This window comes from Dendropsophus ebraccatus, chromosome 10 (genome assembly GCF_027789765.1).
Source record: "Dendropsophus ebraccatus isolate aDenEbr1 chromosome 10, aDenEbr1.pat, whole genome shotgun sequence".
Taxonomy (NCBI): domain Eukaryota; kingdom Metazoa; phylum Chordata; class Amphibia; order Anura; family Hylidae; genus Dendropsophus; species Dendropsophus ebraccatus.
The window spans coordinates 62793680-62865768 of record NC_091463.1 but is presented as its reverse complement, the minus strand read 5'-3'; positions in this window follow the sequence as shown (position 1 = coordinate 62865768).

The following is a 72089-nucleotide window of genomic DNA, read 5'->3' as shown; positions in this document are numbered from 1 at the left end:
TATGTGAAACACTGGTAAAATCCAAAAGTAAGTTAAAGGAAACCACTTAAATGGGAGCTCACACTAAGAACACAAAAATAGTGTGAAAATGGTCTTGTTATCCACAGCAACCAATTACAGCACAGCTTTTCTTTTTTTCTAGAACAATATAAAAAAAACTATAGCTGAGCCCTGATATAGCTGTAGCCCCGCCAACTTTTAAAAAAGTGGCAGACGTGGCACAAAGAGGGCACAAAGTAGCAATTTTTTGAGCCTGGAGGGTTTTTACAAAAATTTGCAGATGAACTGCTAATGAAGCTCTGCGTATTCTGTCATGAGATGTATATGAGGTGTATGCTTATGTGTGTACACCCAGTGACTGTTAAGCATATAAAGCCTTTCAAGTGATGTCATAACAGTGGTGTAACATTGTGTTGAATCGCTCTTAGAAAAAAGGTCCATGCTGACAAATCTGTATGAATATAATCATGTTAATCCTTAGCCACACTAACATTACTGTATTTCTCATTGTGGCACTGCCGATATAACGGGACATTGGGAGCCAATCTCGCATTATACCGGGTAGCCCTCTGTTACTACGTGTAGCAGAGGGCCGTCACTTCATGATGGCACAGCCTGATCACCTTGTCGGCACAAATTAAGCTCTTATATCCCATTTTCATATCTGAAAACAAGCTCTTAAGGGGCTTTAAAACTAATACCTGGTGGTCCGGTAGCTGTTGCCTGGACTCCCAATCCTGTTCTTCTTTCCCTTTGTATCACAAAAGTCTTTGTGGTGCGATCAACTGATAGGGGCTTCTCCAGCTGCCTCTATCAGTCAATCATCAATAATACTGATCATAACTTTCATATAAGAAAGCTATGATCAGTATAAGGAATAAAAGGTTTTCTTATAAGGGTGCGTTCACACCTACAGGACCTGCAGCGGATTTTCTGCTGCGGATCCGCAGCAGATCTGCAGCAGATCCGCAGCAGATTTCATTAAAATAACTGAACACAGCATCAAATCTGCACCATCAAATCTGCTGCAGATCCTGTAGGTGTGAACGCACCCTAATAGTCTCTTATTGGGACTAAAAATGTCTGTAAAAAAGAACAATAAAGTTTTGTGAAATAAAAAAAATCCTCTAATAATAAAAGTTTAAGTCACCTCCTTTCCTCTTTTTCCAAATAAAAGTGTAAACAAATAATCAAATAAACATATGTTATATGGCTGCATGTGTAATTGCCCAAACTATTACAATATAACACTATTCATCGAAAAATAAACTTGTCAGGAATGTGCAGTAAGCCTGGTGTGAACTGAGCCTGGATTTTACTTTTCGTGTGACACACCCGCTTGTTTCTCAGCCTCCTGGCAATGCAGGAGTTACACTGTTCACTGCTAGCTTTGATTGCTGCAGCTGAGCAGTGTATTTTGATTGACAGATGCCTCTGCCTGTCTGGAACCTTGAGAATCAGAGCGCCAGTCCAATGGGGATCCGGACCGGGCTCTTGATCCTCATAAATGAAAGCAGAGCCAGTTATTCCCTGCTGGCAATTAAGGTTCATACCCTGATTCCAGCTCCCCCTGTCTATTCCTGTAAACCCCGTTCCTAATTCCTCTGCTTGCTCGACTTGTTAACTGACCTCCCGCCTGACCTATGACTATCTGATTGTTCCCTGGTTTTGTACTGCGTTATCCGTTTGGTTCTGACTTGGCTTGTTTGACTCTCCTTTGTTGTGTTTGTTTGTCTGTCTTGTGCTACACTTATACAGTATAGGGCACGTCTTCGTGATTGTCCGCGGCTGCCTAGGACCGTTTGAGGCAAGTATGTAGGATCAATGGGTGGGTTCAGACTTGGGCGCACTGTCTCTTCTCATCCCTATCTCCCTGTCCTGACAAAACTAATAAAAAAAAATAATAATTAAAAGCTATCAAAAAGTAGTACTGATGTAAAGTACAGACCATGGAAGCAGTGCTTGTAAAGAAGAGTATAATATAGAATCTAGTATCACAGTTTTGTTTTTGTCAGATTGTATATAAAATACTGTGTCTTTTTCTATTCCTGTGGTTATGGGCTTTCGAATAATAGCCCTATATAATTGAGGTTATGCACCGAGCAATAATACAGCCATTTATATGAAGCCTTTTTAAATGGGGTGAGAATATATACTGTAGCTGGTGACATCACTTACCAGTATCTGCCTAAAGCTCCTTTCTTCTTCTTGTGATGGGAATAGTAGCAAAATGAATATTTACTTGGGGGGAAAAAAATGACTAAATAAGTCTAATAGGGACCAAACTAGTGACCCACATAGAAGACTTTATGCTGATGAGGTATAAAGTGATCTAGTATTCAACGCATGATGTATGTGCAGAGAGAAATAATATCTTCTATTTATTGGACACTTATAACAATACATGTTGTCCATAGGAGCAACAATTCTTGGTTATGGAACAAATCCATCAGCCTCTACAATAATCCGTGACCAAATTATGCCGGCCGCTTCAGTAAATGATGTGTAAGCATATGATAGAGGTTTCTATTTTACATTTACAAGATAATACACTTAGAGGCTGTTCATTAGAGGATTATTTATTAGGTGTTCATGTAAAGAGAAGAAGCACTTGTAGGGCTTAGACCGTCTCCATCTGTCATCTGATTGGGCTTAATTAAACACTCCAACAACGCGGAGCAAATGACTCTTTTCAACAATGTTACATGATTGAAGGCATAGAAGTCATGGAACGCAAATACTGTACAACAGAAGGTTCATCTTCACTAATGCCAGTCTTGTATGCGTAAATTAGTTGAACTCCAGAACCAATGTATGTGTCTATTTATATGCTAACTTCAGTGTACAATAAAGTACTATAGCAACATAGAAGATAATCGAGGATAATCGGCAATTGCTTATCCTCAGGTCTTCCTGGGGGTTAACACTACATAATTATGGATTGGACTTTGCAGACTTGTGTCTCTATGCTACCTAAGTATCCATGTAAATATAGTCGTGCTCTGGCAAACATTGACCTTTTAGAAACCTATTAGCAGCTCACATAAAGGTTGGGGAAATGACCCCCACACACAGGCACAAAGCTACTAGTACCATTGTGCAGGTTGTAATAAAAGACATGCAGGGATACCTTTGAAGCTTGTGGTTGTGCTATTATTTTAATAAAAATTCATATTTTAATCAAGCTGGTATTGTATCAAAGGGGCAGAGCCCAAGTTTCCCATGCCCAAGAGCTGCTACACCTTATTGTATAAGTCGGGCCAGAGCAGTTACTAAAGTGGAGAGAGGCAGGAACAAGCACAGTAAGGGTAACAAGCACAGTAAGGGTAACAAGCACAGTAAGGGTAAGTTCACACTGTGTAAATTCTGCGGAATTCCGTGGTAGAGCTCTCCACTGGGGAATCGTGCTTGCCTCAATGTTGGACGGTATCTCTATGGGAGGGCTCACGCGCCTCTGCTCTTCTCCGCTCACAGAATTGACGTTCAGATGGGTTGTGTGACAATATTTAATTGTAATTAAATTGGAAATGTATGTATATACATTTTAAAAAAAAAAGTTCTTCACAGTGAAACATACAGCATGTGTTCTTTGTTGGGCCATCCAAAAAGTTGGAAGGTATGGTATATGACAAAATTTGGTCCACAAGTATAAATATACGTTGTCGGCATTAGCAACCAGTCACATCTCAGCTTTCATTTCTTTATTGCTCTCTGGGCAATGAAGACAGTTTTTCTGAGGCAGTTTTTCTGAGGTTAACCCCCCTCCTTTTTTGCTTCACAACTATATAGTCCAACTATATTTACAACCTGTGCATTTTTTATTTATTTATTTTTATTCTGAATTGTGTGTGATGCATCTGCACAAAACATCACATTACCCCAAGAACACTTACCCTACAGTGAAATATGGTGTGGGTGTTATTCAGCAGCAGGGACTGACAAACTTGTCGAGGGAAAGATGGGTGATGCTAACTACTTCTTATCTGTGCATTATCAGGCAAACACGTCTTCATTACAGAGAAGCCAGTGAAGACGGGCTCTGCTCTCTCCATTGTAAGCCTATGAAGGGGGGAGGGGCTGAGGGAGATGAGGGAGCAGGAAGAGGTGACATGAAGGTCAGCTGTTTGTAGACTCTCTGGGCACCTAAACCGCAGGATTCTGGGGTCAGAAAGGTCAGTGCTTATCTATGAACTTACTGAGAGAAGATTGCAGAGTGTTGTGCTTTGCAGGACTGCTCCGTGCTCAGTCACTCCTAACAGCCCCTCCCCTCTCCATAGCCGCATAATGGACACATAGATCCTGCTTCTTCTGCAGTGAGGGGGGAGGCTGGGAGATTGCTTTTTCAGTACAGAAGGAAACTCTTTTAGTACATAAAACATATTACAGAGTTTCTTAAAATCGCTTGTACTATAGATATTTATTGTTTTCAGAAAAATGACCCTGAAATGACAGTTACGCTTTAAGTGGAGAGGGGCAGGAACAAGCACAGTAAGGGTATGTTCACACTGAGTAAATTTGGCGGAATTCCGTGGCAGAGCTCTTCACTGCAGAATCCCGCCTGCCTCAGTATCAACTGGTGTCTCTACGGGATGGCTCACGCAACTCTGATCTTCGCTGCTCAAAGAATTGACGTCATATTCAGATGGGTGGTGACAATATTTCAATGTAATTAAATTGTAAATACATTTTAAAAATAGCCTTTTTTTTTTTTTTTTTTTTTTACAGTGAAACATAGGTGTTCCTATTTTGCCATCCATAAGTTGGAAGGTATAGTATATGACACAATTTGGTCCACAAGTATAAATATACTTTGTCGGCAACCTGTCACAGCTCAGCTTTCGTTTTTTCATTGCTTTCTGGGCAATGAAGATAGTTTTATTGAGGCTTGTGAAACTATCCCCCCAGTTTTTGTTACACTACAACCTGTGCATTATTATTATTATTATTATTATTATTATTATTATTATTATTTTTAATTCTGAATTGTGTGTGATGTATCTGCACAAAACATTACCCCAAGAACACTGTCCCCACAGTGAAATATGGTGTGGGTGTTATTCAGCAGCAGGGACTGACAAACTTGTCGAGGGGAAGATGGGTGATGCTAACTACAGGGATATTCTTGAACAAAAGTTTTTTTTTTGTCTTGCTCACCTTCCAACAGGACAATGACCAAACGCATACTGCTAAAGCAGCACTCCAATGGGTTATAGGGAAATGCGTAATGTATTGGTGTATTGTAATGGCCCAGTCAAAGCCCAGACCCTAATCCAATTGAGAATCTGTGGTCAAATCTGAAGAAAGTTGTTCATCTGCAAAAAATATCTAACTTGAAGGAGCTTGACCAGTTTTGCCTTGAGGACAAAATGCCAGTGGTAATATGTGGCAAGGTCAGAGACTCCAAAGCAGCTGTAACTGCCACAAAAGGTGGCTCTACAAAGTACTGACTTAAAGGGGTGGATAATTATGAAAACTGAAGTTTTCTGTTATTTTGTCTACTTGTTGTTTGCTTTACAATGAAAAGAAAACAAAATGTTCGAAGTTGTCTGCATGTTCATTACATGATATGATGCAAACGTACCATCATTGGCTTTAAGTGTTGCATATCAATAGAACGGCGCCGGTGCCACAATCCTTTTTTTTTAACCACAGCCCGATTCTTGTGCACGGCGGTCAAGTACATTTTTGTGTATGTTAAAAAAAAGGATGCAATTTGATCCCTTTTTTATAATGAAAGTCAATGGAAAAATTTATCAAAACGGATGCACCCAAATGCATCCGTTTTTTCCATCAATTAAAAAAAAAAAAAACATGAAAAAAAATAAACAGATTGCAGAAATGTAGTGTGAACCAAGCATTGAATGCATTTTGATTCATAGTGGGTTCACACTACCTCTTTGCAATCTGTTTTTTTCATCAGTTTTTTGCAAAAAAAATTTTATGAAAAACGGATAAAAAAAACTAATGCATTTGTGTGCATCCATTTTGTTCAGTTTTTCTTTTGACTTCCTTTATTTAAAAAAAGTGATCAAAACGGGTCGGTCGACTACGTTTTTGTGTACGTTAAATAAAAACAGATCCGTTTTGATCCATTGTTTTTATCGTGGAAGTCAATGGAAAAACTGATCCCCCCCCGCATAAATGGATTGCAAAAATGCAATGTGAACCCAGCCTTATTATTAAGTCATGAGTTAACAGAACACAAAAAATAAAAAGAGGGGCAAGTACTTTGGCAAGCCACTGCTTTAGGCTGCATTATCCTACTGTTAACCTTTTTATTCTCATTTATGTATTACATGTTTTTAAATTGTTATTGTACTAGGAGGAGGTTTTTATTTTAATGTATTTCTACTCTAAACATATGGTTTATATTCACATCCTTTAGTGCCCAGAGCCTCATTAGCAGTTTATCTGAAGCATATGGAAGAAGGAGAAGAGGAGCTATGAGCTAAGTCATACAGTATATGTTCACAGAAAGCAGAATAACATTTAGTTTACCTGAATGTTTTGTATTCACTGAGTGCCTGTGCGCTAAATCTCTAAGACAAGGCTGCAAATGCTGTCAAACAGTGAGGACACAATGCGGAGACCTGGATAACAGTGTGCAGGAAGTGATCTTTATTACAGTCAGCTTCGTGCTCAGAGCTGTCGCCATGGCCGAGATTATACGGAAAGTAAATAAATAATGGGTACTATGTACTGATTTGATTTGTCAAGCTCCACATTGTGTTTGTAAAGTGACAATAATCTTTTTAGAACAGTGAAATGTCCTTAGGAGAGGCCAAAGAGGATTTGTGTAGCCTAACATACTGTAAGTGGGGAAAGTTCATTGCTTGACCGTGTTCTCCCAGGAGTCTTCTAGACAACATCTATTGAGACTGCCAAGCTTCACATGCCTTCCCATACAGACAGCCTTAGGAGATCCCAGTAGCTTCATATATGTTTATTATCTTGTACATTCCATTTCTGTAGTGAACATTGTTGTATACTTGCATGGAAGAAACGGTAAAGTCTCTTAGAAACACACTAGTATTTTCATCACCCTCTTGGGTTTATATCACATTATTTGAAGAAAACTTGCCTTGACTTTTTCACATCTACCACCCTACTGAACACCACTTTTTTAAACATAAACAGGAACTGGGTGGAACAAAGTACCAAATTTAGGAAAGCTAAAATTACTATAGACTAGAAAAGACAAATTTGCCAAAGCATGAAAAATATTCTTCCTAATAAATTATTAACCTTTCTACACCAGTAAACTTGTATGCTTTCAAAAACAGGCAGGCGGACAGGAAGGTACCGGAAATTAATAAACAATGTAAACTTACCTGTCCATGTAGCGCCACTCCCAGGTCCCGCTGACGGCCGCTGGCTGTCATTTTCTGCTGGATTGGGGCACATCACTTACCTGGCTCATCTAGCTGCAATGCCACAGCTTAGCTGAGCAATTGCCCCCTCCCCATCTTTCAGCTTTTTTTCAAAATGTTGTGGGACTTCTCCTTTAGGTTCCACATATCAGCAGTACATTTGCTTTAAGATTTTCACATGGATACAATAATGCCAGTGCCACAGTCCTCTTTTTGAACTGCTTCCCGCGTACGGCATTGTTCTTTTCCCAGGCAATGGCCGGGTTAAAGCACTGGAGGCCGGCATGGGAGGAAACCCCTACCCCTCTATGACTCGGCTCCATTAGAATCAATGGAGCCACATCACAGAGGGGCGGAAAGTTCCTCCTACTGGGGGCAGAGTGTCCCACCACCAGTGCTTCACACCCGACCGGTGCCCAGGAATAGAATGAAGCTGTATGTGAAAAACGGGCCTCGGTTCAAAAAAAGGACTAGCCGTTCTGTCCATGTGAAAAACTTAAAGAACTGCTGGTACATTCGCTTTAAAATACTTGTGTTCTGGCTATGTACCACTTGTGTTGCCACCTAAATGTAATTTCCGATTTCCCCATTCCTGACATTATTGAAGGGCTACATTTGTCATTTAACCCCTTCCTTGCTGTGATTCTTTCTGACACCATCACCTGACACCCAGTCCATCAATAACCCTCTTCTCCCCTTAACCCTCTATACACTTCAAAAACGTTCAGAGAGGAGGAGAGCTTACAAGTGCTCTAATGTGATTGGACACACCTCCTGAAATGGAGAGAATGAAAATAGCTGTATACCATGAAGAGGACTTTCAGTCAGCAGTAGGCCAAAAAGTATGATAATAGTAGTAGTAATAGTAGTAATAATAATAATAATATTTATCTAATGTGAGTAAAATTATGTGTTACGTCTTTACCAGTCCACCAGTTATTAACCCCTGAACCGCCGCGGTCCCGGGTGCCGCATGTAGCGGCTATTAGCGGCTATTAGCGGGCACGGTCCGATCGCAGTGCTCACTAATAAAGTAATCAGATGCAGCTTTCTTATGCAGCCCAATCCCTGGTGGTCTAGTGGCGGAGATCGCCCCCCTTGGACGTTGTCCCGGAGGAGCGGTCTCCGTGTCTGCTGCCAGCCGGGGTCTGCGCTGTAATCGCGCTGATCCCGGCTCGGCACTCGGTTGCTTCCGGCTGTAGCAGCCGAAAGCAATTGAGTGCCTATCTCATCGATCTATGCTGCATTACTATTTACAGCATAGATCAATAAGAGATCAGAGTGCATATACTAGATGTCCCCCAGGAGGGCTTCTAGTATATCTGTAAAAGTAAAAAAAAAGTGTTACTATTAGTAAAGAAAACCTCCCCTAATAAAAGTTGGAATCACCCCCCTTTTCCCATGTTATAAATAAAAAAAAATAAACTAACTTGATTGGTATCCCGCGTGCGTAATCGCCCGAACTAGTAATTAATCACATTCCTGATCTCGCACGGTAAACAGTGTAAGCGCAAAAAAATCCCAAAGTGCACATTTTTTGGTCGCATCAAATCCAGAAAAATTGTAATAAAAAGCGATCAAAAAGTCGCATATGCGCAATAACGAACACATCATGGCACAAAAATTTACACCTTAAACAGCCCCATAGACCAAAGGATAAAAGCGATATAAGCCTAGGAATGGAGCGATTTTAAGGAACATATATTTGTTAACAATGGTTTGAATTTTTTACAAGCCATCACATAATATAAAAGTTATACATGTTACATATCATTTTAATCATAATGACTTGAGGAACATATATAACAAGTCAGTTTTCCCTCAGAGTGAACGGCGTAAAAACGAAAAAACCCCAAATAAAAGAAATGCGTTTTTGTGTTTTTTTTTCAATTTCACCACACATTGAACTTTTTTATGGTTTTGCAGTGTACTTTATGAAAAAATTCAGTCTGTCATTGCAAAGTACAATTAGTGGCGCAAAAAATAAGGGCTCATGTGGGTCTCTAGGTGAAAAAATGCAAGTGCTATGGCCTCTTAAGCACAAGGAGGAAAAAAATGGAAGTGCAAAAATGCAAGTTGGCTCTGTCCTTAAGGGGTTAAAAAATAATGGCTAAACTGATGTGTGATGGAATAGTCTGTATGAAACAGTAATAGAGTACTTATATTCTGTTTTTATTCCACAGTTATACAGCCTACAACACGGCTGCATTGATTAATGTTGACAAATTACCTGTTAGTTACTAATGGAACTTTTCTTATTCAATACAGCTTAATCAGAAACAGCATCACATCCATTAACAAATGGTAATGTGTTGTCTACTTGCGACTATGGTCAGCAACAATAGAAAGGTTAACTGGAAGTCTCCATCCTTAGCAGCTCAGCATACATTCTTGTGTATGAGAATATGAGCACCGATCTAGAATACTGACTGATTCAGCAAAATAGCTCATTAGGAAGCAATAGAAAGCAAAAAGAAGAACATACAAGATCAATATAGAAATATGCTCAAAATTCAAAATGTCTGATCCTTCTGTTCCCAACAGCAGTCTGGGAACTGGTTTATTCTATGTGCATTACTTTGGAATTCCAACAAAACCATGGTGCTGTCGTTCACAATTCTATAAATGTACCTTTAGATACATTGCTTATTTTTTTTTTCTATATACGAACAGACCGGCACTAGTGTGGAGATGCCAGTGCTGCTGTCCTTTTTTTGACCCACTGCCCGGCTCCTGCGCACCATGCCAGTCTATTACTGAGTCCTGGCCAGGCAAGAAGCACTGGAGGCGGGCACAGTGGCGCCCAGAGGGGAGGGGGTTTCCCCACACTGGGGGCTGCCAGGCCTGCCTCCAGTGTTTCATGCCCGGCCGGTGCTTGGTAATAGACTGGTGCTTTGCATGGAAACCAGGCAGTGGTTCAAAAAAGGAACACAGCACCGCAGCAACCTTGCGTCAGCACCGGTCTGTTCATGTGAAAAAAAAAAAAAAGAGGATTGTACCTAGTGGTACATTCGCTTTAACAACTATTAAGTGGAGGTGAATACTCTGGTATGAGCCTAAGTTATAACATAATAATGAGCCCTTAAGAGCCACAGAAGTCATTCCCATTTGGAGTTGATATCCGAGCAAATAACTTGTCTCCAGGGTCTAATTCTTATGGGTTGATTCCCACATAGCCTGTAAGGGCCTTTTAAAAAGGAAAATTGTCTGCCAAACAGGCTGATTATTTCACCATATAAAATATCCAGTTTTCAGCCGACAAACATCAATTTGCTCTTTGGCCAATTGTTCACTAAGATTGAGGAGCTCTAAAAATCATTGGTGATCTGCTGCACATCTCAATCAGTGTAAACTGAATGTGTATCCAACAATTCATTGTCTTGTTTACACAATCTCTAAGCCATGTAATTGCTCATTAAATAATTGCCAATCTCCTAGATCTGCCAGCAGTAGGTCCTTCTTTTTTCTTTTTTTTTTCAAACGATATTTTATTAGTGGCTTATGTAATATTTGAACATACATATTGAAAATTCATTACATATTCAAAAAGAAAGTCGCTCACAGGCAACAAAGGATTGTATGTTTACAATATCATACAGATACTATGAGCCTTTGTTATAACCTTAAAAGACATATTATCATATACAATACAATGTAGTCTTACCAAAAACATAGGTAGAAAAACAGTAACCTATAATATCACCTTAAAACATGGTATAGATGTCAGATATTCAAATATGCTACCAATAGAATGGAGAGAATTGCCTTAACAGAGAAAGGGAAAAGCTTAAGATTTGGAGTGCTCCCAGAGTTCCCTTTTGGGCGGCCATGCAATACCAATCAGTGTCCTTAAATTGATTAATGACAGAGTCTCTCTCTTCTATAGTAAAATCATGAATTAGAAATTGTGTCCATTTGGACATAAATGTTTTTGTAGATTTTTCTTTGGTGCGCAATACATCCAAAAGTTCCCAATGAAAGATCTCCTTCAGAGCGGAGATTACCTCAGAAATGTCTGGTAGAGTATCCAGTATCCAGTGTCTTAATAAACATTTCAGGGAAACTAATAGAGTTATATGAATTCCTTTAGAATCTAGGAGAGGGAGTAGTAGAGTCTATATCAATAAAATGAAAAAGATAACTAAGAGGGAGAAGTGGCATGGCATGGCCCCAAGTGGACAAAAGATAGAGCCGCACAGAGTCCCAAAATTCCTGCACTCGCGTGCAGGCCCAGGCACAATGAAACAAGTCTGCTTTAGGAAGTGAACATTTCGGGCAACTGTTTATGTGAGAAGTGTGGGAGTTGGAAAAAGGAATATTAAAGGCATATATAGCCTTGTGTATAAAGCGGAAATGTATTTCACGTAGAACCACATTGGGAGTGGCAGAATGCACTAGTTGAGATCCTCTCAATATTTGTTGGGTCAGATCCTCTGAAAAAATTACGGAGGACCATTTTAAAAAAAAAAATTGTCTAGATAAATTCTTTTGAGAGCGTGATCTAAGTTCTCCATATGTATGTGATAAAGAATTATGTACCGGTGGTGTTGGGAATAGATTATCAAATTCTATATCACTTTCTGCTTCTGCTATGTCCCGTACTCTGGAAGTAAGAAATTCAATTATAGAATTGTATTGAGCTAAATGAAATCAGGACAATTTAAATTGTGTTCTGACGATATCCCATGATAAGAAAGTGTTGAAATTAGTATCCAGCAGATCCCCAACAGAAGAAACATGTGCACTCTGTCACTCTGAGTAGTCCAATTTGTCTGAGTCAGGTGGGTAAAGTGGTGAATGCCACAGAGGAAATCTTTTCGATAGGCAAAAGGGTAAACCATATAATTTTCGTATCGCCTTCCATGTGGCAATGGTGTCTTTAAAGATAACACTTCTCTTAATTTCTGGGGGTAGTTCTGGTAATTTAGCATGTAGCAGGGCGGGTAAAGGCCAAGGTGCTGCTAAAGCTTTCTCAATTAAAATATTGGAGAAATATGAGGTGTCCATAATCCAATCTTTAGCATGGCGAAAGAGAGCAGCTAAATTATATAATCTAATATCTGGGCATTGAGCGCCACCTTTAGAAGTAGGGAGACAGAGAGTGGAATAGGCAATACGAGGTCTCTTTGATTGCCAAATAAATTTAGTGAAATATGATTGGAGTAGGGAAACGTCAGAATGTTTGAGTAAAAGGGGTATTGTTTGCATTGGATATAACAGTTTTCCAAAACACATCATTTTGATTAAGTGGGTACGGCCTAGAATTGACAATGGTAGAGATTCCCATCTCTGGAGATCTTGTTTTATTCTCTTAATTATAGGACGATAGTTCAGGGAATATAGTGAGGAGGGAGTTCTGCCAATCTGGATTCCAAGATAAGTAATCTAGGATTTAGCAATGGAGACCCCCGCAGGACCCGAAGTAGAACTCTTATGTGGAGTTAGGTAAAGAAGTTGACTTTTATGTATATTGATTCTATACCCAGAGAAGGAACCAAAAAATTTTAAGGCATCTAATACTGCCGGAACATGTAGATCTGGGTTATCTAAATATATTAAAGTATCATCAGCAAAGCATGTTACTTTGATGACTTGGGAACCAACCCATATGCCTAAAAAAGTCAGAAGAAATAAGATATCTAGCAAGAGGCTCCATCGCCAAATTGAACAATAGAGGGGATAGGGGGCAACCCTGTCTGGTACCTTTTTGTAAGGGAAAGCTATCTGAAAGGAAACCCGGGGTATGAATTTTAGCTTTCAGAGATGTGTATATTGTGGAAATAAAATCTTTGAATTGACCTGTGATACCAAATTTTGTTAAGGTCATGTCCAGCCACTCCCAGCTGATATTATCAAAAGCCTTTTCGGCGTCAATTGCCAACAGACCTGGAGAGTGGCTGGAACAACCCCCAGATTGGACACCAGGGTGAAACAAGTGTTTAGTTCACAGGTGTCAAACTCAGGTCCTGTTACAAAACAACAATTCCCATCATGCCTGGACAGCCAAAACTAAAGCAGTATAGATATACTGCATAGATTGGTGTTCTATTGCTCTCGGCTGCTGCAGCCAAAAGCAATAGATTAACGAGCTGGGATCAGCGCCATTATGGCACAGACCCCAGCCAAATAGGAAGAAGGGACCGCTCCTCCGTGATCGCGTCGTGAGAAGGAGGTCCCGCCACTAGATCACCAGGTATGGGGGAAAACAAGTACTTAGATGCAGCTGTCAACTTTGACAGCTGCATCTAAATGCCTAATTAGCAGGCACAGCGATGTGACCATGCCTGCTGATAGCCGTGGTCCCGGGCTGCATATAGCACCCGGGATCGTGGCGGTTCAGAGCTGGGTCACCCCGCGGCCCCCTCTAAACCACCCTAGCGATGCCAGTGCGTACATTTACGTCATGGGTCGTCTACGGGTTAAAACTCTGGAATCTCCAGAAATAAGCTGTAAATGATGTCATGCTTTGATTTCTACAGCTATGAAAACTGAGAGAACCCATTTACCTTATTTACCTATGTACCAATACATAAGACATAACTGGAGAATTAATGTCTTTGATTTTCTAAAATTTTTGCAAAAGTGAATCTTAAATCTGCCAAAGCAATTCACAATGTATCAAATCACAATCCAGCTAAAAATGCTGAACTCCTTTCTTACAACATCCACAATCTGTGGAAATGAATGGATCATTTGAAACTGTAGGCTGCTTATGACCTTCGTAGTCATTGTAAAAACACTGCGATCCTCGAGGTCTGATCCCCATCTATCATGCCTGTGTGACCTGTCAAATTGTTTTTGACTACACAAAGAAAGAGGTACTAGCTGGCACAAGGAAAAGCCTAGGCCAGAACTGGTGGAAATGTATTCTTGGATTAAGAATTAGGATGCATTTAGGATTCTTATTACATCTCTTAAAAAGAAGAAAAAAATCTGTACATACTGCTACAATCAATACCCCCACTGAACATGCCATAATGGAAATATCCTGTCAATTTCCATTTAAATAAGTTTCAACCATAATTAATGGCAATAATTTTTTCTTTTTCCTGATGGTCATGATGCTGAATCCACATGAATCCTATAGATTTTCTGCAGGTAAAAAAAATACTTACAACTAATGTCACCATAAAGTGATGAATTACTACGAGCATTCATTAAAATGTGCTACCTGCAGTAGAAATGTCAAAATCCCAAGTGCTTCGTATCTGCATTTAAAAAACAAAAAAATCAATATTGTTGGCCTGTCATCTGGAATTTCATAAAATAAGTGAGGAAGTATTACATTCCTGGTAATTGGTTTCTATCTCGAGGTGAACGTTGCATAAAACATGATTGTTAATCCATTGTATTTCCTCACGCAGAGGATTAAACTACTGTTGACCAACAAATATTTGATCATCAGACATGACAATCTTCTTCTGGTTTATTGCTAAATAGTTTTTTCCATTATGAGAATGTTTTGTCAGAGCTGTCTACTATGTCTTATTATGTTTTGCTCTTTAGGACAATAGGGTTGCATACTTTGGTTTCTATATACTTTTTTCCCCCTCATCTGTGTATTCTGGTTTAAAACTTTCGCCATGTGATTTTGAGTAATTCACTAAAATGTTATGGGTTTTTTTTTTTACATTTTTAAGGGAAAATGTAAAGGGAATCTGCCACATTGAAAATACAGTACAATCCCTAGGCAACTTTTGTAAGTTTTTGTAAACTTTTGCTCATTCTGGGCTAAGTTTTCATGTGAGTGGTTCTACTTAGTAATTGACAACTATCTCTGTATAAGTGTGCATAAAAGAGAGCTGTTAATCACTGAGTAGGACCAACTACCCCCAACATATCACAGGTTGAGTCAAATATTTAAATGGATGGTCCTACTCAGAGATGGACAGCTGTCAGTGTGCATATACTGAGAGCTGTTAACCACTAGCACCGCCCACTTGACTACTTACCCAAGAATTAGCAAAGCAGTGGATCAATTAACATATGCCCTGAATACTGTCAATCACTTAGTAGGATCCCCCACATGACTTCATACTAGGGATGGTCCAAACCTGCTTCGGGTTCGTATGAACCCGAACGATCGACATCAGATTCCCGCTGTCTGCCCGCTCCGTGCAGCGGGTGGATACAGTGGGAGGACCGCCTGGAAAACTGGGATACAGCCTATGGCTATGGCTGTATCCCAGTTTTCCAGGCGGTCCTCCGGGCAGACAGCGGGAATCATTTCCGACAGTTTGGGTTTGTACAAACCCGAAATGAAGCAGGTTTGGACCATCCCTACTACATACCCAAGAATTAGCAGAGACTAAGCTATCCTGGAATTTTTCTCACAAAAGTATATACCAATCTGCTAAGTTTGCCTTACTCTATAACATCTTGCCTGCAGATTGCCCTCCAATTTCAATGTGACAGGTTCCCCCTAGGCCATTTGTTTTTTAAAGTATTTTGATAATTATGGCCATAATGATCAAAATACAACCATATTTTGACTCAAAATGACGGGCAACTGAACAAGATATGAACCAATGCACATCAATAAAGATATCAGAATTTTAATGTGGCTTGGAGATAAAAGAGATAATCCAGAACTGCAAATATCACTAGAGAATGAGGTCGCTTGCTGACTGGTTTCAAGGACAGAACCCAATTAGAGATTACAGAAGCAGAGAGCCCTTTGCATTTTCAATACACAGTGCCACTGCTATCAAGGCACTAGCCAAAGGAGTCACTTCAACCCCATTTAAGGCCATGTTCACACGGGGTATTAACATCGGCCATTATTTGAAACGGCTGTGTCAAACAACGGTTGATGTCTGACATGCTCATCCAGGTAAACATTACTTGATTTTAATTGGAATGCGGGCACATTCGGGAGCCGTAATTTACACTGTGACTGCAGGCTATTTTGTATGGCCGCTGTTCACCAAATTGCGGCCGTACAAAATGGACCTACCAATTATTTTGTGCAGCCGCAGAGAACAACAGCCTTAGTGTATACAGCAAGCATACACTACAGACGTTATTCCAAACACTACTACGCAAGGGTGCGTGCAAGCTACTGAATCAGGATGGATAACCTGCCACGGATTCCACCACTCGCCATTGCCCGCGCCCGTGTGCATCTCCGTCCATGCCATACACTCCATTCTATGCACTGGCAGATTCCGCAATCCACCCAAAGATTTGACTTTGTTGGGCAGATGACGGAATCCACCTGTACATAGAATGTAGACTATGGCACGTGCCGAGATGGGTGCGAGCGTGGCCGAGCTTATCCATCTGGATTCTGTAGTGTGCATGCAGCCTAATTAAGCAGTGCTGTTAAACAACATCCATTGTTGCAACTTGTTGTTTAACTACAAAATACAGTGTGTGAATGTGGCCTAAAGGGGAATTCCCATCTGGAGTAGTTATGCCCTATCCACAGAACAGAGTATAATTAAGAGACTTCTGGATCTTAGTACTAGCATTAACTGATGTAAACACCCCTCCAAAAATATTGCGAACTGCCAAGGCAAGAAAGAGTCTAAATGAGGGTTATTTAATTCACGGAATCATTCCAACGTTATAGGAGTGATGAAAACAGTAGTGTCTACAATTGTTTGGAACCCCTAGTGACAACTAGGTGGTCCAGCAGTCGGACCCACAATGATCTATCAACGGAAAGGTGATGCTTGTTTGTGTCTGGAATGGCCCTTTAAATGCAACTTTTTATGATCTAACCTAAAAATATAATTTTTCACAGCAACAGTTATCTTCTTTTGAGTTTAATCACAGTTCTACACTGAATGCAAGCACATCCCAGGCTGTAAAGCACACAACAAGCTTTAGTTTCCCAGTGCTTTGCTTCAGCATCTGAAAGTTCTTTTTTCCATCCATAATGAGGAAAGAACAAACAAAAAGACAATAAAAACAATATAAATTGTTCCAATGACAGGTCAGATTCAACGGCTCATGACATGTAGAAGGGCCAATGATAACGTATAGGCATTTGATGCCGGAAAATATTTGTGGAGCTCTTTTTATAATTCATTCCCCTTTTCTCACGGCAAACATCTTTACATAGCACAGTTTTATTCAAACTCCCACAGGAGCCGATAAAAACAACAGCTTCTTGCTTGCAGAGAATATGAGCACTGAAAGCTAAAGTCGTGCACATAAAATAATAAAAGAAAAAGTACTGGCCACAGAAACGCTCTCCCAGATAGAAGAATTGTATAGAAAACCAACTAGTGCGGGAACATCAAGAGAGGAGAAGATATTCCCTTTGAAGCTTCATTCCCTACAATCCTTTCAAAAGAGAAATGCATTAATAGTTCAAAAGAAACAAAAGAAAAAAATCTGCAATGTCTGACCTGCAGATATTTTTCTTCTGAGAACCCTTAGTCTAAAACGATGGTATGTCATGTACAGAAGTTAAAGAGCTGACCAAGAGGTGATGCCTTTCAGCTGCGATCTTGGTGTTCTACATGGGCTTTAATTGGTGGATGACAGAATGTAATGATTGCCATTTTGGTGCCTATAGGGGTTGTCAGTTACGTTTTTTGTTTTTTTCCAGTCGATTACAATGTGGACTAAAACTTTAAGCGTTAAAAAGGGGATTTACACGATTAAGGCTTTGCACAAGCTGTTATACTGTAGTTCTTATAGGTATAAAACTGTCATGCACATGGTTATCTTTACATAGGACTAAGACTAAGGATTAATACAGTTAAGCCATAAAGTACATCACACAAGACAACTTAAAGGGGTTATCCAGCGATACAAATACATGGCCACTTTTCCCCCTCTCTTGTCTCCAGTTCAGGTGTGGTTTGCAATTAAGCTCCATTAACTTCAATGGAACTGAGTTCCAAACCCCACCCAATCTGGAGACAAGAGAGGGGAAAAGTGGCCATGTTTTTGTAGCGCTGGATAACCCCTTTAAGAAGTAAATATTTCTGATGTTGCCAATGACTAACTGTAGTGTGTAATTTGTTATACTGTACTCCACCGCAAATTTTATTTAAAAGTAGTAAAGTAAAATTTTAGGATCTGGGAAATTAAAGTGATCCTGTGATTTTATAATGACTGGAGTCGTGGATCCGCAGTACCACCACTAACAATGGCGTGAGCCGCACCAAGGAGTGAAGTCTAAGGGGCCACTGGTCTTCACCAGTGCCCACCGCTAGGCGGGATGGTCTTGCTGCAGCAGGCGACCCCCAGGTTGCTACCCCTGGTTTGGCTTGCTAGTGGCGGCAGGCAAGGTGCAACTGGAGACACGTAGTCAGGAAGGATTTCAGCAGGAAACACGGGTGATATCACATGCTGCAGGACAGATGGTAGGAACCACAGGTGGTAGAGACCACGGACAGGACACACAGGCAGGAAACACAGAGAGCTGGGATCACACACTTAGGGAAGCATGAAGAGGCTCCAACAAAGCAGGGGCAGGACAGGTGCAGGTATTTATAGGTGTACAGGTGTATTGGATGCACTGTCCCTTAAAATTACTGTCCCTAGGAGACAGGGATGTGGGTGTCGGCCTGAAAAGAGACAAGGGAGGAGGAGGAAGAAGCAGGGAACCACCGGGATCGGGGTAACGTGCGGTCGCTGTGGGGGATGAACGAGGAGCCGTGGCCGGGGAAGACAGCTGTGACAGATTTGACATATGTTGCAGGAGTATGCCAAATGTTTTGATCAGTATGACATGTCTTTTTTTTTTTTTTAAATGCCAGTCACATTGTAAAAGCATGGACTGTGACTGTCAAGAATGGAGGTGAGATAGAAGTAAAGGGTACCTTCAGTAATTATTGCAGTCATGCCTCCCTCCAATAGGTCTAGAAATGGTGGTGGGTCCTTAAGGAGAGCAGATTATCTATTGCCTTTTTAAATTATTTTCACTGGAAATACCCAATAAAATGTATTTTATTTCAGAAAGAAGTAGAAAGGTACAAGTGTGAAACTTTATAAGATACCCAGAGAGGTCTTATTTTTCCTACCCTCTCTAAGGACTTTATTGGGAAAATCTAACCTGATACTCCATAGAGCTGATCTATCTTAGGATAGCCTTTATCATTTTTTTTTTTTTTTTTTTTTTTTGTGATTGATGAGTTTAAGAGGAAAGGGAGAACAGGAAGGCAGCATGATAAGTGGAGGAATTTTTCTCTGATAAGATATATTACTGACATCCCCTTGTACTATTGATTTATGCAAAACTTGCTGAATGTGTAATGTCTCTTAAAATATAGGATACATTACTTTCACAGTGACAAACAGTCTTAGGAGAACTCTACATTTGGGCTCCATGAACTACGAATGTGAAACTGGCACAAAAATAGCAATTAAAAAAAATTCAAATATGTGATTTTATTGTTAATGCAATTTAGCCATTTAGCCATAGATTTAACAATGAATTAAATTTACGGTACTTTTCTGCAGCATTTCCACAAAAAAATAGGACGCTGCAGTTTTTAAAACTTTTCAACCTGTATACATAGCAAAAATCAAGGTGTCAGAAGCCTGGAGAACAAGAAAATGGCTACACATCTCTCCCATGTTTGATACTAAAGCTTTTCAGCTACATTAAAAACCAACATCAGACATTAGTATATAATTTGATCAAACAATATTGCCTCATGTACCACGTGCAGGTCTTCTGACACGCATGAGTTTCTACTTTAACAATGGTGGTCTTTCCACTCTGACACAGTGCTCTGTGATGACACCTCTGTCCATGACAGGAACTGCCGAGAATAGCAGCAAATCCCCATAGAAGACTTCTCCTGCTCTCCAGACTGGAAAGAATACCACTTCCTGCAGAACATACACCAGCTGATAGGTACAGGAAGACTTAGGATTTTTTAACAAATTTACTTGAAAGATTTTTGGGGGGCGGTGGGGGGGGGGGTGAACTACCCCTTTAATACTTTGCAGAGTTATCAGTATCTATATGAATAAAAAAAATCATCATTAACATGTTTAAACTCAATTAATCATCTGTAGTATAAACCTCAATATGTTAGAATGTACATCCTGCTTCAATTCAAAAGGTTCCAATCTTAGGCAGACCTTATTCAGGGAACTTAATATTAACATCCATTGGAAGAATCTAACAATACAGGGTCAGAGTGACATGTCACATGACAAGTTTGTACGCTGCATGTTTATTCCAAGCTTAGTGTAATTTTTTGACCACATATAATTGGTCGGCCTTATAGACTTACAATATGAAGCAGCCCTTGTGAGATAACATAGAGACTAGAGAGATTTGAGGGGAAAATAGAAATAGAAATTTGCCAGAATTAAATAAACACATCACTGATTCCATATCCAATCCATAAGTAATAAACATTTGTAATTCAGGACATAGATTAGCCCCATTGAATGGGTTAAACTGAAATAATAAAAGTGTGGAGAATTCAGACATCTCTATCTGAATACAGGAGCCTCTTACATAGTGGGAGTGATACAGAGATGGCTGAATTCCCAGCTAGAGTGTACACAAAGGAGAAAAAAGCCTTTTGAAGGTTTTGAATTAAAATAAGGATCAATGGGAACATTTGGCATTTGGTTGATATTGTGCAAATTGTCATTAGGAGTTCTATGCAGAATATGTGTAAGGTAACTGTCCAAGCGTCATAGATTGTAAGCCCTCACGAGCAGGGTCCTCTCTCCTCATGTACTAGCCTGCCATTTATCTTATTCATGTAATGTGATTGATTTTGTAATGTTCTGTTTGTCACCTCCTATCACTTGTATAGCGCTCTGGAATCAAGGATGCTTTATCCCCTTCCCGCCGAATCACATACCGGCATGTCCTATTCTTCAGATGGACGTGCCGGTACGTCACAAGGATGACACAGACGAAGGAGCTGCACCCATGTCATCCACAGGGGAGCCCAGCTGTCAGTGATAGCCAAGCCCGGATCTCGGCTGTTAAACCAATAGGTGCTGCGATCAGTGCGATCGCGGCACCTACAGTGCTAAAAGAGGGGAGAAGGGTTAAAAATAAATAGATAATAATAATAATAATAATAAAAATAAAGCGACAATTCTCCAGGTATGTGATTAGCTGACTTGATGGTTTCAAAGGAGGCAAACTGCGGTACATTGATTATGCTCCTATGAAATACCGGCCCCATTATGTGCAGCTGAGAAGTACTTCATAATCATTATCAAAACTTGTCATAAATGTTTAACTACTGATCATGTATACACTTTGGTATGCACAGCTACACCAGTCTAAAGCTTACGTAGGATAAATCATTATGAAATGTTCTTAATTAACCTTCATATCTTTTATTACAAAGTGCTTAAGTCATAAAACAACTATGATATATACTTTTTGGCACTGCTGCAGCTAGAGGAATTATTTTCCTTTTTGCATTTTATCATTGGAATAACACCAACAATATGTATACAGAAGTGTTCCCAAATAGCAAGGACTATTAGATGAATAATTGGGTAATTATATATGTTTTTCTATAATCTAGCCTTGAACTTCAGCAGCTCCTGGCCTAGAGAAAAAGGGATAATCAACTATGTGCACCTGTTTCCATGTTCTGTATTTCATATGATTTTTTTTTTTTTTTTTCAGATTTATATGGAACAAAATCGAGAAAATTTATGACATTCTCGATAAACCGTTCTGTAAATTACAAAGTAAAACAAGGAGTTGAACATAATCAATTATATATAAAGATCTTGTCAAAGTCATTGGATAAATAAATTATTTATGCATAGGGAATAACGCACCCATGTTAATATTAAGATCCCAGAGATCACAAAGAGTTCTGTGATTAGATGAAAAGAAACAGCTTTAGGCAAAGTGCTCTTTACCTAGGTAATATAGCTCTCATATAACTTGTTTTATATGCTGGCGTGAAGCAGTAACTATGATATTAGAAAAGATTCCGGAAAGTGGTTCCATAGTGAAAGAGACTGAAAATGTTATTAAAGGGAAACTTAGCTCTATATCATGTTCAGAGCTGAAGGGTCAAGGAGGATGTGTTGAGCCTTAGGATGCATATCCCTTCCCACCCCCACCCTTTCAACCTTGATTGATTTACATAGAGAGCTTGTATTTTAGCACTGAACCATTTATTAATCAGTCAAAACAGGAAGGGATGGAGGAGAGAAAAGGCATGCATCCTGAGGCTCAGCACAGGCTTATTGACTTTTGATTATTGACTTTTGCATTATCTACAGCTTTAAATTATTTCCCTTTAACCCTTAGAGGACTGGGCCAATTTCAATTTTTGATACTTCACCTGATCCCGGCTCCGGCGGTTCCCGATGTCTTCAGCAAGCCGGAGCGGGGACCAGGTGAAGTATATGCTCCAGCCAGCCGCCCGCAGCCCCGGCCGCCCGATCGCCCCCCCCGCAGCCCCGGTTGCCCCCCCGCAGCCCCGGCCGCCCGATCGCCCCACCCCGCAGCCCCGGCCGCCCCCCCCGCAGCCCTGGCCGCCCAATCGCCCCCCCCGCAGCCCCGGCCGCCCGATCGCCCCCCCCCGCAGCTCCGGCCGCCCCCCCCGCAGCCCCGGCCGCCCGATCGCCCCCCCCCCCCGCAGCACCGGCCGCCCGATCGCTCCCCCCCGCAGCCCCGGCCGCCCCCCCCCCGCAGCCCTGGCCGCCCGATCGTGTTTGTCTGCCATTAAAAGCATAGGGCCGGGATCTGCAGCGAGTCTCGAGCCGGAGCTGATACTTCACCTGATCCCGGCTCCGGCGGTTCCGATGTCTTCAGCAAGCCGGAGCGGGGACCAGGTGAAGTATATGCTCCGGCCAGCCGTCCGCAGCCCCGGCCGCCCGATCGCCCCCCCCCCGCAGCCCGGGCCGCCCCCCCCCGCACCCCCGGCCGCCCGATCGCCCCCCCCCCCCCCCCCGCAGCCCCGGCCGCCCACCCCGCAGCCCCGGCCGCCCGATCGCCCCACCGCGCAGCCCCGGCCGCCCCCCCGCAGCCCTGGCCGCCCGATTGCCCCCCCCGCAGCCCCGGCCGCCCGATCGCCCCCCCGCAGCACCGGCCGCCCGATCGCCCCCCCCGCAGCTCCGGCCGCCCGATCGCCCCCCCCCCCCCCCTCCGCAGCCCCGGCCGCCCGATCGCAGGTTCACTGGCCACTTTAGGTCTTCCTACACTTATAAGCTGCTGTATGTCCTGGAGGAAATGTTGTTTTCTTTTCAGTCTGACACAGTGCTCTCTGCTGCCATCTCTGCCCGAGACAGGAACTGTCTAGAGCAGTACAGGTTTTTTATGGGGAACTGCCCAGAGAAGTAGCAAATCCCCATAAAAAAAAAAAAAAAAACTCTACTGCTCTGGACAGTTCCTATCTTGGACAAAGATGTCAGCATAGAGCACTGTGTCTGAAAAGAAAAAAAACATTTCCTGCAGGACATACAACAGCTGATAATTATTGGAAAACTTGAGGTTTTTAAATAAAAGTAAATTATATGTCTATGTAACTTTCTGAAACCAGTTGATTTGAAAGAAAAATATTTTCGCTGGACAACCCCTTTAAGGCTAGTGTCACACATTGGGGGGAATTACGAAGGCTGCCAGTTTGCCAATGTAAAACAGTCGAAATTTTTTGTATAAACCTTATTGTAAAAAAAATATTAAATGCACTACAAACTATGCTTGCTTGTGTATTTTTTAAGCATAGTTTGCTCTCATAGAAAGTTTGGTTTCATAGAACTTTATAGAAAGTTAAGGTTTTGCCATTGGGAGGGGGCAGAACACAAGCAAAAAACTGGATACAGATATTTTCCTTGGAGGGTTGAAATATGGGATCCCAATGCTGAAATACACTCCACTACTGAGCAGCATATATTTTAATAAAAGCCACCCATTCATATAACTGAGTGCATACAAGTCAAGTGTTTCAGGACTTAAAGGGGTATTTCCATCAAAGCTAACACTTTCAGAGCAGAGTGGTGGTAGGTAACAATGAGCTGTCAACAAGGGGAGGGAAGGAGCAGCCATGTCAGGAGAAGGAGGCAAGTTTGTTAAATAAAAATATTTATATTTCCCTTGATGAATCCTATAAGTATAACTATATTAGGTGAGATAGGTATATTTCCTTAAAGTGTTGGACAGTTCTTGACTTCCCCTGTTGTTGGTGATCATCCGGAGAGCTCATGAAGTGTCTTTCTCAATGAGATAGCCGTGTTGCTGGTGAATCACAGCTGATATTTGTCCTATGTTCTGCTCTGAATTTTAAGATCAGTAAGGCGAGCGATCCGTAACTATCCCGGATTAGAATGCCAGATAAAGCAAGTTGGATCTTATGCATCCAACATTGTACTTATTGCCCCGTAAGCTGAAATGGAGCATAGAACAGTACCTATGGACCATCTTACATAGTTGCCCTCTGTGTGGTTTTACCACATCAAAAAAGTCTGCATGCAGTGTTTTTTCATTCAGCACCTGAATACCAAGTGGCGAATATGCCTGACTAGAAAATGTACCCGACGCTGCCTGGGTATAAAGTGTTAGTGTGTTAATTAGATTTATTCTAAGGTGCCCAGGAGGCCAATCTATGTCCTTGTTTTTTTTGTTTAAGGGAAAATCACCAGTAGTCCTATATGCCCCTATATACCCGACAGTTCTGCACTGTTTATGTAAATTGTAGCTTATGCACATTAGAAATAAACTAAAAACTTCAAACATCCATCCTGTATACCTGTAGTGTATAGTTGGGGTGGGGGGACTGTATACCTGTAGCGTGTAGTTGGGGGGGGGGGGCTGTATACCTGTAGTGTATAGTTGAGGGGGTCCTGTATACCTGTAGTGTGTAGTTGGGGGGGTGTATACCTGTAGTGTATAGTTGAGGGAGTTTCTGTATACCAGTAGTGTATAATTGGGGGGGGGGCAGTATACCTGTACTGTATAGTTTGGGAAGTACTGTATATCTGCAGTGTATAGCTGGTAGAGGTCCTGTGTTACCTGTACTGTATAGTTGGGGGTCCTGTATACCTGTAATATACAGTTGGTGAAGGTGCTGTATTCCTGTAATGTATAGTTGGTGGAGGACTTCTATACCTGTAGTTTATAGTTTGAGGGTCCTGGTTACCTGTAGTGTATAGTTGGTGGAGGTCTTCTATACCTGTAGTATATAGTTCTGGGGTCCTGTATACCTGTAGTGTATAGTTTGGGGGTCCTGTGTACCTGTAGTTTATAGTTGGTAGAGGTCTTGTATACCTGTAGTGTAAAGTTTGGGGGTCCTGTATAGCTGTGGTATAAAGTTGGTGGAGGTGCTGTACACCTGTAGTATAAAGTTGGTGGAGGTGCTGTATACCTGTAGTATAGAGTTGGTGGAGATCTTGTATACCTGAAGTATATAGTTAGGGGGTCCTGTATACCTGTAGTGTATAGTTTAAGGGTCCTGTATACCTGTAGTGTATAGTTTGGGGTCCTTTATACCTGCCTGTATACCTGCCTAGGGCAGCACCTTGCATGGGAGCAGCACCAGGGAGCAGGGGGAAGGAAACAACTTTTTAATTTTTTTATGTTTTTATTTTTCCACCTCCTGTTCAGACTTGCCAGAAAATCTAGTGTCTTTTTGAAGGGGGGTATGGTAGTATTGGTCAGGTCTGGTGTGGCAGTGTTATCCAGTCATGGTATGGTGGTATTGGTCAGGTCTGGTATAGCGGTGTGGCAGTGTCATCCAGTCACAGTATGGCGGTATTGGTCAGGTCTTGTATAGCGGTGTTATCCAGTCACAGTATGGCGGTATTGGTCAGGTCTGGTATGGTGGTGTTATCCAGTCACAGTGTGTCGGTATTGGTCAGGTCTGGTAGTGTTATCCAGTCACAGTGTGTCGATATTGGTTAGGTCTGGTATGGCAGTGTTATCCAGTCACAGTGTATCGGTATTGGTCAGGTCTGGTATGGTGGTGTTATCCAGTCACAGTATGGCGGCATTGGTCAGGTCTGGTATGGCAGTGTTATCCAGTTACAGTGTTGCGGTATTGGTCAAGTCTGGTATGGTGGTGTTATCCAGTCACAGTGGGGTGGTACTGGTCAGTTCTGGTATGGTGGTGTTATCCAGTCACAGTGGGGCAGTACTGGTCAGGTCTGGTATGGTGGTGTTATGCAGTCACAGTGGGGTTGTACTGGTCAGGTCTGTTATGGTGGTGTTATCCAGTCACAGTGGGGCGGTACTGGTCAGGTCTGGTATAGCAGTGCTATCCAGTCACAGTATGGCGGTATTGGTCAGGTCTGGTGTGGCGGTGTTATCCAGTCACAGTATGGCGGTATTGGTTAGGTCTGGTATGGCAGTGTTATCCAGTCACAGTATGGCGGTATTGGTCAGGTCTGGTATGGCGGTATTGGTCAGGTCTGATATGGTGGTGTTAAGAGGGGGTCTACCTGTTATTACTGTGGATGTTGTGAAGCAGCTGCCCTAGCAACCACAGCTCCCTGTGAAAATGAAATTAGTAATCCTATTGGTTGCTAAGGCTCCCAACTGACGTTTCTGCTGGCAAGCTGCTGCAGCTAATTATGTCACCTGTGTGTGCAGTGTGGATATTTTCCCATTTATCTCTATGGGGCGCTCTTCCCCTTCCCCCTCCCCTCCTGTACATCTGGCGGGGACGGGACCTTCGCTCTAACCTGCCCAGGCACCTAATGTATCTGTGTGCCAAATTTGGGGTCAAACGGTTCAGGCGTTTGGAAGTCTATATAGGACAGACGGACAGACAGACAGACAGACAGACTTTGATTTTTATGATATAGATAACCAGATAAAGTGGTCAGAGTGGTCCTAGATTAGAGAATTTTACACATCTAAAGCGGATAAAAATGAGGAAAAAACAGGGAAAGGGTGCAAGATGGGTTATACATGTATATTAGACATAGGGTGGTATTGGGAAGGGGGGATTGTTTAGAATATTGTTTTTGTTACCTGTATAACCCCTTTAATATGGCACAAAAAAAACTCATTGTTTTAGCAGCATTTTCTGAGCCCTATTTGTGAGGAAAATACCTATCCTTAAACTTCAAATCGTTTCCATACAACACAATTTTCCGCATTTCCTGTAAAGATTCTTGTTGTGCTGGAGAGAATGAGCTTGTTCTCACAAGCTTCTCAATTGCTGATATGCCTTTCTAGTGATCGATAGCAGTGTAAAGATTTACCATGTCTCTTGTCACAAGCCAGCTGTCCTTAGCAATATCACACACATTTTTATTTACTACTAGGAATTCAGTGCTATCTTGTTTTGAAAAAAAAAAAAAAAAAAATAGATTTTGTCTTTTTTTACTTTTGCTATACACAAGACTGAATAAAAAAAAAAAAGCTAAGCCAAGCATCTGCAAGTATCATGATTTCTATTGCATTTAATCAAAGGCCACAGCCTCTCCACGTGCACCACATATGGGAAGCTGAGCGCTGACCTCCTTGTGGATTTAACACTTGGATTCTCAAGAGTCAATGTATACCTTCTGCATCCTGAGATCGGAATCTGGTACTCACTGGACTGCCATTCATCATTTATTTAACCCTTTACTACTCTAGAACTACCCTAGAACACCAGGGAACACCGAGGAAAACACCAAGCAGACCAGCATTAACACTTAACATACAAGAAAAATGCCAATTGGCCGTACTCAAGGTTCTCAGTGCTGCCCCATTAAAACTGTGGAAAGTCCATGATGTAAAAATAAAATTTATTGTAAAATAATGCACACAGGTATTATGTGTTTTGGAGTACTTTCTCTTCCTCAGCATCCCTCACTACCCTTAAAGGGGTACTTCGACATTAGGTAAAAAAAAAAAAAAAACATGCCACAGAAGCATATGGCATTGCTTACCTGTCTTTTTGGGGCATCTTAGTTCTGTATTTCTTGGTTGCAGTTCCTGGCTGAATAGTTGCTGAATTACTACAATTGCATTAAAAATGTAAAAAAAAACTTTGCTGTATGGACGATCAGAGTGCAAGGCAGGCTTGCTGAGTTGTAAGTTCTGGACGATGAATGTAGCTGCAGCTATTTTAGCTGTAGTCTATGTTAGACACCTCAGAGACCCACAGAGGCACGTAGGTTTCACAGGTTGGTTGTCCCATCGTGAGTGACCTGGTTGGCATGCTTAGTTGTGGGTAGACCGAGCAGGATATGGGTAGAGAAGCTAAATAATTTTGTTGTCCCAGGTAGGGACAGAGTGGTATTCATTGTTCTCTGTCTTCATGTCCCTCACAATAGGGTAGTGGCACTTTGTCCCTAACCTCCCTTAATGACCAGGGGTGATAGAATTATGTCCTTCAATAACACTTAAAGACCAGGGATGCTGGCATGAACCCCCTAAGTATTATAAACCACCATAAAATTGCCATTAGTCCTTTAAGTACCTCAGTTCTGGAGAGGCTCCAGTTTTGCCATGTTGTTGATTGCTTTCTGTATTCCTACAGCTACACGGTAACTTGTGACTGCACTAAATAACAATGAAATATCATGCTGCTAGAAATGCAACTATTTATAGTGATTGTGGTCACACTGAAATCCATCAAAGTTTGTCATATTGTAGAGGCAGTAACTAGCGGGTCACAATGCAGCCACATTCCCCTACCATTAGAGGCATTGCAATCCTATATCTTATTACCATGAGTTATCGTGTAGTGCAACCATTGTCTAAAAACCTACCTTGCTTGACATAAGTGCCCCCACTTCAGTAATCCTAAAATTTATGGTCTCTCCATGTTAGATAGACAGCGATGCCAAGAGTCAGAACCACGCCAATCTAATATGGATAGACCATTGGTTTTATTTTCTGGCTGGTTAACCTCTTAAAAGGAATAAAAACTACTTTTACTTTTATATTTATTTTTTGCTACAAAAAGATAAACATTTTCTATCAAATATTCATTGTACCCCTTTATGTAACATTTTTCTCTAAGCCTAACTTTTTTTTTTTTTTTTTTAAATACCAAAAACAGAGACATTTGTCTTTCTGTCTTTATCTTACTAAAGCAGATAAATCCTTTGGGTAATGTTATATTTTTTTTTTGCACAGTGCATACTGTAATATATATTCAAAGAATTTCATGAGAAGAAAAGCTTAAAAAAATACATATGTCAACGAAAATCACGTCAGACGCTATAAAATAACAATGTTTATCTTTTAAGGAGATCTCGCTATGTAAACTACTATTTTGCAAACTCAAAGATTCCTGCTGCTTAGCTTCTATGGATAGGGTCAGCCGAAAGAATACGGCAAAATTTCTCCACATCCTGTGGATAACATATCTCTACCGCCGGCTCCTAGACATACATATCAGCCTGTCCTTCAGCAATTGGCACAGACCACAAGTGAGCTAACTAGGTGTCTTGCGTTCCCTGGTCCTGTTCCAGCTTTTAATGGCCTGTCCAATTGTTCTGATGGATTTCATCTAGAGGTTAAAAAGTCCTGTTTTATTCCAACTAGCCTTTTTCCTTCCCATCAAATAATGATTCTGAATCTCTTCCCTTCACGCCATCCATTTTGCAGGCGGCCTTGTCACTCTCGAGGGAAGGAAGTCTTCTCCTGCAATCTTTCTACACGGGCTTCAGGAATACAAACCAAGCAGGTGATGAATAACTCAGCATTCAGACACCAAAGTGGAAATGAAAATCCTTTTGTAGAGCTAAATCTCTGTAGTGATAGCTCAGAACACACAGCTAAGGCCGGGGCATTCAATTCTTGGAACAGCAGGATGAAATAAACTGGTTTGGGGTTTGACCGTCCCGGTTGCCTCCTGTCTATTTCAAGCTGTCTTGCTAACAGACTGTGTTATTTGATCCCTAGGAAAGTTACAGAATACCAGCATCTTCGTTTTTATCGCATGAGGCCAAAGCACATTTATTTTATAGTTTGCATTAGATGGCAAATTAAACTTTAAACTCCGCTTCGTGGAAACGGAAGGATGTGAATATTTTATGGGGAGTATCTCCGTGCAGATCTGGTAGAACGTGAGAGACGGCTAAATAGTTACGGTTGGCTTTAATGCACTTTTATAGAGTGAAGTTAATAAATATCTGTGAAACTATCATTCAGCCACAGTTCTGTGCTCACTGTGTGTCTCGGGGATTATATAGCACAATTCAGTTACAAGGCAAAAAAAAAATTTAAAAAATGCATTATGTAGACTGAACAGATATAGTGGAGCTGAGTTTGTCAGCTCATAGTGTTATCACATTATACATTATGTAGTTTAACCTAGTGCAGTATCAGAAAATTGGATATAGACTAATAGAATCACTGTTAGCATTGATCACAGTGATCTGTTTATCAACTTGAGCATGATTGAGTGTGATCACTCAGTATTTAAATACTGGTGGCTGAAGGAGTTGGGTGCAGTCATACGCCGGGTTTACACACTGCAAAACACCGTCCGTTCTGTGACCCAGCCGTGTCACAGAACAGCCATTGCACACAATAGAAATTGAGGCCGAAGCCGCACCCCCCGTAACGCCCCCTCCCCTCCCCACTGGCACAGGAGGCGCAGATTGGCCCGATGCCAATAAAATATTCGCAAATAGACCATTTGCGAATATTCTTACGCCGATCGGGTCCATCTGCACCTAAAAAAGGCATTTTAGCCTTTTAATAATTTCCCCTATGTGTATACACTCCTGCCGGGATTCCATAGACTGCAGCACAATGTAAATTTTCGGTTAATCACTGCCATTGTTGCAAATGGCCGTGATTAATAGAAAATTTACATTGTGTGAACTTAACCAAAGGTTGTATCCATGTTTTTCTGGACTTTCTAGAACTGTGAATACCAAACAATCCAACTCATGCATGCTCATGAGTTGCGCTCATCTTGAATCAACGTGCATGTTTTTCTTGGTCAAGTTTGTGGGTAGAAGGAAGACATTGCTGACACCAGGGATTCAACTAAAAATAAAAATAAAAGCCCAAAAATTAACCAACAAGGGCAATAGGCGTCTGCTGCATAAAGGGTTTATGACTTCTTCTGTATCAACACAGGTAAAAGGTTGAACAAAATGGACCTTTTTATCTTTTCAGTTAATTGGGTAACCAGACGTAAGATAAAAAAAAAAAAAAACATGCTGCAGAAGCTAAAGGCCCTCTTACATGGGCTGATTCAGAAGAGCAAATCAGCACCGACCTGTCGGGTGCTCGCTTGCTCCATGTTCCCCGCTCCCTGTCATCACTTTTACACACGCCAACAGAGATCATCCATGGAGCCCATAGGAGATAGCGCCGGTCTGCTGCCGCCACTCCTATTATGCGGAGCAGTGCTAGCAGATCGTTGCAAAAAATTATCGTTGGTGTTTCACCTTTTTGAAATAGAACGATCAGCTGACATTGTGCTGCGGATAGCTGGGGGGGGGGGCTGCCCAGGTAATCGCTTATCGTCTGGGCAGCCCATAGCATATAGCGGCGGTCTGCTGCTGCCGCTCCTATTCCACGGATCATTGCTATATAAGTTGTTTGTCTTTCAACATGTTGAAAGACAAACGACTTCAACGATCAGCCGACATGAACAATGTCGGCTGATCGTGGCCTTTTATCCACTGGATGATTATCGGCTGTAACGGCTTATATCGGCCGAATACGGTCGGTAATCATTCCGTGGAATGGGGCCTTAAGCCTCCTGTGAAATCAGAGGATAATGCAAACACACAAAAACACAGAAAAATGCAACAGCAAGATACAGACCCACCATAGATATGAAAATAATTAAAAGCAGCCCCCCCAACTGCCCAAAAAATTCCCACAAAAAAAATGAGTCTCTTGGTTACTATTTGCAAACAGCGTAAACTGCCTCACCATGATAAGGTGGACTCCTATAGAGGCAGACCCTACACAGTATGTACACTATGGCCTCTCCATGGCGTTTAATACGCCTATGCTCTGGGCATGCAAGATCCGTCTAATACCTGCAAAAATAATTGCACCACCTGGGTGAGACAGGTGGAGTGCACGACCAAATAGAGGCAGCCACTCCCCCAACTGGAACACAGAAAAAAAAGGAAAACAATTGGTCAGCTCTCCTAGAACACTGTTCACACTAGGCAGGAGCACGTTGCCATGGCTGAAATTGCAAACACACAAAAACACAGAAAAATGCAACAGCAAGATACAGACCCACCATAGATATGAAAATAATTAAAAGCAGCCCCCCCAACTGCCCAAAAAATTCCCACAAAAATAATGAGTCTCTTGGTTACTATTTGCAAACAGCGTAAACTGACTCACCACGATAAGGTGGACTCGATATGAGTCCACCTTATCGTGGTGAGGCAGTTTACGCTGTTTGCAAATAGTAACCAAGTGACTCATTATTTTTGTGGGAATTCTTTGGGCAGTTGGGGGGGCTGCTTTTAATTATTTTCATATCTATGGTGGGTCTGTATCTTGCTGTTGCGGTGAGCTGTTGCATTTTTCTGTGTTTTTGTGTGTTTGCAATTTCAGCCATGGCAACGTGCTCCTGCCTAGTGTGAACAGTGTTCTAGGAGAGCTGACCAATTTTTTTCCTTTTTTTTCTATGTATCAGAGGATAATGCAATGTCACAGGAGAGCTGGAGGAGCTGTGGTCAATATTGAAGCCAGTACTAGTAGTGAGAACATTGTATTAAGTAGTCATATATTATGGGGGTACAGTTTATTTCAAATACAATTTTCTGATACTGGTAAGTAATTATTGCGCAAAAAAACTATGAAAGACTTGGCATATTTTTTTTGGTAAATCACCGACATTATGGAAAGATTAAAACAACACTTTCAACCATACATGGCAGCCTGCACACACTAGCTGAAAAAAATCTAAATCAAACATAAAACCAATGACTATGGTGTATCTGATTTATATTTAATATTTACAGTCAATAACCTAGCACATTTCTGGTGGGACAGTCCTGTATCACCTTGTATCCAATGAATTATCGGTCTATTCTGTATTCTCCTTTTGAGTAGATGTGGCAACAAAGTGACATTTGAATCCTGGAGAAGAACAGGTAAGAAAACTATTTTCTACAAGAGATGAGGCAGAAGTTCACTTCATCATATCAAAAAGTGTTTTCATCTATTCATTAATAGAGACGAGATGTACTGTAAAAACGGACAGTCTGACAAAGAAAGTCAAAACACGTTCTAGAGCTTAATACAGGTGGCTGAAAGGAAATGTAACACTCTCAGTAATTAAAACAGACAAAATTGTATGTAAGTCTATGATGTATAATGACTGCTTACATTACAGAGTGTATTGCATCATGCTAATAGGATAACCTCATTAAAGGTAAATTAAAGAAGATTAAAAAAATACTAATAACTAGATTTGCATTTCCAGGGAAATACATAGTGCTTGAAAAGAGCGCCCCTTTACCAGTGACTTCCAGAGCGCCCCTTTACCTGTGACTTCCAGAGCGCCCCTTTACCAGTGACTTCCAGAGCGCCCCTTTACCAGTGACTTCCTTTTAAGAGAAACTTAATCCTGAGTGCCGTCTCTTTAAGAGCGACTTGGGTCGCATCCCTTTAAGAGCAACTTGGCTCCCGTCCCTTTAAGAGCAACATGGGTCCCTTTAGCAGCGACCGGGGTCGCTTTAAGAGCGACCCAGGTCCCTTCGCTCTTAAAGGGACCAAGGTCACTCTTAAAGGGACCCAGGTCGCTCTTAAAGGGACCAAGGTCGCTCTTAACCTCTTAAGGACCCATGACGTACCGGTACGCCGGCCCTTTAAACGGGCGCCGTGCGAAATTTTGTGGCGCTCCGGTAAAGATGGCTGCTGATTCTATCAGCAGCCATCTTCATGTGTCACGTAGGGTCAGTTTCCCTGCCCCCCGTGACGACGATCACTGTGATTAGCAGATGACTTGTCATCTGCCAATCACAGCGATTTGCTGCATTTCCGGGACCGGACCCCGGCACAGAGCTGTGATTGGTGCTGTACGAGACAGCACCAATCACAGTTGTCCCTAGGCATCATCTGCCTGTGGGTGCTGGCCCCCGATCGCCCGTGATTAGCCGGCTGCCGCCAGCCGGCCAATCACGGGCGATCCACACTAGTACCCCCATCATCACCTTCTCTGCTTGCTGAGAATCTGCAGCAGAGGAGGTGATGATGGGGGTGGTGAGTCCTGCTCCGTCCTGCCAGCGCCCCCCCTCCGTCCTGCCAGCGCCCCCCCCCTCCGTCCTGCCAGCGCCCCCCCCTCCGTCCTGCCAGTTCCCCCCCTCCGTCCTGCCAGTTCCCCCCCTCCGTCCTGTGCCCCCCCACTTACACACCCCTCTAAGGACGCCTTCACACATAGTGAACCAGTGAGGGAGAAGAGTAAGATCCCTCGTTCCCTCTTCCTTCCTCTTCTTCCTCATCATCATCATCATTTAGTGATGATAAGCCCCAGGAAGCCCCACAAGCCCCCTCAAGTGACCCCACCCCGTACGAACCACAGATTCCTGAGTTCATTGGGGTCACTTGTGGGGGGTTTCCTCTGTTTTGGCAGCACGGGGGCTCTGAGAGCGCTTTCCGTGCGCCACCTTTGCACTCTGTGTCCACATGTGGGGTACTCCTGTAATCAGGGGAAATTGCGCTACGTGATTAGGGGTTCATTTTTTCTTTTAAACCCTTGTGAATATGAAAAACTCAGTTACACCAACATTTTAGTGTAAAAAATTTAATTTTTCATTTTCACAGCACATTGTTCCATTTGTGTCCGTCACCAGTGGGGTCCATATGCTCACTGCACCCCTTGTTAAATTCCGTGAGGGGTGTAGTTTCCATAATGGGGTCACTTGTGAGGGGGTTTCCAATGTTTTGGCAGCACGGGCACTCTGCGAACCCGACATGGCCTCCATCCTCCATTCCAGCCTCTAAATGGCGCTCTGTCCCTTTGGTGGCTTGCCCTGTGCCCATATGGCACATTATGTCCACATGTGAGGTATTTTTGTACTCAGGGGAAATTACCCTACACGTTTTGCGTTTATTTTCTCTTTTAACCCCTTGTGGAAATGAAAAAATCAAGGCTAGACCAACATTTAGTGTAAAAAAAAAATACATTTTTACACTAAATCATTGATCTAGTCTTTATTTTTTCTTTTTCACAAGGGGTTAAAAGATAACAAAACACAAAATGTGTAGAACAATTTCCCCTGAGTACAGAAATACCCCACATGTGGACATAAAGCGCCATGTGGGTGCAGGGTAAGCCTCAGAAGGGAAGGAGCGCCATTTGGCTAGAATGGATGGTGAATGCCATGTTGCATTTACAAAGGCCCTGTGTTGCCAAGACATTAAAACCCCCCCAGAAGTGACCCCATTCTAGAAACTACACCCCTCAAGGAATCTAATAAGGGGTGCAGTGAGGATATGGACCCCTCAATGACTGGCACATTTGTGCTGTGAAAATGAAAAAACGAAATTTTTCACTTTCATGTCACATTGTTCCACATTTGTGCCTGTCACCAGTGGGGTCCATATGCTCACTGCACCCCTTATTAGATTCCTTGAGGGGTGTAGTTTCCAGAATGGGGTCACTTGTGGGGGTTTACCACTGTCCTGGCAGCATAGGGTCTTTGTAAATGCGATATTGCCTTGAAATCTATTCCAGCCAAATCCAGCCTCCAAAAGCCAAATGGCGCTCCTTCCCTTCGGAGGCCCGTTTTGCGGCCGCATGGTGATTTATGTGCACATGTGGGGTATTTCCGTACTCGGGACAAACTGCTCTACACGATTTGTGTTTTTTTTCTCTTTAAAACCCTTGTGAAAAGGAAAAATTCACGGCTAGGCCAATGTTTAATTGTAAAAAATGTAATTTTTACACAACATCATTGATCTAGTTTTGACGTTTCTCATTTGAACAAGGGGTTAAAAGAGAAGTGACAAAACAAAACATGTAGAGAAATTTCCCCCGAATACGGAAATACCCCACATGTGGACTTACAAGGCGCTATGCAGCCGCAAGATGGGCCTCTGAAGGGAAGGAGCGCCATTTAGCTTTTTGGCGATGGATTTGGGTGGAATGGATTTCGAGGGCCATGTTGCATTTAAAAACTCCCTGTGCTGCCAAGGCAGAAAAACCCCGCACAAGTGGCCCCATTATGGAAACTACACCCCTCATGGAATGTAAAAAGGGGTGTAGTGAGCATATGGACCCCACTGGTGACGGGCACAAATGTGGAACAATGTGGCGTGAAAATTAAATATTACATTTTTTTACACTATAATGTTGGTCTAGCCTTGAATTTTTCATTTTCACAAGGCGTTAAAAAATAAAAAACACATAAAGTGTGTAGAGCAATTTCCCCTGAGTCCGTAAGTACCCCACATGTGGAGATCAAGCGCCATGTGGGCGCAGGGAAAGCCTCTGAAGGTAAGGAGCGCCATTTGGATTTTGGAGGCTGGATTTGGCCAGAATGGATGATGAATGCCATGTTGCATTTACAGAGCCCTCGTGCTGCCAAAACACTGGAAACCCCCCACAAGTGACCCCATTATGGAAACTACACCCCTCAGGGAATCTAACAAGGGGTGCAGTGATGATATGGACCCATTAATGATGGGCACATTTGTGCCTTGAAAGTGAAAAAATGAAATTTTTCACTTTCACGTCACATTGTTCTACATTTGTGCCCCTCACAAGTGGGGTCCATATGCTCACTGCACCCCTTATTAGATTCCTTGAGGGGTGTAGTTTCCAGAATGGGGTCACTTGTGGGGGGTTTCCAGTGTTTTGGCAGCACAAGGGCTCTGTAAATGCGACATGGCTCATGAAATCCATTCCAGTGAAATCCAGCTTCCAAAAGCCAATTAGCGCTCCTTCCCTTTGGAGGCTCGTGCTGCGCCCGCTTTGCACTTTATGTCCACATGTGGGGTATTTCTGTATTTGGGAGAAACTGCGCTACATGTTTTGTGCGTTTTTTTTCCTTGTATCCCTTTGTGGAAATGAAAAATTGAAGTCTAGAACAACATTTCAGTATAAAGAAATAATTTTTATTTTTTCATGCCACATTGTTCTGAAAATCTGTGAAACACCTGTGGGGTCCAAATGCTCACCGCACCCCTTGTTACATTCCTTGAGGGGTGTAGTTTTCTAAATGATGTCCCTTTAGGGTGTTTTTTAGGTTATGGCACCCCAGAGCCTCTGCCAACCTGAAGTGGTACAGTCAAAAATGACCAAATATAACTGAGGTGTTGAAATTCACTAGGCTCTCCTTTATATCTGAGGCTTGTGGTTGCGTCAAATAGCGCATTAGGGCCACATATGGGGTATTTCTATAAACTACAGAAACGGGGCAATCAATATTGGGGTGCATTTCTCTGGTAATAGGTTTACGATTATGAAAGATATTGGATTACAAGAAAATCTCTGCACAGAAAATTAAAATTTTCAAATTTCTTACACACTTAGCTTTTATTTCTGTGACTCCCCTAAAGGGTTAAAAAAAACTTTCTGGATGTGCTTTTGCAAAGTTTGGGGGGTGCAGTTTCTGAAATGGGGTGCTTTGTGGGGCTTTCTAACATACAGTCCCCTCAAATACACTTTAAACCTGAACAGGTCCCTAAAAATATCTGATTTTGAAATTTTACTGAAAATTTAGAAATTTGCTGCTTATGTATAAGCTTCCTATTGTCTAAAAAAAAATGAAATATAGTTTAATAAATGTCGCCAACATAAAGTAGACATGTTGCTAATGCTATTTAATATATAATGTATGTGGCATAACCATTTTCTGTATAAGCAGAAAAGTTTTAAAGTTTGAAAAATGCATTTTTTCACAATTTTTCACATTATTTGGTTTTTTTTCATAAAGATTCGTTATAAGTATTGACTTCAATTTACAAGAAATGTGAAGTACAATATGTCACGAGAAAACAATCTCAGAATCAGCCGGATAGGTAAAAGCATCCCGAAGTTATTAATGAATAAAGTGACACAGGTCATATTCATAAAATTTGCTCCGGTCCTTTAGGGGTTAAAGGGACCCAGGTCACTCTTAAAGGGACCCAGGTCGCTCTTAAAGGGACCCAGGTCGCTCTAAAAAGGGACCCAGGTCGCTCTAAAAAGGGACCCAGGTCGCTCTAAAAAGGGACCCAGGTCGCTCTAAAAAGGGACCCAGGTCGCTCTTACAGGGACCCAGGTCGCTCTTAAAGGGACCCATTTTGCTCTTAAAGGGACCCAGGTCGCTCTTAAAGGGACCCATTTTGTTCTTAAAGGGACATATTTCGCTCTTAAAGGGACATATTTTGCTTTTAAAGGGACCCAGGTCGCTCTTAAAGGGACCCAGGTCGCTCTTAAAGGGACATATTTTGCTCTTAAAGGGACCCAGGATGCTCTTAAAGGGACCCAGGATGCTCTTTAAGGGATCCAGGTCGCTTTTAAAGGGACCCATTTCGCTCTTAAAGGGACCCAGGTCGCTGTTAAATTGACATATTTCGCTCTTAAAGGGACATAGTTTGTTCTTCAAGGGACCCAGGTGGCTCTTCAAGGGACCCAGGTGGCTCTTCAAGGGACCCAGGTGGCTCTTCAAGGGACCCAGGTGGCTCTTCAAGGGACCCAGGTGGCTCTTCAAGGGACCCAGGTGGCTCTTCAAGGGACCCAGGTGGCTCTTCAAGGGACCCAGGTCGCTCTTCAAGGGACCCAGGTCGCTCTTCAAGGGACCCAGGTCGCTCTTCAAGGGACCCAGGTCGCTCTTCAAGGGACCCAGGTCGCTCTTAAAGGGACCAATTTTACTCTTAACCTCTTAAGGACATAGGACGTATGCGTACGTCATATGTTCTCACTTGCATTTCAAAGCGGGGCCGCGCGGCGGCCCCGCTTTGAAGTGCCGCGATCCCGGGTGCCGCGAGTAGCCCGGGACCACTGCTATTAGCGGGCACGGTCTGATCGCCGTGCCCGCTAATTAGCTAATCGGAGACAGCTGTCAAAGTTGACAGCTGCCTCCGATTACCGGAGGCAACGTTTCCCTGGGGTCTAGTGGGGGAGATCGCTCCTCCGGGACCTTGTCCCGGAGGAGCGATCTCCGTTACTGATGCCGGCCGGGGACGCGTCCAAGATGGCGCCGTCCTCGGCTCGGCACTCGTTCGTTTTCGGCTGCAGCAGCCGAAAGCAAACGAGTGCCGATCTCATGGATCTCTGCAGCATATCTATGCTGCAGAGATCTCAATGAGAGATCCAAGTGTATATACTAGAAGTCCCCTAGGGGGGCTTCTAGTATATGTGTAAAAAAAAAAAAAAAAGTGTTGTTAATAGTAAAAAGCCCCCTCCCCTAATAAAAGTCTGAATCACCCCCCTTTTCCCAGGTTTTAAATAAAAGTAAACAAATAAATAAATAAATAAACATGTTTGCTATCGCCGCGTGCGTAATCGCCCGAACTATTAATTAATCACATTCCTGATCTCGTACGGTAAACGGCGTCAGCGCAAAAAAATCCCATAGTGCAAAATTGCGCATTTTTGGTCGCATCAAATCCAGAAAAAATGTAATATAAAGCGATCAAAAAGTCGTATATGCGCAATCAAGGTACCGATAGAAAGATCACATCATGGCGCAAAAAATGACATCTCGCACAGCCCCATACACCAAAGGATAAAAGCGCTATAAGCCTGGGAATAGAGCGATTTTAAGGAACGTATATTGGTTAACAACGGTTTGAATTTTTTACAGGCCATCAGATACAATATAAGTTATACATGTTACATATCGTTTTAATCGTAACGACTTGAGGAACATGCATAACAAGTCAGTTTTACCCCAGGGCGAATGGCGTAAAAACACATTTCCCCCAAATAAAAGAAATGCGTTTTTTTTTTTTCAATTTCACCACACTTTGAATTTTTTTCTGGTTTCGCAGTGTATTTTATGCAAAAATTCAGCCTGTAATTGCAAAGTACAATTAGTGACGCAAAAAATAAGGGCTCATGTGGGTTTCTAGGTGGAAAAATGCAAGTGCTATGACCTTTTAAACACAAGGAGGAAAAACCGAAAACGTAACAACGAAAATGGGCCATGTCCTTAAAGGGTTAAAGGGACCAATTTTACTCTTAGAGGGACCAATTTTACTCTTAAAGGGACCAATTTCACACTTAAAGGGACATATTTTGCTCTTAAAGTGACCCAGGATGCTCTTAAAGGGACCCAGGATGCTCTTAAAGGGACCCAGGACGCTCTTAAAGGGACCCAGGACGCTCTTAAAGGGACCCAGGACGCTCTTAAAGGGACTCAGGTGGCTCTTAAAGGGACCCAGTTCGCTCTTAAAGGGACCCGGGTCGCTATTAAAAGGACCCAGGTCGCTCTAGCGACATGTGTCTTTTAAAGAGTGACATGGGTCCCATACCTTTTGGAGTGACTTGGGTCCCTTTAAGAGCAACATGCATCCTGTCTGTTTAAGAGCAACATGCCTCCCGTCCATTTAAGAGCGACTTGGATCCCTTTAAGAGCTACATGGGACCCTTTAAGAGTGACTTGGGTCCCGTCCTTTTAAGAGCGACTTGGGTCCCTTTAAGAGCGATCTGGGTACTTATAATAGTAAAGATCATTGCTCGGTTACCATGACAATCTTCCTCATGTCAGTGAGACAAAATCATTAAGGACCTTCCATATATTACATCTTCTATTGGCCAATAGTGGACATGTGACTGTGGATGGTGTGATACATTGCCTGACAAAACCTTAGAGTTCCTATTGGCTGCTATTTTTCAGCTATTTGCATATGTGCTGTGATTGGCTGTCAGCGGTTAGAGTGTGGCCATTATTTGCAATGGGCCATTATTTTCTATGGGAAATTTGGGGTCGTTTAACGTAAATTTCTTAAAAACGACAAATCCGTTAGAAACGAAAAATAGATAGCACACTTCACACAGCCGAGGGTTTCGAAACGCAGTTTGAATGGAGTGTGTGCGCAAAGCGGTTCGGGTTGTATTACGCGCAGAAAAATGGCTGGAAGAAGAAGAATAAGGATTACAATATAGTGCTTTTCAAGCACTATAATTAATGACTATATGGATGGGAAGTTCTATGACTTTTTATAGAGTTTGAGCTTCAGTCCTTACCATGTTCAAGATTAGAGATGAGCGAATCTACAGTAGGAACGAAGTGCAGCATTCTGCTCATCGGGGTGCAGGCTTTGAGGCCTGCTCTGCTCTGTGCCGCTCCTCCCCAGGTGCTGGGAAAAGATGGATCCAGTCCTGGGCAACTTTTACCAGTTTCCCAGGACTGGATCCATCTTTTCCCACCACTTGGGGAGAAGCGACAGGGAGCGGTTTCCAAGCCCCGCAGCCAGATGAGCAGTATGCTTTGCTTTGTTCCTATTGTAAATTTGCTCATCTCTTTTCAAAATAGTAGTTTGCTGTCAGTGAATGAGGATGCTGAGAAGTGGATACAATTGCAACTCACTAAGGCTGTGTTCATACATTTACAGTTTTATTGGATTTCGTTGTTTACATTAACAACGAAACATAATTATGTGGACTCTAAAATGTTATTTAAATTAACTTTCTAGTTTTTTTCATCACCAGTACCAGGCTTTATCTCAAATGTTTTTCTTGTTATAAACAATAAAATTTAACCCCTTGCCGCAAATTTCGTGCCAGTTCATCATGGAATGCGGGTAGTATGAAGTGTGATCCAGCATCCCACTTTCTGGCATTCCCGTCCTGCCGCTGTAAGTTCAGGCCACCCTTCCTCCTCCGGCTGCAAATCATTCTGGTGGAGGCAGTGGCGCGAAGATACAGCGGCAGGACAAGAGAGTCGGAAAGCAGGATGCCAAATTACAGAGCAGTACAGAAGGTATGTATGCACTACTTGTGTGATCTGGAACTGACATCACCAAGATATGCATATCCATGCTTTGAGTTTCCCTTTGCTATAGGCCACACATCTTCCTGTAAAACCAATACATCAGCGAAGGATCGGGCATTTTTCCTGCTCCTAAGGCTGATCGGTGTCATACAGCCCAATTATCAGCCGAAGGAGCAAGGGGCTCTCCTGGTCGATAATCAGGCTGTGTAAAAGGACCTTAAAGAGAACCAATCACGGGCAAATGTTGTTTTTTTTTTATTGCTCCATTTAATAACATTTAATTTTTAATACATTTTTGTAAATATAATTAATCAATTTTTTTGCCGGGTTTTTAATATATTTGCATTTCCGTTCACTGTCGCGCGCCGGCTCTTTTCAAAAGAGCCGGCGCGCGACAGGAAACTCCCGGCATGCCGAGCGGCGGGAAGGGCTCCCATGAGCCTTTGCCCGCGGCTCTGTAAATACACAGTGATCCGCGCTATACAGTGCGAGATCACTGTGTATGAATGTCCTAACTGACAGTTTAGTTTATCTCTGAAGATACAGACTGCCTTTGCAGTCTGTATCTTATATTTTACCTAATCCATCCTAGCGGCGCAGTAAGGCCGAGCGCGGCCATCTTGATTATGTCCCTTGCGTTCCAATGGTGCGTTCCACCGTCGGACCGCAAGTGACGTCATCAAGATGGGGCCCGGCTTTACTGCACCGCTACAGAGGACTGGGTAAAGTATAAGATACAGACTGCAAAAGCAGTCTGTATCTTCAGGAATACACTTTATGAAGATACAGACTGCCTTTGCAGTCTGTATCTTATACTTTACCCAGTCCTCTGTAGCGGTGCTGTAAAGCCGGGCGCCATGTTGATGACGTCACTTGCGGTCCGACGGTGGAACGCACCATTGGAACGCAAGGGACATAATCAAGATGGCCGCGCCCGGCCTTACTGCGCCGCTAGGATGGATTAGGTAAATTAGAAAGATACAGACTGTAAAGACAGTCTGTATCTTCAGAGATAGACTTAGGGAGAGAGGAACTTTTACAACAGGGACAGTTAAATTTAGGTGATTGGTCCTCTTTAAAGTATCACTGTCATTATAACTTTCAAAATCTAAATCACAGTAGATGTGAAATAAAGCAGGCATGCAATTTAGATTCATTATTTTTTTTTCTGTTTTCTGACCTTTTTTTTTTTTCTCTCAAAGAGTCAGAAAATATATGTATCCCAGGCCATCTGAGCGCTCACAGAGAGAAGGCAGTCATGTGATTGATGGACACATTGGGCCGTGACTCTCTGTACTGGCCGGAATTCCTGTGTTTAGTCTGTTTTTTACAACCAGCACAAGACTAAAAATCTGCCTGCAGGAGACTGGACCTGGATTTATGGTAGGTTTAACTTTGTTTTACAGCATGATAACAACAACAAAAAAATGTGTCAGGACTGTGCGCTGACACTCCTCGATTCGAGCTGTGCGGCCGCGAAGACGCTGAGTTGGTGCATTCCAGAATCCTGTCTGAACACAGGTTTGTTCAGCCCCACCCGTCTTGCTTGTTTTGCCTTGGCAGCTTGAGGGTTAACCCCTTAGTGACCGGCGATACGGCTTTTTACGGCGGTCACTAAGGGTCCTTATTCTGCTGCCATCAGCTTTTTACGGCGATGGCAGAGAATAAGGCTGCGGGGCCGGAGGTAGCTGAGGGGTTGGGGCAGTGTGTGGGGTCCGTCCCGCCCCCCCCCCTTACCGACGATCGCCGCTATTAACGTTATAGCGGCGGCCGTCGGTAAAGGGGATTACCGGTGCCGCCGCCGCCTTTCATCTCCCCCCGCCGTGAATCCACGGCGGGGGGAGATTTCAAGTGTATATCAGACCCCAGATCAGACCCCCCTAGTGCCCCGATAACTAACCCCCCTCCCCCGGCGGCCATCATTTCCAAGATGGCCGCCGCCATCCCTGCGAACAAACGATGTTTGTTTGCAGGGATGGAAAAGTTTAAATGAATGAAAGCCCCATGCTCTCCGCCACCGGAGATAGCGGAGAGCATGGGGCAGTCATCAGGGACCCCCCTGTGGGGTCCCGGTACAAGCGATCAGCGGTATATACTATATACCGCTGATCGCTTGTACCATGTGCCGCCGGCACTTTTTATCCCCTGTCACCATAAATGATTGGTGACAGGGGATAAAAAGTGATGTCACCCACCCCCCCTTCCCCATATACTCACCTGATCCTGGAGCTCCGTCTTTCTCGACGTCCTGGCTGGTTATGAAGTGCGCATGCGCTTCACAACCAGCCAACTCTGGAAAATTTAAAGTGACAGAGACCAATTTGGTCTCTGTCACTGAACTATGATTACTGTGATAGAAAATATCACAGTAATCATAGTAATACAGTGAAAATGAATGTGTAAAGTACAAAAAGTGACAAACATACAAAAAAATAAAACACACACTTTTTATTATAGTAATAATTGCAGTTTACTCCCAAATTACCCCTAACCCTACCCCAGATTGCCCGTAACCACCGCACGTTGCCCGTAACCACCGCACGTTGCCCGTAACCACTGCACATTGCCCGTAACCACCCCAAATTGCCAGTGACCCCCTCCAGATTGCCCGTAACCACCCCAAATTACATTTACCAACCCCAGATTACCTATAGGCACTTCAGTTTAGCAGTAACAATCCCAGATTGTCTGTAACCCTTCCAGGTTGCACATAACCCCCCCAGGTTTCCCGTAATCATGCCAGATTACATGTAACCCCCCAGATTGCACGTAACCACCGCACGTTGCCTCTGACCACGCCACGATGCCTCTGACCACGCCACGATGCCTCTGACCACCGCACGTTGCCTCTGACCACCGCAGGTTGCCTCTGACCACCGCACGTTGCCTCTGACCACCCCAAATTGCCAATGACCCCCTCCAGATTGCGGTGCCCATGCCAGATTACAGGTATCCACCTCAGATTGCCTATAAGAACTTCAGTTTATCCGTAACCACCCCACGTTGCCCGTATCCACCCCAGATTGTCTGTAAACACTGCAGGTTGCCCGTAACCACCCCACGTTGCCCGTAACCACCCCAGATTGTCTGTAAGCACAGCAGGTTGCCCGTAACCAGCCCACGTTGCCTGTAACCACCCCACATCGCCTCTGACCACCTCACGTCGCCTCTGACCACCTCACGTCGCCTCTGACCACCTCACGTCGCCTCTGACCACGCCACGTCGCCTCTGACCACCGCAGGTTGCCTCTGACCACCGCAGGTTTCCTCCAACCTCCGCAGGTTGCCTCTGACCACTGCATGTTGCCTCTGACCACCCCAAATTGCTAATGACCCTCTCCAGATTGCGGTAACCATGCCAGATTACAGGTACCCACTCGAGATTACCTATAAGCACTTCAGTTAATCCGTAAACACCCCACGTTGCCCGTAACCACCCCAGATTGTCTGTAAGCACTGCAGGTTGCCCGTAACCACCCCAGGTTGCCGTAAACACAGCAGGTTGCCCGTGACCACCCCATGTTGTCCGTAACTACCCCAGATTACCTGTAACTACCTCAGGTTGCCCATAACCACCCCAGGTTGCCCGTGACCACCCCAGGTTGCCCGTGACCACCCCACATTACCTGTAATCTCATTTTTTTTATTTTATTTTAGTAACTGCGCTATTCTAATAACCATTACTAGCTGCGGTTTTGCTCCAGCAAATTGGCGCTCCTTCCCTTCTGAGCCCTGCTGTGTGCCCATACAGTGGTTTATGCCCACATATGGGGTACCGTTTTACTCAGGAGAACCTGAGTTACAGATTTTGGGTACGTTTTCTCTCCTGTTCCTCGTCAAATTGAGAAATTTCAAACTAAACCAACATATTATTGAAAAAATTTGAGCTTTTCATTTTTACTGTCTACTTTTGAATACTTTCCTCTAATACCTGTGGGGTAAAAATGGTCACCACACCCCAAAATGAATTCTCTGAGGGGTGTACTTTCCAAAATGGAGTGACTTATTGGGAGATTTTACTCTGCTGGAACTACAGGGGCGCTGCAAACGGACCTGGCGCTCAGAAACTTCTTCAGCAAAATCTGCATTAAAAAAGCTAATTGGCGCTCCTTTCCTTCTGAGCCCTCCTGTGTGCCCATACAGTGGTTTACGCCCACATATGGGGTACCATTGTACTCAGGAGAACCTGCGTTACAAATTTTGGGGTACTTTTTTTCTCTTGTTCCTCGTGAAATTGAGAAATTTCAAACTAAACGAACATATTATTGGAAGAATTCGAGTTTTTCATTTTTACTGTCTTCTTTTGAATACTTTCCTGTAATACCTGTGGGGTCAAAATGCTCACCTCACACCAAGATGAATTCTTTGAGGGGTGCACTTTCCAAAATGGGGGGACTTATGGTTTTTTTTCTCTCTGCTGACATTACAGGGGCTCTGCAAACGCACCTGGCGCTCAGAAACTTCTTCTGCAAAATCTGCATTGGAAAAGCTAATTGGCGCTCCCTTCCTTCTGAGCCCTGCTGTGTGCCCATACAGTGGTTTACGCCCACATATGGGGTACCGTTGTACTCAAGAGAACCTGCGTTACAAATTTTGGGGTGCTTTTTCTCTCATTTTCCTTTTAAAAATGAGAAACTTCAATCTAAACATATATATTATTGGAAAATTTTAATTTTCCATTTTTTTACTGCCTAATTGTGAATACTTTCCTCCAGCCCCTGTAGGGTTAAAATGCTCATTATACCCCTAAATTAATTCTTTAAGGTGTGTAGTTTCCAAAATGGGGTCACTTATGGGGGATTTCAGGATACCAGACTTCTAAATCCATTTAAAAAAAGAACTGGTCCCTAAAAAAATCAGTTTTGGAAACTTTCACGAAAATGTGATAATTTGCTGATGAATTTTCTAAGCCACGTAACACCCTAAAAAAGTAAAATATGTTTACCAAATGATGCCAGAATAAAGAAGACATATTGGTAATGTGACTTAGTAACTAATTTATGTGCTACGACTTTCTTTTTTTAGAAGCAGAGAATTTCAAAGTTCATAAAATGCAAATTTTTTAAATTTTTCATGATATTTTGATGTTTTTCACAAAAAACACACAAAAGTAGTGACCAAATTTTGCCAATAACATAAAGTGCCATATGTGACGTAAAAACAATCTCAGAATCGCTAGCATACGTTAAAGCATCACTGAGCTATAAGAGCATAAAGTGAGACAGGTCAGATTTTGAAAAATTAGCCTGGTCATTAAGGCCCAAACTAGCTGCAGCACGAAGGGGTTAATCTGCTGCTGTGCAGGTGAGCTGTGTGGAGGATCAGGGGCTGGTTCAATCAGCTGCTGGACTGAGTTCCTGATCCTGTATAAATAGTAGGTAAGCCCAGCATTCTGAGCTGGCTATTAGTTGTTACTAGTCCCAGCTCCCCTGCTCCTTTCCCAGCGTTCCCCTGTCCTAATTCCCTTGCTATTGTTCTGCCAGTTTTCTGACCTTTTGCCTGACCTCCGACTATCAGCTCTCTTTCTGATTTTGTACTGCGTTGTCCGATTGGTTTTGACTTGGCTAGCTGACTCTCCTCCATTTTGTTGTTTGTCTGTCTACGTTCTGTGTGTTCACCTACTCAGTGTAGGGACAGACTCCGTCCGTGGTTATCCCCGGCCATTTAAAGCCGTGTGTGGCAAGTAGGCAGGGACATTGGTTGGGGCAAGTTCAGGGCTCACTGTCTTGTCCGTGTCTCCCCAGCTTGACATAATGAATGTGTATTGCAAACTTGCTTTATATCACATCTGCTGTCGATTTAGATTGTGAAACTTATAATGACAGTGACACTTTAAGTTTACACTGTCTAAGAATTAGCTAGTTTTTCTTACTTTTCCCAATGTTCTCACTTTATTTCAACAATAGCACCAATCCAGTTATGCATAATGGTCTCACTTAAGCACAACACAAATGCGATCAGTGCCTAGAACCATCTTTATCTTTTAAAACCAATATAATTTATTTCCAACTAATGCAATACATTTACATAATTCTGCTTTTTACATGCCCCCTACATAAAATAAAATGTCACACAGAATAGAAAACTTCTATTTTTTTTCCTTCTTGTCATGTTATTAAGTAAACTAATAGGATCTAGCATGAATTAAATTCTCACGTTTCAGTATTTAATGGGAAAGTTATCTGATCAGCTGTTATTAACCTCATCTGTTGATTGCTGGGCCTACAGTCTTACTTGATAATCTATGATAAGTATCAGACATACTTCTGCAGATACCAGAGCATTGATGGGAGCAGAAAGCTAAATTAGAGCTGTAGAAAAACCTTACATTTTCTCTTGCCTGACATATCATGAAATATTTCTTTAGAATTCATGTTGAAGCTATTGCCGAGCAATTATACTAATTGCATTTCTGTACTTATAATAAAATCAAATCATAGGCCAAGTTCACACGTCAGATCTTAGCAGGAGAGCATGAACATTGTTTGGAAGCTAAGGAGAAATGTTACAATGTGAGTGGAAGGTTAAAAGATAAATCCACCTAAAATGTGAATACTCAGCTGGAGTTACTTGTACCCCTCATCACCATAAATTCTAACTAATCTAGGGTCCTGCCTTAAGAATCATTATGATCTTTACCCCTCCCACCATTCCTATTAAAAGAAGACTGTAGCTCCTCATTAGGCCGCTTTCACACAGCAATATTTGGGCCAGTATTTTGTATTAGGCGATGTAAGCCATGAGCAGGAGTGGAACAAACACGTATAAGACTATGTTCACACTATGTTATTCAAAATGGGGGAAGGGAGAAAAAGAAAAAAGTATTTTTATGTTTTTTTTTTTTAAAATAATAACCGTTATTTGATAGGGACAACCATAGATAATGATAATTTTTTGTTATTGGTATTATCAAAAAAGGTTGCTTAAAAAAAACTGCCTGTGAATATGGCGTAATGGAATAATTTGCACCTTTTGGCTATGTTCACACTACGTAATTTTCCGGCCGTAGCCCACTCCGTGAATAAGCGGCCGGAGATTTACGTAGTGTGCGTACAATGGAAAGTATACGATCTACGGCTGCACAGTTCACACTACGTACAAACTTATGCCCGGATCGTTTGCGGCGCCGTAAAAAATGAACCAGACCATTGTTTCGGGACGGAAATGCTGTAACTTACGCCCGTAGCGTAAGATGCGGTCCCGTACAGGGTGGTGATATCTTCATTTTTACACTTTGATTTGCCGATCCAAAAGGTTCTGTGGGGTGTCCGGGGCTAGTCGAAGATATCCAAGTAAAAGATCACTGTCAGATCGCTACGTACGCCGCTCGGGAAGCGTACGTAGCTTACGGGTGTAAGTTCGCGGACTGTACGTAGCCGGCCGCAACTTGCATAAATCCTGGCCGGAGTTTTACAGGTATATGTCCGGCCGCGGCCGGACATATACATAGTGTGAACATAGCCATAGTTTGCGTTTTTGTTCTCCCAAATAATGCCATGTGAGGCTATGTTCGCATAAATTATGGGACATTATGGAGTACTCCCGAACTTCCCTGAATGGAAAAAATGCTCATTCAATTCAATACAATCTAGAGATCAAAAACTCAGTGTGTACATAACCTAAAAGCTACCTTGTTCTCAGGCCAATCCATTACTTAGAGTCTCGCATACTTTGCTAGAACATGGTACAAATAGTTGCCCGCAATAGCAAGTCGCAACAGGGATCGGAGTATATGTTTTGTGGTCTTGTTTTCATATTTACAAAGCTAAAGTAGCAAACACAAAAACACAGAGAAATGCAGAAGCTCACCACAATGACAAGATACAGATCCAATACAGATATGAAAATCACTACAAGCAGCCCCCCCCCCCCCCCCCCCCAACTGATAAAAAAAAAAAAAAATTACCGCTTGCTTCCGACACGTCTAATGGCGGCGGCAGCAAGCGGGGTACGAGGAGCAAAGGACCGCTGACAGTGCTCGTTTGCTCCTCTACTCACCCCACTTTATAGGGGCTTTAGACTCCCCCCATCTCCACCCACCTTGATGTCTCTTCTAGGCTACAGATGATTTTGTATCTGACCTAGGAGACAATACAGTGATAGTAGATAAGTCCATAGAACAATTAGTTGCTAAATTGTACAAATAATCACACTGGCTGTGTCTTCAGTGTGCAGATTCTATAGCGTGCACAATAAGATGCAGCCAACAACTTATCTCCCCTGTTTGTAAGAGCTGACTGGGAGTGAAGAGACAGGCTGCCGCAGTATCACTTGTGCAATACTCTTTACCGTTAGGTGACAGAAGATCTATGTCACTTAAAGAACAGCAAATGCAGACTCTGCACTCTCTGCCTCTGCAAAGCCAGGGAATCATGGGAAATGTATCGAATAGAAAAGCCTATGAAAAAAGAATTAAGATGACAAAACAGTTACGTATGCAAGATCAATTAAAATATTTAATAATAACCTATACTGCACTAGATAAGCAAAAATAATAAAATAAAATACTTAAAATGAAGAAAAACATTAGATAATTCTGTAATTAATAATAATAATAGTAATAATAATAAAAATAATAATAATAATAATAATAATCTGTGAACACCTTTACTACCACTTCACCTAGTGGCCATAAGTCAATCCTTAAAAGGCACAGTCTCCATTCCAGTACTTTTACCTGTATTTCCCAGTCGGGAAGCAGCCATCATATACATATGAGAAAGAAAGGAGCATTGTTCAGGGAATGTGTACAATATGCACTGTATAAGGCTAACACACAGCAATACCACAAAGCAGAACTGACTTCACTGCAGGGAGTAAAATATATAACATCAGTTTACCCAACAATGCTTATGACATGCTTTAAACATTTCTATGAAAAAAATAGCTTGCTGTCATTTAAGCAGTATGCATAATGTTTGCCTTAGCAGGCGTCCTCACTGGTAGTATCTTCAAGAAACCAACAGCAGCTGTCTTTCCTTGGCTGCTGTGCTGACTCTGAAGATGTATTATTAGCAACAGTTGTAGCCCCTAAGCAGTCTGTCAGATGCTGCCAGTATATTCTTTCATTTCTATTCTTCTTGTTATAGCAGCCGGACTCTCATCATCGATCAGTTTGATGGTTATTGTTAGAGTCGCCAGTATCTATATTCTGTAATGCCCAATACTTTACCGGCTCAGTCCCCACACTGGCCAACAGTGACTATCAGCTCTTTAGGGTGGGTTCACACTACGGAATCTGCGCGAATAAGTTCACTTGTACCTGCTCACGACGGCGCTCATATCCATCTGTCCTATAGACACCATTCTATGAGAGGGCGAATTCCGAAGAAATGATATGTCAATTCTTTTGGCGCACAGCAGAATCCGCCCGCCCGTAGAATTGAGTCTATGGGACGGGAGGATATGCACGCCGCCGTGAGCGGGTACGAGTGAACTTATCTGTGCGGATTCCGTAGTGTGAACCCACCCTTGAGTACCTCAAAACGCTGTGCGGGTTGCTGCTTCCAGCTACTGCAAACTATAAAGGTACCTATCTATACACCTTCACAAACAGATAAATTATCATTAAATCAGCAGTTATCTCTCTCATCCTGCCATCACACATAAACACTCCACATGGAAGTCATGTGTTACAGCTGCCACCAGACTGCTCTATAGGATCATATCTAGTGCCAGCTTATGCCTCTAAGAGCAAAAGGGTCTGGCAGTAAAAAATCATCAGGCCCCCGCCATTATCTCCACCAACATCATCTTTCAGTGAAGAGTTGGGAGGCCACCCATAGACCTTATACTTTAGTATAAAGTGTTTGGGCACTTTGGTGGTAAAAATATATTTATTGTGTTCACAGCAATATACAATACAATTGAATGACCATTTCTGAACATCTGTCAGAAAGACTGTCCATCGTACTTTGCCTGGCCCTCAACATGAAAGACTTTGTAAAAGTGTAATTGAGAAGATGGCACTGAAAGAGATAAGGGCAACATAGGCTCAATCTAGATAAGTCATGTCAAACTGTGGCCTGCGGTGACATTATTTCTGGCCCGCTAGACAATTCAGAGTTTGAATTAAATCTGGCCCGCCATGGCTACTATAAACGAGACTATTGGGGAGGGCTGGCTACTATAAATGAGACTATGGGGGAGGGCTAGCTACTATAGGAGACTACTGGGGAGGGCTGGCTACTATATAAGAGACTATGGGGGAGGGCTGGCTAATATATAAGAGACTATGGGGGAGGGCTGGCTACTATATGAGACTACTGGGAGGGCTGGCTACTACAGTATATGAGACTACAGGGGAGGGCTGGCTACTATATAAGAGACTAGGGGGGGCTGGCTAATATATGAGACTATGGGGGAGGGCTGGCTACTATATAAGAGACTATGGGGCAGATCTGGCTACTATATGAGACTATGGTGGTGGGTTGGCTACTATATGAGACTATGAGGAAGGGCTGGCTACTATATGAGACTACAGGGGAGAACTGGCTACTATAGGAGACTATTGGGGAGGGCTGGGTACTATAGGAGACTATTTTGGAGGGCTGGCTACTATATAGGAAACTTGGGGGACTGGCTACTATTTGGGAACTACTGGGAGGGCTGGCTTCTATGTCGGGCAATTTTGGTTGGGTTGGCTACTACATGGGGCAATTGGGGGCGGGGGGAGTTGACTATTACATGGGTTGGGGTTTTATCACATCATAGCAATTTATCATGTAATTTATCATAGTGCAAAGTGCTGGGAGACGTACACCACTGACAGTGCCAGGACCGCCGCATTTGCACCTAGAATTATCAAGGTTGGCCCGCAACTTTATCCAATTTTTTAATTTTGGCCCATTGTGTATTTGAGTTTGACACCAATCACATCTCATTAGGCATGATTCCAGCCATAACTAGATGGCTATTACTCCAATTGTCCCATTGCCTACTTACACCTAATTTACCTACAGAGTGTGTGCCTGATTAAGGTTTTAGGAACATTTTATATATATATATATATATATATATATATATATATATATATATATATATAAAAATTTTTTTTTTTTCCATTTGACTTTTAAAATGGCTGTCATTTTGAGGCCGATATTTCCACAAATAGAGAGAGCGTTTAGAGAGCAGACTACATATTATCTGTTTTAGCATGGTATTGATGCTGAAAGTTTCCCTTTAGGACTCCAACACAATACCATAACCTGTTATGTGAAATCTGAAAAAAAAAGCTTCATGCACATGACAATCACTGGGTATCCATATAGAAAATACATTTCAAAACACAGTCACAAACTTATGTTGATATGTAAAGCTACTCATACATTTTACGGGTACTTGAAGTTAAGAGATATGTTAAGAAAGGAGACATATGTACAAAAATAACTCAGCTATAAGGTACACATCACTAGTATCATTATATACACATATAAACATGCCACATAAACATCTTTCTCATGCTAGCAGTAAAAAGGGAGCCATGTACAATAGAGCATAGTATATTGATCTGGACAGTCCATTCCAATAGAGCTGCCAGTTTCAACAGCTGACAAGAAGCTCTGGCTGTTGTAACTTAAAAAAATATTTACAATACTGATGGCTATTCCTACGACAGACCTTCTGTTAGCTTATTGTTGTTGGCTGAAGGATACATATTAGAGGGTCATTGTTAATGGTGAATATTCTGATCAGACACTGGTTCAAGTGTGCAACAAGGGTCTGTTCTGGGTCCTATTCTTTTTAATGTTTGTAAGTAATATAGGAGAAACTTAGTGGTGAAAATGGTGGAGGGTGTGAGGCATCAGGATTTGAATCTGTATAGTCTAGAAAAAAAGAAGGGGGGGCATGGTTGAAATTTCCAAAATTGTAAAGGACTAAATAAGGTTAAGGGGGTAAGAGTTGTAGAAAAAAACCCTCAAAAACGGGGACACCGTGAGAGGTTAGTTGGTGGAAAGATGAGAAGCAACGTGAAGAAACATTACTTTACTGAAAGAGTAGTAGATGCTTGGAACAAACTTCCAGCAGATGTGGCAGGTAAATCTACAAAAACAGAATGTAAACCTGCCTGGGATAAACATATATCTATCCTAAGATAATCAGAAAGGAAATACTAAAAGGGTGGACTAGATGGACCAAGTAACTTTTTCCTGTTGACAATCTTCTATGTTTCTATCCTCAGCGCCCTGTGCACTATAGGGAGATATCAGCAGGTTACATTCTTCTAAACTGCTGATAGTTTCTCTTTAAAGCCTACAGCATAAGGTATGTCACCTGTTTGTGGCCCCTTTAAGTAGCACATTATGACAAAACAGTACTTGTAATAAAAAGTACACATCTGTCATATATCTTATTTACTGTATAATAGTCCCGTGGCCGCAACAATTTCTTAGTGTTTGACATAAAACAATAAAAGTGATAAAGGCGTAAAATTAAAATAACCCTTGTCCTTCCTCATGTGGGCGAAAGGAAGAAAAGCCCGAGAAGACGTTTTAAATTTGCTTTTCAGCCAAAGTATACTTCCCTTATCAAACGCCACTTGTAAAATTACTGACTTTTAGAAAATATAGTTTTGTGCTTTAAAAGCTTTTGCTTTTCTACAAAACCATCCGTCAAGATAACAACCTTTGAAAATATGCAGAAGTGTACGATGACAGGCCTCTCTAGTCTTCATTTATAAGAGGACGCGTTATCCTCTGCCCGGAGCCATCCAGCACAAATGTATTGCCACAGTGTGAATAATGGCCCTGGATTATTAGGAGTGCTTTTTATGAACATTACATTAGTTGTGTCCTAATAACACTCATACTGGTTGATAAATATAAAACAGGGGCTGATATATTGCCGCCGCCTGTTACAGATTGATTGTCATACATATTGCTTTAGTAGCACTTGTGCTGAGTCAATGCTGAACAGAACGTCCCTTTAGAGGTGAGCCGTGAAGTACGTTTATTAGGGTCTTTAAGGTGTAATTGTGTAATGAAAGTTTTACAACCAAAACATGTGAAAAGGTAAATTTATCAGGTTCAGGTTCTTAATGCTGTCACCATATTGCCAAGAGGGAAATGTTTATTTAGGCTTTGTATTCTGCTCTTATCTCTACGAGTAGCACGCATTCAAAGGGAAGAAAACCACCTCTTAAGTACCATTAACGCTGCTTACCATGAAAATCAATGTACGAGTCGATGAAGACTCTTGGACCATCATTTAAGTATTTTACTTAACAAAGACTGCACATTAGCATACTATTAATCATTTTAGAAAGCATGTAAGGTCAGCCTAGCTATCCTTTTTTTGTTTACAATACAGTGTATACTTCAGATGTCTGGCAAATATCTCTATGCCAGAGATGTATAACCTTTTCTGGTCCAAAGGGTACATTGTCAGAGGGAACTATTTGGTTCCTATATACAGTATATGGGGCATCAAGAAATAGTACAAAATAAATAGTACACCTACTGTATCAGGTATTAATAAATAAAATAAATAAAAAAAACTTGAAAAAGAACTTATGCACTGTATTATACCTAGTATGGGGTATGAGGTGGCAGTCCTCCAAGCAAAAAACAAGTGATCCAGCACTTTAAGCAATAAAGAAGTTATCTTGAAATATTCAGATGATACGCCAAAGTGCAAATTTCTAGACGCGTTTCAAGCGCATGAGATACCTTCTAGTTCAACACTCTTCCTTAACCCCTTAACCCCGTCATGCGGCCATTAAGGGGGTTCAGAGAGGGCTCCCGGCGTGAGCCCTCTCTGTAGCCCGCGGTCCCCGGTTGCTATGTGCAGCCAGGGACTGCAGGTCTTAGCCGCCGCGGCCGGCTAATAAACTATTCAAATGCAGCTGTCAAAGCTGACAGCTGCCTTTGGATAGTATATGTGCCCCCTGTCCCTGGTGTCTAGTGGGGGATCTCCCCCACGCGATGCGATCACGGAGATCCGTTTTAATGAGCTGGCCGGGGCTCAGTGTCGGAATGATGCTGATCCCGGCTCGGCAATCCATTTAGATGGTCTGCAGCAGACCATTATAATAGAGCACCGTTCTAATGGATCGGTGCTCTATTATATAGACAGCATTGATCTCAATGGGAGATCAGTGCTGTTTATATAAAAGTCCCCAGGGTGCTTCTAATTACTGTATGTGAAAGCAAAATAAAGTGTTTTTATTAATATATAACCCCCTCCCCTAATAAAAGTCCAAATCACCCCCCTTTTCCCATTTTAGAAATAAAAAAAAATAAATAAACATGTTTTGTACCGCTGCGTGCGTAATCGCCCGAAATATTAATTTATTTAATTCATAATATCACACGGTAAACGGTGTAAGCGCAAAAAAATTCCAAAGTGCACAATTGTGCATTTTTGGTAGCATCAAAATCCAGAATTTTTTTTATAAAAAGTGATTAAAAAGTTGCATATGCGCAATCAAGGTACTGATAGAAGTTACAGATCATGGACGCAAAAAATGACACCTCACGCAGCCCCATAGACCAAAGGATAAAAGCGCTATAAGCCTGGGAATAGAGCGATTTTAAGGAACATTTATTTTTTTTTACAAGCCATCAATTAATATAAAAGTTATACAAGTTGCATATCGTTTTAATCGTATCGACTTGAGGAACACACGGCGTAAAAACGAAGCCCTCCCAAAGAAAAAGAATTGTGTTTTTTTTTTCAATTTCACCGTGCACATCATTTTTTCTGGTTTTGCAAAAATTCAGCCTGTCATTGCAAAGTACAATTAGTGACGCAAAAAATAAGGGCTTATGTGGGTCCGTAGGTGTAAAAATGCAACTGCTATGGCCTTATATTCACAATGAGGAAGAAACGAAAATGCAAAAACGAAAATTTGCCCGGTCCTTAAGGGGTTAAATAGTTGCAAATTGAATAATTATAATTACACATAAAGATCATTTGATTGATGTCAAAATATAGGAAAGTTTAAAAGAAAATGCAGTGTTATAATATATCAATGTAACGTTACTATATATGAAAATATGTGCAAAAGGCAACCACAGGATTTATTAAAAGAACTAGGCAACAGAGTTTAATAATGGAAGAGCAGTTCTTGAGGCACAAGGTGGCAGCATATGGCACAGGGATTCAAAGAGCACTTAATGAGAAATGCCAATCATATGTCATTCTCTCTTAGGGTCCTATTAAACTAAATGATTATCGGCTGTACTTGGCCGTTCTGGCTGATAATTGTTTCGTGTAATAGCTCATGTCGAAAGGCAATGATCAGCCAACATGCACAACGTTGGCTAATTGTTGTCTTTTAGCATGTTCTAAAATGAAAATAACGGTAGCAATGGCCTGCTCCCCGTCGCTCCCTGTATTAGGAGCAGCAGGAGCAGACTGACACTCTCTTGAATGAGCCGACCAGAAGATCTAAAGATCATCAAGGCCACCCCTCCTGCAGCTCCCTGTGGTCCCCCGCTCTTGCATCCCTCCCCAAGCTCTAATCGATGTCTGTCCGTGTAATAGCCTAGACAGCGAGCAGGGAACGAGGAGGAAGCAATCTCTGATTTGACAGGTTGGCAATCGCTCTCTCCTCTACATTGCTTTGTCTAATAGGATCCTTAGGCATAGCAAATTAACAGTTTTATCTGGACTTTTTATCTGGACAGCCTATCTTTCTGAGGTAACATCTTCTACTATAGTCAAAGTGAGTAACTAAATGTAGGCTTCCAGCCAATTGACAGCATTCAGGCAAAAGACATCTAGACAGAAACATGGTTGCACAGTAAGAAGCATCAGTAAGTCAGGCTTGAAATCTTTAGGATAGTGGAAGAATCATCTGGAGACCATTTTTGGTGTGGTGTAGACCACCCTCGGGTGTGGAGTCTAAGGTATCTTCCTATTCTTTTGCCTTAAGCTCTGAAAGGATTGTGGCTTTTACCAGTCAACTTCCAAGGTCACAGTCCCCGGGATAGACAACCAGTTGCAGGCTGGGTCAAATGAATGATCAGTGATGTACAGGAATCATGAAGTGCAAAATTGGTATCAAAACACTTGTCTAAAAGTTAAAAAAAAATCGGTTAAACATAATAACTAAATTAGAAAATGTTAGAAAACTCACAACAAGGCTGATAAGTAATGGAATTAATAGGATCAAGTATTGGTTCCTCTTATTCCTATGGAGAGAAGGCATGCGGTGTCACCTTTGCAATGAAATGCCCCAAATTCCGATGGCCCAACACACCTCCCACTTGGCTGAATAAGCACCATGCTTATCTTTAAAACCTTAAGCTGCATTCACATGTCCCATAAAATTGTCCGAAATTGCAGATCTGCAACCACGGACAATTTTAGGACCCGCTAAAGTGAATAAAGCAATTTTCACGATCCTTGATGCTACCCCCACTTCGATCTGCACTATCAAAAAACAGGACATGTCCTAATGCAGATCGCGGAATGGGTCCATAAAGTCCACTCCTCTTATCGCATCTGAAAACTACTCGCCTATTTCCCCCGGCTGACATGTTCACCAGAAGTGTTATGAACTACGCTGCCTTCTTCCCCCGGTGCCAGCACGAACCATCATAGACCACTTCCGGTGAGCATGTGTTAGTAGGCCGGCACCAGGGGAGTAGGTTAGTAGTTGTAGTAGTAGTAGTAGATGCGATGACATTATGCACTCCTTTCATCTCTGTTGCCAGACAACAGGGGGCTGCACTTAGGGGATTCATGCCACAATCCGGCATCGCGGATTGCGGCACAAATCATGTAAATGAGGCCTTATCCTGATATCCATGATCAGTGCAGGGCAGAGAGGACAGCACTTCGGCACTGGCAGTTTCTGGCTGTCCTGTAACCAATATGACTTTTGATGCTATGGACATGTCTGTGTTTTGATTGTCAGGGGCCACATAGGTCATATGTACAAATGTAGCCCTCAGTCCGCAGGTTGTGTAGCTCAACCAGGATTCAAACAGTAAGCAAAATTCAAGACTGCTGACAGAGTTTTTGTCTGCTTTGTGTTACCTCCATAAGTACTCAGCTGTTCTGGCCATGGGATGAATTAACTTAAAGGGAACATCAGCCCTTCATATCAGCTATACACTTTCTTCACTTGGACCTAAACACATAGCATATGTGATACACGTTTTTAGATGCCTCCTAGATCTTAATTATAGCTTTGGGGAATCAGCTCGAAACATGTAAGTGTATCACATATGTTATGTACCAAGAACCAAAGAAAAAGTTTTTTGCTGCACAAGGCGCTGAAATTCTTTTCATGTTGCCCATAGCGTTTCATTTTAATCTCTGAACCAGCAAAATTTGTATGAACACTACAATGTAGAGCCTTGCACGCAAAAACAATGCCAAAGGGAACGCCTGGTCAGTAAAGAGTAAGAAACAATTGGTATGCGCTATCAGTAATATGTAGATTCAAAAGAAACGGGAAAAGTAGAGCTGCCTGAACAAAAAAAAAAAGTGTTTGTAATCTCAAGTGAAACCTTATAACAGCATACAGTGTATACAAAGAAAAAAATAGACGTAAAATGCAATATTCTGGTCGCTGGTCGTACATTCATCTTTTTTATCTTCTATCTCAACTGCTTAAACATACAGCTAAAACTGCGATTTCAATTTCCCAGCACTTTTAGAGGATATTGTATATTTTACAGATGAACAAACATGTTAGGGATTACAGAATGTATAATAAGTCTCTCATTCACCGTATTATACATTCCCAGCGCATATTCAGAAGTTCTCTTAATATAACCGGAGGAAGTCTGAAGTCGCTTAGGTTCACAACACTTGATCTCTACTACTTTTTCGCACTAATCACACAGTCTTGTGTGGGTTTTTTTTGTTTTCTTTTTTTTTTTCTGCAGCTATTCCTATTGACTGATGAAGGCAGAAGTTAATAAAATATGTGACTGGCTCAGGGGATGTCAAGTAACCACATAAGCATTTTACATATTACAGAGAGATTTATTTTTCCCTAGCCTCATCTAACTGGGTCATAGATTTTAACAATGTGTGCCCAACACAAATTCATTTATTTTGAGAAAGTCACAGAATTTATGGTTGCAATATATATATTTCTTTATAATTCACATACTCAAGATGATAGATGCTGGATTATTGCATATACAGAATTACCAGATGGTCTGATGAACGTATATAAAACTTTGCTTCTGTCTCTAATAAACTTGTTTTTGATCTTGGGGCATTGCTATATATTACTATATATTTTGTTTACGCCTTTGTTTGGTATAGAATTTCATTGTATGGCGCTTTTTATTGTATCTTCCTATGTGGACCTGAAACATTATATACTGCCATATGGGCGGAAGTTTGACTGATAATGTATACACTTGCACTTTTCAGCAAAAAGTGATGTCATCAGTAAAGCATCAATATTCTGCTCATATACTGTATCCAGTTCAACCACCACTGGTGCCGTAAACAGATGCCGCTAGTGTTAACTTGATGGTAAATTTTGTATGTCTGTCGATGGGCTTACATGATTGCCCTTGATATCAAAAAAACTTAAAACACACTTCTAATGTCAAAGCCATTGACCTGAAGAAGAAAATGTTCTTACAATATGTTGCCAATCTAAAACTTACTGAGATGTTAGAACAGCGCAGTGCTACACAATTGAGCTGACCTGTCTAAATCCCACTTGTAATGTCACAGCAGTTTTCCTCACTTTTACTAACTTGTGATGTCACCATATCTGACAGCTGCTTACCTGACTAACACACCTGTGATGTCACAGCTGCTTACCTAAGACATACTTGCAATGTCACAGCTGCTTACCTAAGACATACTTTTGATGTCACAGTTGATGTAAATTATTATTATTATTATTATTATTATTTTTAATTTATTTATTTATAAAACACCCTTCATTCCAGAGCGCTAAGCTTATTTGGCTTACAAAATGTCTTATTTGGCTAAAACATTTCTGACATCACAACAGTTATGTAAATAAAACACATATGTGAAGTCACAGATCTTGCACCACTACCTAATGTAGGGGTGCAGTGGTCCTCAGCTGCAGGGACACCATGGAAAGAAGCAGGGATTCACATCACAATGAGGCAAGTTGTTGCAGGGAACAGGGGACAGGGATTATGATGGAAATCCCGCTCCTGATCCTTAACACCTCAAACTGTCAACTGAACAATACTTTAACTGATAGTTATCCCCCATAATTTAGTTCAAATACCAAATTGTATGAAAACTGAGCAAGGCGGATAGATAGAGAAATATATATGGACAGACATCAAGAAAATAAGGCCCCTGTACATGATCCGAGTATGAACTCTTAGTCAACTGCTACTTGGACAACAGCACCATCCATTATATGTCGCATACATGGCTCTCAAAAAAACTGATCAACTCTTCACCAATTCATCAGTACTTGTAAGTCATAAATAAGTAGAAGCATATTTCTTACCATGTCAATATATAGTGGGAATGAAACACTACCTTTTATTTTAATTCTTCACCTGGGAGAAGGGGGCTCACTTACTCATCCAGGCTGATCCCTGTCTCCCAGAATGGAATTATCCCCCCATTTAAAGGTCATTCTGGTCCCACTGTGTGATCATGTGACCATGTCTCTGACTCTCTTCTGTGCACCATGCATTTGAATACATCAAAGTCACTGTCCTGTGTATGTCAACAAGTAGTTTCTCATAGGGTGAGAAGCCTGGGTGAGTGAGGGTGCCATTTTATTCTTGGGCAAACAATAAGGTAGCACTGAGTCCCTTTTCCAGCAGCAGCACAAACCTATGGTGTGTCCATCCATGCTCCAGTTCATTTCCAATGTCCTCCATTCTCATTTCCATTTTCTGTGGTGATAGTGTATATCTAGAACAGCGTCTGTCATAAATAAAATCCATGCAATATATAAAGAATGACAGATAAATCTCTATATAGACATATAGGAGGGTAATAATACAGACTGCCGGCTGACCACATTGGGTTAATCTGAAGCATCGCTTGTCTGCCTTGCTTCAGCGTATTCTTTAACAGTCTAGTGGGAAAGCTTTAAACAAATTCTCAGGTCTTAAGAGAGGGATTTTCATTACACAATCTCTTTTTCTCACTTCGATTCCTTTCCACTTGGTACATATTTGTATACAAGATTGCATCCACTATCATCAGACGTTTCTCGGAGAACACTAAAATGGCCTCCTGTAGTACTAGAATGACTATTACAGCTGGATAAGTGCACAGACACCTACCTATTTTGATGGCCATATCTCATGTCTCAGAGATAATGTAGATCAAGGTGTCTATCACCGCCTTAGACATTAGAAGTAACTGTGCCAGCTTGAGCAGTAACTGCACTGAAATCATAATCATTGAGCCGGATACATAGCAGCCATGATTTTGCTGTCATAACAGACCCTTTATCAAGATGATTGCTTCATTTTTATTGCTGGAAGCAAAAGTGAATGCAATTTATACCCCACAGTAAACTTTATTGATTTTTTTAAGACCTATGAGGGCTTCACCTTTGTGATATATATAGCAACCCATGGTTGTTTACTCTGGAGGAAAACTATTCCGCCAATTGAATATATACTTGAAAAGTGACATGTAGACACGTAGATATACATCTGAGCTCTGTGTGATGTTTTAGAGTCCAGTGAAGAGTAAGACTCCTTGGGAATTTATAATATATTCTGACTCGGTATAGAAAGCAAATCATGAAAAAACTCAGGGAATAACTCAGATTATTAACAAAGAAGTGATACAAAACTATCATGGTCGATTAAATACATAGATTAAAGAGTTGGGCTAACTAAAAGTGTAAAAAATGGTTTTGCTTTATCTGTTTCTGATCTGTTGTACAGGCCTTAAAAGACATGTCTAACACACTGGATGACTTCTGACAGATACTAATATAAATGGAAGTAAATGGATTGTATGTAGACATTAGCTCGAGTAACAAACCCCATTGAAATACATGGGAGACTTCACCATTTAAAGGAGAATTCTGTTTGGGGGGAAAAAATCATTACCGGCCAGGAGTGGGAGGAACATAATAAAGACAGTATCCTTACCAACCCCCGTGCTGAGCAGTATATCCGGTACCCCGCCAGATGTCATCTTTTTTCAGCTGAAACATCAGAAATGGCTAGGATCTAATTCACTGAGCCAATCAGCCAGGGGAGCTAAGAAGACTGCTGGCTGGGGTCCAGGAACCGGATGCAGTGCTGCGTGGGCAACAGGACGAGACAGTAACTATCCAGAGCAGGAGAGGTTTTCTGGGGAATCCTTACAGAAAATCTCTCCTGCTTTGGACAGTTCCTGTCTCGACCAGGGATGGCAGCAGAGAGCACTGTGTCAGACTGAAAATAAAACAACATTTCCTGTGGGACATATAGTAGCTGATAAGTATGGAAAGACTTGAGATTTTTTAATAGAAGTAAATTACGAATCTATATAACTTTCTGACAGCAGTTGATTTGAAAGAAAAAAGATTTTCGCTGGACAACCCCTTTAATGGTATCCATGTAAATGAAATATGTTTAATCCAATGAAATATTCTCAGTCAGGCTAAGGGATAGCATATGTACATTTTTTTGCATAGTAACAGGTTAGTCTGTATAATGTACTTACTGTTAATTATACTATTTTACAAATGGAACCGATGTAACTATGTTTCCCCTCTGGCTTTTCCCTGATCAGATTGTCCTGATTGACAGGTTTCTCCCTATTCACTTTTAGCAAAAGACCTGTCAATAAAGCTGAATCAAACAGAAGAAGCCAGAGGGAAGCCCCCCGTTGACACTTCTTACAGTGAACCACTGTTTAAAACAAGGCTTTTCAGAAAGGAACTTAGTTCTGTGTAATGAGGGAGCCTGTTACCGTCTCATTCTGCCTGTGGCTAGGGCAGCATGAATCTGCTGACAGTCTACCTAACAATATATCTGGGAAGCATATATGTTAAATGGATATTTTTCTTTTCCCAAATTAAAAGCCTATAAGAGGAAAATCTAAAACAATAATTGATTCTACTTCTGTACTATGTTTCACAAAGTCTCTAACTAAGATCTGCATGATGACTAGGGCCGTTTCTGTCATGAGGCGAAATGAGTTTATTGCTCAGGAGGTAGATTTGTGGGGTGGCAGATTTTATGGAGTAGCCATAAATTATACCAGGGGTAGGGAATCTTGACTCTCCAACTGTTACAAAACAACAGCTCCCATCATGCCTGGACAGCTAAAGCTTTAGCTAAAGCCTTGGCTATCCAGGCATGACAGGAGTTGTCATTTTGCAACAGCTAGAGAGCAAAGGTTCCCTACCCCTGCCTTATACTGTCTGCTACACACCACTGACTTCATTGACCCCATAATAGCTGGACACAGACACAGAGCAAAGCACTCAGGACTGCAAACACTTTTCAGGTAACGATATATGCTTCAGACATCACTATAAGTGATCACTACCCCTTTAAATGGAGCACAAGGTGTAATGATAGTATGACCATGACTAAGATCACCATGAGTAGTCACAATGCATTGACTCTTGTATATGTCAGGTGCTTTTATGAAGATTGAAGAATTGTATACAAACTTGTGGAATTGGAAACTTTAAAACTTTTTCTTAGGCTTGGGGTGGGAAAGGCTAATGGAGTGTTGTGGGCACTGAGGGGGTACCATTTCAGGCAGCCTTAATGATGACATGCCGTACATACTGATGATATCACCTGCAGCAGGTGATCGGTTACCACTGATCTGACCTTATTATATGCATTTTATTGTTGCAAACAGGTGATGTGATGTCAGCATAGATGACCCGCCATTATGACATCACATATAGTATGGGAGTACAGACTTGCGAAAAATTGCTTAGTGATGCATAAGCTGTGACTAGAAATGCTTACACATGCAACAGTCTTCAGTTTAGAAGCAGGCAGCAGCTGGAGTTAATGTATTTGACAATATGCAATGTTGCAATACAGTATTTCGACTATAAGGAGGGTACTGTAAGTGCTGTAATTGCTATGAATACTGGCAATTCAAACTAAATTTGCTGCATAGTTCTCAGTCGCATCGTGTCACCCGGCCTAAAAATAAAAGTACGAGCTGCAAAGTCCCCACCCAAAACGGTGTCCAGGATCTGCGAAGTCACAGCAGACAAGACGTGTGTTATCGATGAAGAATGGCACATAACCTAGAGGCTTGTTAGGAGCCCTTCCACTATGGAACAATACAAGTACCGGCTCATCAATCATCTGTGACACCGAGCAGCAGAAGGACCAATTATGTTCCTTTGTAGCATAAAGTAAAACTGTGACGGCTGAAGCAGCGCACACTGAAGCATTGAAAATTAACCCAGCTGTAAAAGGCGGTGGTCAATTGATTTCCAGAAAGGTGCACCCAAGGAAAACCACTGACCAGAATCACACAGAAGGACAAGTCTATTTATGTGAAAACAGGCAGAGCTGGAAACTGCCTACAGTGACATTTCATAAAAGCCGTAAGATAATAAAATATATTAATGGTGAGAATAAAGCTGATTAAAGTTATGAGAATTTTTTTCCATATCTTAAAACTGTTTCCAGGACAAATTTTGTAAATGACACAGAAGTCTCTGCAAGCAGAACAAAGTGCCAAATGTCTCACATGAGAGGTCAGGACCACTATTTGTCCATTGAAGGCTTTAACAATTTTTCTTTGTACAAAACACTGAAATTAAGAGAACAGAGCACCTACATTTCATGAAAACTGCACACCAGTTTTCCTGTGCACAAAAGTCATTAATTTTTGTACTAACTATGCCACTTTTCCTAAAAGTGAACTGTTATTAGCGGGAGGGGGTGAGGTCTTGCTTGGCCCTGTCGATTTTATGTAACTACAGTATACTAAGGTATGTCAGAAATAAGTTTCAGCTTCCTGCAGACATATTGTACCTGTATACCCAATAGTCAATCACTGGCCTCAGCAGTAGATGGCACAAGAGCCCTGAAGCCAGTGATTGGGCAATTAATCTCTGCAAAGGTGCCATGAAGGACCAGAGCGGGAGCATTGCATATGGCAGGAATAAAATAGGCGAGGGTAGGGTACTGAAGGAACTAGTTGTGCCATTGTGCCCCCTCACATCAATTCACTGTACCCCCTTAAGTATTTTAATGATGCAACTGCCCCCTACTGAGTCACTGTGTCCTAATAAATAAGTGTGAAAATGCTAGAGTAGGGACCATGTCTCTGAGGACACCTTTAGGTGGTGACATGGCACACTCTGTTTGATCAAATAGTTTGCCAAGACCCTCATACAGAGCAGGTTTTTATCGCGTGTACACTCGGAGGAGTATATACGGTAAGATCTTGCACCTGTGGGTTTTTGTATTTTTGTCCTAATGAATGAGGCCACTATCCCCTAAGGCACTGTGCAAATATGCTCAAATGATCTTTATTACTGTCCTCTGATAATGTGCCACATGCTCAAATAAACTGTGCCAATGTCCTGTAATGTACTGTGCCACTGTCCTTTAATGTATTGTGTTCCTGTCCTCTCTAATGTACTTTGCCACTGTTCTCTAATGTACTGTATTACTACCCCCTCTAATGTATGTTGCTACTGCCCACTCTAATGTACTGTACCACTGTCCTCTCTAATGTACTGTGACACTTTTCTGTAATGTAATGTATTTCTGCCCCCTCTAATGTACCGTACCACTGTCCCCTCTAATGTACTGTACCACTGTTCTCTAATGTACTGTACCACTGTCCCTCTAATGTACTGTACCACTGTCCCTCTAATGTACTGTACCACTGTCCCTCTAATGTACTGTACCACTGTCCCCTCTAATGTACCGTACCACTGTCCCCTCTAATGTACTGTACCACTGTTCTCTAATGTACTGTACCACTGTCCCCTCTAATGTACTGTACCACTGTTCTCTAATGTACTGTATCACTGCCCCCCTAATGTACTGTACCACTGTCCTCTCTAATGTACTGTATCACTGCCCCCTCTAATGTACCGTACCACTGTTCCCTCTAATGTACTGTAGCACTGTTCTCTAATGTACTGTAGCACTGTGCTCTCTAATGTACTGTACCACTGTCCTCTCTAATGTACTGTATCACTGCCCCCTCTAATGTACCATACCACTGTTACCTCTAATGTACTGTAGCACTGTTCTCTAATGTACTGTACCACTGTGCTCTAATGTACTGTACCACTGTCCTCTCTAATGTACTGTACCACTGTCCTCTCTAATGTACTGTATTACTGCCCCTTCTAATGTACCGTACCACTGTCCTCTCTAATGTACTGTACCACTGTCACCTCTTATGTACTGTATTACTGCCCCTTCTAATGTACGGTATCACTGCCCCCTCTAATGTACCGTACCACTGTCCTCTAATGTACTGTACCACTGTTCTCTAATGTACTGTACCACTGTCCCTCTAATGTACTGTACCACTGTCCCTCTAATGTACTGTACCACTGTCCTCTCTAATGTACTGTATCACTGTCATCTTTAATGTACTGAACCACTTTCCCCTCTAATGTACTGTACCACTGTCCCTCTAATGTACTGTTCCACTGTCCCTCTAATGTACTGTACCACTGTCCCCTCTAATGTACTGTATCACTTCCCCCCTAATGTATGGTACCACTGTCTCTCTAATGTACTGTACCACTGTCCCCTCTAATGTACTGTACCACTGTTCTCTAATGTACTGTGTCACTGCCCCCTCTAATGTTAACCCTTACAGGATGCTGGGAAAGTTGGGTGACCTCAAGCATGGGCATGGGAGTTACAGTCTGGCTCCCAGGGACTTAACCTGAAATGTACAGAAAATATTATGTGTCTGTGGCATACATTAAAGATGAAACCCTAGCTCAAAGTTTTCAGTGAGGATGCGCCGGGTGCCGTCGGTACTCTGGGATTCATATAGAGGCTTGCAGGGGATTACTTAAAGCGCAACTATAAAATATTTTGACCATTCAGTTTTAGTTAGCTTAGGTCATGATAAGACTTTTTGCAATATACATTAATAACCTAAAATGAACAGTTTTTTAAATACATAAGGCTGATTATGCCCTTACAGCCCTCTCTGGCTGTGACTTATTTCTGCATTCCTGCTAGACACGCCTCCTCCCTGGAGATCCTGAGAGTACAGACTCTGACAGGAGGATCAGATAACAGCCCTGACACAGACATAAACAACCCCCCCCCCCTCCTAGCAGCACGCTCTCCCCCCTCCCCTCACAGAGATCACATAGCAGAGCTGAGGGTGTTGTGTGTGTGTAGCAGCGCAGGGGAAGAGCTGGATGGAGGGACAAGTGTATCCAGTGCCACCATCACTCCAATGTGCTGCATGAGGGAGAGTGGGTGAGTCACTGAGGGGAGGACTACAAGTCCCAGCACAACACAGCTGTAGTCCTTCCATAATACATATAACATTCTCTATCAGATGTCTGCAGCAGGTGCCCCCACCTCCATGGCTGACATTATTCTACATTGTAATAAGAGCAGATGACTGTATCTAATCCCAATGTGTGTGATACCATCTGCTGGGGCTCTGGATCTAATCATACTGTGTGATACTGTATGCTGGGGCTGTATCTAATCCTGCTATGTGTGATACATCTGCTGAGGTGCTGCTCAGTGGATAGAGGGACACAGCCAGGGAGATGAGGGAGAGGCCACGCCCACTTTCTGTCAGCCAGGGAGATGAGGGAGAGGCCACGCCCACATTCAGTCAGCCAGAAGAAAAATTCATTTATTCCTCTGAGCCAAACAACTGGGGATATCTCAGCGAGCGCACATGCTATCAACGCAGTTTAGGGCTCTTTTTAAAAGGTAACACAAGGGCTTTTTATTTGAGGAATTTCATTTTTTGGCTACTGAAATTATAGTTGCGCTTTAAGATTGGGGTGTGAGAAGCTAGCAGGAGTAAATCATGGCAAAAATCTACACCAGCTCAGAGCTGGTATACATATCTGCCATTTGGCAATCTCAGATTCCCCAGATTCTCTCAGATTATGGGCCTCCCAGTAAATCCGGCATGTTGCATGGGCTTATGTTAGACGGACATACTTGTACTTATAATTGATAAATGCCCCCTACAATACTTTTATTTTCTCCCTGCTCCCAGGAAAAGGTTCTAGGCCTAGTGATTCTATACCTAGTAGTCCTCTATCTCGTCAGTTGGACACCACAGCACTATTTAGCTCCAAACAGAGAGCCATAGAGACCTTGTATGTACAGCCTTCTGTACTGCATTAACCTATAGGCACGAGGACTGATCCAGCATCTGCTAGTACAGAAAGTCTAACACTCCGACACCTGTTCCCAGCACAGAAAGGCTGTGAGGTTGTATTTCCACTCATAGTCCAGAATTCTTGATAATTTGGCACATCAGGTCTCATTAATGTCAGATTCAATTCTACAGTATGTGGCTATGTTCACATGGTGTAAGAGACCGGCTGTTCCAAGACCCGGCCGAGACGCGGAGAGGCCAGTCTCTAAAAAGATAATTCCCGGCAGGCACTGCAGTACCGGCCGTATGATCTTTCGGCCGCAGAGTTCTGATGCGGCCACATCCATGCGCGCCCGCATCAGAACTCCCCACAGCACAATATGGATTGAGCTGCCGCAGCCACTCTCTTCATATGGTGCAATGACATGGTTTTCTATGGCCGCTATTCACTGAATAGCAGCCACAGAAAACTGACATGTCAGTTGTTTGCGGCGCCACTAGGAATCCCGGTCAGAGCGTATACTATGTGTATACGCTCCGGTCGGGATCCCATAGACACCCGGACAGCGTATTTTCTCGTATTAACTACGGCCGTTGTTGCAATCGGCAACAACGGCCATATATATATACGAAAAAATATGTTGTGTGAACATAGCCTATGAAAATAAGGAGGTCAGCGATTACATTGAACTGTGAATCCTTTGTTTCTATCCAAAATATAAACTTTTTTCAGAGTTTCTCTAAGTGTGTATAATCTTTTCTCAGGTTTAGCAGGGGAAGATACAAGAACAGTATTTTTGGCATGGTTTGACTGGTTTGCTTTGTATCTTGCTTGTATTTTCATCAAAACAAAAAGTATACAGTCCTCGGGGAAAAAAAATTGTCTGTTTTGGCTGGGATTCAGAAAAGCACTTTGCTAACATGATTAATAGGCATCCTGGATGTCTTTTATGTTAAAAGATCAGTTACTTTACTTAACAATATTAGATACTTCAGGGTCATTGGCCTACCGTGTGAACAACCGCAAAACAACTCAGAAGAGATGCAAAAGTGTTTCATAGGGAAATATTGCCCATAAAACCACTAGACAACAGCTTTTGTTTGCCCTTGTGGTCACTAAAATGAACAGTACAAGTACAGTGGTGCCTTGGATTACGCGCATACTTCGTTCCAGGACTGTGCTTGTAATCCAAATCCACTCTTAAACCAAAGCAAATTTTCCCATAAGAAATCACTAAAATGCAGACAAGACCATACCCGAAAAATCATGATTTTGTTATTCTGAATAACATGTAGAACAAATGAAACAAACAATGAGAAACAGCTGAATATGTCATATTATAAGTTAGTGTACAGTATAGCAATCAGCATGTGATGTATAATGTATAGTAAGTGCATAAACCTGAACAAACAGCCCCAATTTGTAGATACAGGATGGAGCTGCAGATTGCGATAATGCAGTAGCGAAGTAGAACAGGCTAGAATAGAGAAGCAGGGCTGCTGTCGGAGGTCTGTGTGGTCACATGACAGCAATGGGGAAGGGGGGGGGAGCATGGACCAATCAGGAAGCGAGAATCACAGAGCTGTGCAGGAGGACAGTGACAGAAACTTTTCTATACAGGAGTGTGAATGGCTGAGTGTGTGTGCAAGCAGATTATAACAGGAATGGAGAGTATAGGAAACACAAGGACTGATAGAGGCTGCCGGAAGTATAATGGAATGAGCAGGCCATACTGTAATGCAGCACTCTCTGTCCAGGGAGAGAGGAGTTACAGGTTTCAAGAGAATACCTCCACAGTCCTGTCCCCTGGTGTAAGCCCCAGCCTGAAGTGGATCTGCTATGATTTGGAAGGTGAGGAAGACTTCCTGGGCCCAAGTACAGCACTGTAGATCACCCTGTGCAGACCATGCCCCTCCCCCACTCACCCTCCCACCCAGTACAGGGAGCTCTTAAACCAAAGCAATGCTCCTAATCCAAGTTACAATTTTGAAAAACTGTGAGCTCATCTTGCAAAATGCTCTTAATCCAAGGATAGGATGATGGCAGAGGGATGTTCAGTGTCCCTCCAGTGCCCTGTGTCCCTCAGTCATCATCAGCCATCATCCTCTCCAGCAGCCACAGCCCGCACAGCTCTGGGAGTCGGGTCGTGACATCACCATGTTATCCAGGAAGTGAAGCCTTGATGCAGTAGTAAGTGCAGAGAAAAAAGCACTTTATAAGCATTTCCCGTAATAAGTGTATATTGATGATTTGTATAACTTTTGGTGGGCAATACAATACTTTAATAAAATTTTTGGCATTTTCTACTTTAAATGTTTAGCTCTGTCCAATTAACAGAATGAGTTGGTAGAGGACCGTGTTACTGTTCATTCTCCCAGCTCATTTATTCATGTCCGAAAGTAGAAGAACAGTGCAAACTTATAACAAAACTTTTACTAATGTTCATAAAAATCTCCAAATGGGTGTTTTCCCCAAACACCATTCCCTCATTGGGCCAGAAAAAAGCACACAAATCAGATATAACACACATAGAAGTCAGGTCCTATATAAACCTGGTCTGACGGTCCTAAGAAAGGAGGGGATAAAATAATCAGGGCCCTAGGGATACTGTGCCTAATTTGAATGGTACCCTTAATGCACCTAGGCGGAGTGGTATACCCTAAAAAGGGCAGCCCCAAACTGAAACCCTCCCAAGATGACACTGTATGCCTGGGGAACACCACCACTGGGTGTTATCAGCCCCTCAGGGGGCCACCCAGATATGCACTGATTGGTTCTTACCTGGGAAAAAGGACTGAACCGGG